The 72,089-nt window shown below is 41.7% G+C and overlaps 2 protein-coding genes across 4 annotated transcripts; one reads left to right on the forward strand and one right to left on the reverse strand.

Annotated features, from left to right (window-relative positions):
• Positions 1 to 12,077: 12,077 nt before the first annotated feature.
• On the reverse strand, positions 12,078 to 42,053 carry LOC147606684 (uncharacterized). The gene is made up of 3 exons (XM_086791939.1): positions 41,689 to 42,053; positions 13,493 to 13,774; positions 12,078 to 13,412 (listed from the first exon to the last, which is right to left on the reverse strand). The coding sequence occupies exons 1-3, from the start codon at positions 41,971 to 41,973 to the stop codon at positions 12,327 to 12,329; spliced, it is 1,653 nt and encodes a 550-aa protein (XP_086648065.1). The 5' UTR covers positions 41,974 to 42,053; the 3' UTR covers positions 12,078 to 12,326.
• A 21,450-nt stretch (positions 42,054 to 63,503) lies between these two features.
• Positions 63,504 to 67,321, forward strand: LOC147606685 (cytochrome P450 71AU50-like). 3 transcript variants are annotated; one of them, XM_086791963.1, is made up of 4 exons: positions 63,504 to 63,716; positions 63,836 to 64,296; positions 65,234 to 66,429; positions 66,538 to 67,321. In XM_086791963.1, the coding sequence occupies exons 3-4, from the start codon at positions 65,530 to 65,532 to the stop codon at positions 67,210 to 67,212; spliced, it is 1,575 nt and encodes a 524-aa protein (XP_086648089.1). In that variant the 5' UTR covers positions 63,504 to 63,716; positions 63,836 to 64,296; positions 65,234 to 65,529; the 3' UTR covers positions 67,213 to 67,321. The 3 variants fall into 3 exon arrangements, with proteins under 3 accessions (XP_086648089.1, XP_086648087.1, XP_086648088.1); XM_086791961.1 differs by having other exon boundaries at positions 63,515 to 63,716; positions 64,189 to 64,296; XM_086791962.1 differs by lacking the exon at positions 63,836 to 64,296 and having other exon boundaries at positions 63,515 to 63,716.
• The last annotated feature ends 4,768 nt before the right edge of the window (positions 67,322 to 72,089 follow it).

Consider the following 72,089-nt stretch of genomic DNA (forward strand, 5'->3'; position numbering starts at 1 on the left):
CACGATCAACATCACACAGAACAAAAGAACAGCCTCACACAAGGGATCCTCACATCATCAATATCCCCTGTATTGCCAACTCCACAACGCTTGACAATACGAACCAAGGTTATCACTGCTATGACAAAGGAAAAGAAATCATTGCGACCTCATCAACATCAACCCGTCTTGCTAAAGTCCCTAACACCACAATAACAAAAGTCACAATTTGATATGGTAAAAGTCAAGACATAGCCTCAACATTGGCAACCCCTCCTTTATAGACCCTAGCCTTGTCAATGTTACCACAACCCAACTCATATAAAAACACGTACAAAATCTTCAATTCTAGCAAGACATCGCGTTCTCTGCCCACCAAGAAGACCATCAAGGTATTTTTTAAGCATCAAAAGCGGGTGGAAAGCACAAGGATTCTATGAGGATAGCAATCCTATTTGGCTACCTAGTCAAACTAAGCTACATTCACATGAAAAAAATCAAAGTCCTTACGAGAAGAAGAAAATAAAGAAACCTCAAACATGGCATTCAAGGAAATTACACAAGTAAATCGTAGTAGTAAAGGAAATATGGATTCCAAAGGTAATACTTCAAGGCCAAGGCTATCATGAAGGTGCAACCTAAGTTTGGATCCCAAAAAGGAAAACCATGATCCCAAAGAAGAAAGGGTATGCACCCAGGAAAAAGTCTGCACCAAAAAGGAAAACCCATCATCAATCATGGTACAATGCTTAAAATCAAAGAATTCATCAAATGTGGATTCCCGCAAATCTCCTTCAAGATCAAGGATATTATGATGGTAATAACCTCATATGGGTACCTAAAGCTATCATACATAATCAATATTTATCATCAATTTTAGCTACCCAATGTATGCAAAAGACTTCTCCAATACAACAACAAACCCACCCCATGGAGGATCCCAGTTACCTACATGAGCATGCCTTGCCCATCACTTCATCCAATGAAGGGATGCAATTGGAGATGTCTCTCCATGGATCATTTACATGAACCCACTCTTTGAACCAACCAACTAATGTTGCAAAAGCTTAGTGGCACACACAAAAACCTACTCTCCTAAAAATGTAGACACAAGAACTTGTTGCTCACATGGTGGTAGAAAAAATGTGAGCGAGCCACAAGAACCACTACTACCTGAGCCAAGGTACAATGCCACAAGAACCTACCACAAACATAATATGGTAGAAAAAATGTGAGGGAGCCACAAGAACCACTACTACCTGAGCCAAGGTACAATGCCACAAGAACCTACCACAAACATAATATGGTGAATCATCATGCAAGTGCAAAGATTAAAGACTTTATCAATAGCCAAATGGATGCTACCAAGAAGAAATATCAGCATAAAGGGTCAGATTGGTCCGATGGGTACTTCAAGGGTTAAACAAAAAAGGACAAACAATAATTTCAAAAGTTTTCACCACCATGATTCTCCAAAAATCATGCCCCCATGATTCTAAAAATCGCGTCAACAAAAACTCATTCATTGGACAAGTAAATTAATGATTACTAATGGGTCCATCTTTGAATAGACAAAGAAGTTGCAAAAAAATATGTGATCCATAAGCCCGAAATAGTATGCTTGAACCTCTACATCAGCAAATCCATAAGGTCTTATCACCATGTTTTTGCAGCCATGCTAATCATGACCGTGAGATCAATTAATCACGCCACCAAAGGATCACCTAGCTCAATCATTTGCACACACAAGGATGTTTATCATCAAAATAAAGAAAAATATAGGCCTGAGCTGTCGTGATTTTCCAATCGTGCCTATGTCACTTATAGAAACCGGTTAGGTAGGCTAAAACCAACTCAACTGTGTAACCACATGGCCATAGGGTTTCCTCATCATAATTTCAATCTAAGAAACCATTCTTCTACGATTTCATGAAGTTTCACCACCATGATTCTCAAAATCATGCATGTGATTCATTAAAAAGGAGAATAGTCTTCAATTGGCCAATCATCCTTGTCTACTACAATCAAAGGAAACAGCTACTTAGTGAGTACACTTTTACTCACCCATTGGTGGAAACTTTGTCATCCGCACCTTCCCAAGAACGTCCTTGGATGGGGGGACCATGGTGGGTGTATACCTGACCCATCACCTAGAATTCCTTGCATTTTAGCAACATCGCGAACAATAGCCAATGATCTAGTCCAAATAGCTTTTGACCCTTTATAAACAAATGGCTCCATAGCCTTATAAGTTGACTAAATCCTTTCAATCTTCTCAAAATGTTTTGACTGCAACAGCTCCAACAAGAGTTTAAGGACTCACCCTTTTGTACTTCATGGTATCAATTTAACCAATGGTCAAAGAGCACCCAATTATTCTTAATAGATAAAAAAGCACATGTTTTGCAAAGTAAAGTAGGTTAGGTCACTACAAAATCCTCCCTGATAATCTGAAAAGGGGTACATTAGACCAAAAAGATGTGCTCACATAGGGATTACCTGTCAATGCTCCTCCAGACCTCTACCTCTCTTCTTCCATCGCTAACCTCAATAAATATTATAACCTTACATATGATTGCCAAAAAGAAAAAAAAACAAAGCAAACTAAAAAGCATTCACACACAATAGCCCCCCACCCTCATCAGAATCCCATCTGCTATTAACATTTTCATTTACTAACTAGCTTCTTCATTCCTCTGGAGGATCAAAGACATGCAACATTTACTTATCAACAACTAAGCATACATCTACCCCTCGATAACGTCTTCAATCTGATGACAAGGATGCATCGACATCAAGAATGTTAACCCATTTTAGAAGAAAGAAGGTGAATGATAAGTTACCCATGGAAGTGTTGAGCTTGGAGACCTCAAGGGTTATGAGCTCAGCCATCGAAAAAATCCCTATGACACGTTGATGTGAGTAGACATCAGGAAAGGGGAAATGTTAACCTATTTAGGAAGCAAGAAGGCGAATGACAAGTTACCCATGGTGGCGTTGATCTTGGAGACCTCAAGGGTTATGAGCTCAGCCAGCATCACAAAGATCCCCATGACACGTTGAGGTGAGTGGTTGCCTCAAAGCTATCTCTTAGCCTTAAGAGAGCTTAACCCCTCTCGGCCGAACATGGGTGTGCTCTTGGGGCACAATTGGTGTGACTCGACAAGGAAGCAGCTCCGGAGTGAAATGAGCAAGGTAGTACATGGTGGTTGAGTATGTATGTTAATACTAGACATACATGGATGTGAGTTATGCAGGGCTCCTCTAGTCATGGTGGTGGTCCAAGAGTCCTCGGGCTCATTGGTGCATGCCATCCTAGTATGAGGATCACATTTGCTATGTGAGGAGATTTTTGATGATGATGTGACACTTATGTGTTACTTGTGATATGTGATATGTGATATGGAGATATGGAATATGCATGATGTCCTAGTCTCAGGATCACATTTTTTTGTGCAAGGAGATCTATGATTATGATGTGACACTAGTGATATGTGATATGGAGATATGGAATATGCATGATATGAAAATAACTACATATGATGTATGTTTCTCTTTAATGAAAGATATGTTTTTCAATGGTGTGTTTTTGTTTATGAAAGGAATGTTTTCTTTTATGAAAGGATTGTTTTCAAATGAGTGTGGGTGTGAAGTTATTTTAAGTGGTATATGTGAGTAAAGTGGCAATTTCAATTATGGGTGTATAAGTTCACACTGGTTCCATAGGTCTAGTGGAGGGTGGAAGGCTAGACCCATGGGATTGGATGGAGCTAGGCTGAGCCCATGGATCTTGTTTAAGTAGAAAAGGATCAAAGACTAGAAAGTGGGCGACATGATGGACTTGAGTTGTGAGATGGCAGTAGCGAGCACTTCTCAAAATTAAAACAAAATTGTATTTATAGCGCATGAAAACTTGGGATGAGTAGTTTATATCAGCAACTATGACTAAGGATAGAGAAGCTACCTTCAGAACCGAGGAGTGAGGACATCTTGTTAGAATTGGAGAGCCACTCGATGTGACTTGCTTGTGAGAATTATGAAGGGTTACAAAGGTAAAACACCTGGAGGAATCATTCACATTTCCGTACGTAAGGATTGTTCTAGGTAGACTAAGAGAGGAGCTGACAAAATAGCAAAGTGCTATTATATTATGATATGAGGTCCACTTGATGTGACCTTCTTGTGAGAATTATGAAGGGTTACAAAGGGAAAATACCTAGAGGAATCATTCACATTTCCTTATGTAAGGATTTTTCTAGGCAGGCTAAGAGGAGCTGACAAAATAGCCGTGTTATGATATTATGATATGAGGCCCCGAGTGAGGCTCTACACTTAGTATGATTTCACTGCCATATTATTATATAAGTAGAGGGGTAGGGGTCCAGCTGGTATTAGAGAAAATTTTAGATGTGAGCTTACAATGTTAGATATGATTTTAGCATGTGGTACACATCCTAAAACTAAGACATATAGTATTTTATTGGGTTTCTCTTTTAGATGGAGTAGCAAATGTGGCAAGACCTCATCTATCAAGAGTCCCTAGATTGTCTATAAAAGAGGACGAAATGATAATCTTCGCCTTCAAGCACTTTCTTTCCAACAATGGCTTTTCTACAAAAAAGGAGGACATGATAATCTTCTCCTTTGAGCACCTTCTTTCCTTTTCTTTGCTATGTAGTGTATGGATGTGGATGTAGGGATGTGGATGTATGAATGTGGATGAGGAAATGGATGTATGGATGTAGATGTGGATGAGGAAATGGATGTATGGATGTAGATATGGATGTGGATGTATGGATGTGGATGTGGATGTATGTATGGATGTGGATGTATGAATGTGGATGTGGATGTATGAATGTGAATGTGGATGTGGATGTGGATGTATGAATGTGAATGTGGATGAATATTATAAACAATGGGAAAATAAAAGACTTCTAACATTGGTTTTTTTAATCTACCATTGCCCATTTATATTTTTTCCTAAAAACCTGAGCTAACTCTTGGAATTTGGATAACTTAACACTAGGAGCTAAAAATGCAAAAATATACATATTGCCTAGAGTGTTAGTGGTTTGGATCATTCAAGCTAGAGTTGAAGTGATTTATCCTTACTACATATGGGTGCATTTGATCTAGATATGCCACATTCTTTGTTGCTCTCAAGGTCTTTGTTTGAATCTTGGAATGTCTCCATCTTTTTGTAGGGCCCCATCCATAGGCTAATATTAATAATTTCTTTTTAATATAGTCACATAATTGCAAGCAAGTTGAGTATAAATTGACAAATAAGAAACCAAAGCCTCAATCTCTAAGGAGAAAAATCATAAAACATGCCAACCAATAATCAATAGAAAGAAAAGAAGCTTTAACCTCAAAATAGGAAATGTATAAGCAAGTGCAAATTAATAACAAATTTACGAATAGTGTGGATTAAATGGGGGGGAATCTAGGCAAGTAGGAAAAGATGCCAATAGGGTAATGTTCCAGAGTGGATCCAAGATGGACATGACAAGAAAATGCCTCACCTAAGGCCACTGAAAAAAAAACCAAGATAAGATTTCTAGCAAACCTATCACTGTGTGGGGAGCATTACCAAAAGCTCTTTATACACCCAAATTTCTTTGTGTTTACCCTAAACAAGCTAAGAAATTTCTTAGAGAGTATCAAGAAAAGTTCTAATGGAGGCTCAAAACAAAAAAAGGTTACGGAAATCGAATGCGATTTTTGTTGAACCTAGTGGATTATAACTATAAAAAATACATGAGGTTGTAAGCGATATTTAAATCAAAATCTTAAAGAAGAGTCAGAGAACTAGAACAAGATTTAATTAATTGGTGCTCAAAGATCTAAAACTCCTTCTATTGAAAGGGGTGATACCAAGCCCATATGTATATGTGGATCTATGCCCACCAACACCAAGCAAGAGAGAACTCCAACCAAGGGACATTGTTGGGGGGGGTGCTTGCCTTTCTGGTATTTTGAAATTAGAATGTTGATAAGCATCTTTCTAGGAAATGCATGCCTATGGAATGATCTTAAATATTGGATGGAGAAACACTTACATGCATGTGTGGAAGAACTAGAGGAGCCAATTCTAACTCAAGAGAAAGAACTGTGAAAATGAGATAACCTTAAGTTTTGGTAAAGAATCTAGGGATAAAGTAGGACATTATTTTGAATATAACAATCTTGTAGGCGTGACCATGGTCACAAAGCATTGCTAGCAACAAAGATGGGGGTAGCACCCATAGAAAGTACATATCTGGTAGTAAAACTGGTAGACAAATCCAATGCAAGTCTCAATGGTGTCTTGTGAGACCTAGGTTGAGCCTTGAAAAGCTAATAGATTTCAATCGAGTGTGGTGATGGTTAGATAGAGCAAGCACACTCAAGGTTTCTAATACATTAGCTTTTCAATGACTCAAAAAACAACTATAATTATTTAATACATCACTAAAATAAAGTGTAGTCTTAATGCCTCAAAACAACTATAGTTAATAACAAATACATTTTTACATTTTGCTCCTCTTTTAAATGCAGTACTTGCATGTATCCTAGTTTAGACAAAAAGATCTAGAAATAGATTTCTAGACTTATCCTATGCACCTAGTCTAGAGAACCTTAGTATTCCCAATTTACTCTCCATGATGAGGAATGCTAACTTATGAGCCTATACAATGATGAATTTGCCCTTCTAATCCTAACATTTTCATGATATGGAGATACGTATTTCCACATTTATCCAAAGATTTCTATTTTTTCATCGTTATACATGTAGTTAGCTATCTAGTTTTTATTTTTGCATGATTGAGTTTTTTCTTGAAACTATTATAACACTTTGTTTGGGTCTTTTGAATATGCTCAACATAACTCTCTCTCTCTCTCTCTCTCTCTCTCTCTCTCTCTCTCTCTCGATCAATGTGTGTGTGTGACGATGAAGGGAGGGAGAGAAAGAGAGGGAGAGAGGGAGAAAGAGAGAGGAGGGTGTGGAAGGAGGAGGGGTGTGTTTGGTGTTTTTACTTGTGTGTGTGTGTGTGTGTAGAGAGAGAGAGAGAGAGGGAGAGAGAGAGGGGGGGAATGAAGAGAGTCATAGAGTTACATGTATATGCTTAGGTGTGAGAGAGCAAGGTGTGTGCGTGGTGGCTATGTGTGATCAATGTCTCTATGTTTGTATGTGTGAGATCAATGTATGTGTGTACATGTATAGAGAGATAGAGAGAGAGGGAGGGAGGGGGAGAGAGAGAGAGAGAGAGAGAGAGAGAGAGAGGGGTGAGAGAGAGAGAGAGAGAGAGAGAGAGATGTCTCTCTCTCTCTCTCTCTCTCTCTCTCTCATAAGCCTTCCCATCTTCTCTTTTCTCTTTCTTTTTGCATTTCAGCTTGTTGTTGGTCTCATCCCCTCTATGCCAAGTCTGCTCTTGCTTTCTCTCATAAGCCTTCCCATCTTCTCTTTTCTCTTTCTTTTTGCATTTCAGCTTGTTGTTGGTCTCATCCCCTCTATGCCAAGTCTGCTCTTGCTTTACCTCTGTGAGAGAGAGAGAGAGAGAGAGAGAGAGAGAGAGAGAAGGAGATAAAGATGAAGATGATGACATATTAACGTCTTGCAAAAGATCCAATGGGTTTATCAGACAAAAGGTGTACAATGTGTTCATGGAATCTATTATCTCATAAAAACAAAAAGAACTCACACACTAATCCCTAGGTTAATGTAGATGATCATCATCATGGAGGATCACCATCCTAGTCATCGTGGATACAAAGTGGGTGTAGAGGATACGGGGGTGTGAGTAGAGAGAGCGCGCACACCCCTCGCTTTCTTGCCTACCCTATCGTTTTTGGCAATTTCGTGATCTCATGCAAGGAAAGAGATCAAGTTAGTCCTCCACCAAGAGAAAGTGCAGGTGTTGTCATCTCTCCTTGCCCCTCTGCTACTACCTTGGCCGTCACTTCTTCCACATCGTGGCACTCCCTTAACCATCACCCTGCATAGCCAGCCAAGCGCTGCATCATTCGTGTCTGTGAATGAGAGAGAGAGAGAGAGAGAGAGAGAGAGAGATTTGTATATCAATTCAAAAACTATCTGTTGCTTATCTCCTATAAGAAGGCTACGAAAAAAGAAAAAGGCACCATAACAGACGAAGAGAGAAAGAAGGCTATGAAAAAAGAAAAAGCCACCATAACAGACGAAGAGAGAGAGAGAGAGAAGGAGAGAGGTGGGTAAAGGGAAATTTTGATCTTGTCAAATCAGGCTCTACAGGATGCATGGCATACATTAATCAAGATTGGATTCGCTTAGTAGTCCCTTAGCATAACCTTATTAAAACTTAAAACAAATGCGTGTAGCTCAAAGTAGGTAACAAATGCGTCTGAATTCCTCTTGCACAATTTTGATTTCTTCTTTGACAATTGACAGTGCTTGCACCGATGCATCCGGCTTGCCTTCAAGTATGGCAAGGAGAAACTCTACTTTGTTTAATTGCTCTCTTAGGGCTACATTTTGAGAGACAGCTCTACACACATGCACACATAAATAACATGGAACCAAAAAAGCTCCTAATTAATCACCCAAAACACTTTTTTCAACGGAATTAGCATTTGTGTTAAGTCTTAACAAGGTTTCAATGAAATCTTCCAGATACGGCAAGAAAATCCAATGTTGCTAAAATGTATGACATGCATCTCAAATTCCTCTCCCTCTCTCTCTCTCTCTCTCTCTCTCTTCGTCTGTTATGGTGGCATGCTGGCTTTTTCTTTCTTCGTAGCCTTCATACAGGAGTTACAACAGGAGATCAAGCAACGGATAATTTGATAATGTGAACTGATACAAAATCTTTCTACAAGCGCTCTCTCTCTCTATATATCTCTCTCACTCTCATGCACAGACACGAATGATGCAGCGCTTGGCTATGCAGGGTAGAAAGGGTGATGGTTAAGGAGGGACAGGAATGGGCGTGGGAGGGTGCCACGATGCGGAAGAAGTGACGGCCAGATAGGGGAGGGGTAGCAGACCCAAGGACAGATGACAGCACCTGCGCTTTCTCCCTATCTTAGCTCCATCAGTTAGTGCTGATGGAACCTTGCAGGAGATCGTGAAGGAGCTAGGATGGGCAAGAAAGCGAGGGGTGTGCTCTCTTTCTCACTCTCAGGCTGAAATGCAAAATGGGCACGTAGTGAGCGTGTGCTCTAAAAAAGCCGGCTATAAAAACTTAAGATTTTCATTTCCCTTTTATTTTAAGGATTCATTTGTTATATAGTTTAGTTATAAAATCGGTTAGTTATAAAACCAGCATGTAGTATACATTTTTGGGAATTCACACTAGTATACACTTTTTGGGAACTAACACCAGGTAGATTGAGGGGTTGTCTTTTTTTGGATTGGTTATAAAACTAGCATATAGTATACATTTTGGGGACTAAAACCGAGCAAATTGACTTGTCTTTATTTCAATTGGTTTTAAAAATGTTTTTACCGAGCATTGGTCCTGAGCAAGGGGGGAGGGGGGCCTGGGAGGTGCAACAACCAAGTGTCCTATTCACTCATTGTGTGAACATCTATTGCCTGCGAATAGCGGGCATTAATTATTGCACCCTCACAAATTTGAGTGAATAGGATACCCTCAAAGAATAAAACACTATGCCCTTAGGTGTAAGTCAACGAATAAACCTTACATTTCTCTTGTGGCAACCAAGCTGAATCACATGGCTACTATTGTTCAAGAAGCCAATGAGAGTACTCATCAGGTTCTGACAAGAAGACATTTTCCATGAGGTAACTAAGGAAGGAATTTTTACAATAAGATATGCTCCTCTCTAAGGACCCTCAATTTTTCATGTGAGAAAAATAATCTATCTTTTTCAAAAGTGATTGCATTTCATCATAGACGGTGGTTAACAAAACTAGGTGTGTCAATACCATAATAATATAAGTGATTTGACGAAAAAACATATTGATGATCCTATAGAAAATATGTCAACATGAAATCACTTTATCATTCAAAAAATGATGAGTTAAATGTTCTACCCTTGTAGAATGGAACCCTAGCAACATCTTTGCAAAAACACAATCTAGAGATAATTTCTTTTAGTATCTTCATTATGTATTGCACTTAAGAAGGGAACTTCACCTATGTAGAGATGTCATCAAACAAACACTAACGTACTCACAAGAAATGTTAGATAAGATTTCCATAAGATGTCCAAGACGCGTAGCTCAAGTGGTTTGAGCTTAGGACTGTCATTCATGAGGTCCTGGGTTCAAATCCCATTGAGCATACTTGAGGATACCTTAAGCTTAGGGTGTGTTCACATGCAAGTGTGCACATTGGTCTCATTGCTACGATTTCCCACCAGTTCTTCTCAGTGTTTCTACGACGACAATGGTGTGCAACACCAACCCCTCAAGCTCAAGCTTTGGATCAAGGGCGATAGCTGCTAAAGCATCTCAACCCACGACAAGTGGCATGCACAGTTTCGACTATGCATGGTGTTCCCTCCTTTCGACGGCCAAGCTACCAACTTGTCGAGTCCATCCGAAGGCTTGTCCACTCCCTTAAATGTGGCCAATATTTAGAATTGTGCTACCCCATTGTGGTATTTGGGTGTGTGTGTGTCTAATACTAGAACAAGGGTACCGAATGACGTGTCCCACTACAGGTGTGTGTGTGGCTAGGTGATATCCCCATGTGCGACTAGTAAGGGAGTGGGGGAAAGACCCACCACTCATCTAAATGAAAAAAAAATGCCAAATAAGATTTTAACTCATCACTCACCACACGTGTGTGTGTGTGTGTGTGTGTGTGTGTGTGTGTGTATATAACAAAATTTAATTACCTTTAATTTTTTCGTACTTCCATCTGATATTCAATCCAAGTGAAACAATATTCACATACCTGTATTTGAAGCCTTTATTCTCACAAGGCCATTTTGATGAAACAAATCTTAGACGATAAGACCTTCACGGAGCTTCAGGCCAAATATGGCTATGATAAGGAATGACTCCACAAAGGAATGGATGAACAGAGTAGGAAAAGATAGCAAAAGTTCTATTAACCTTTGGCAAGACCAACTGTTCGTGACGGATGAGACTCAGGCTCTCTCTCTCTCTCTCTCTCTCTCTCTCTCTCTCTGTGTGAATGCAAGCCGTGTAGATTTATGTTTCCTTAATTATTTTGTTTTCCAGAGTACATTTGAAGTCAATGACGAATTCTTGCAGCGGCATAAAAGGGCGTACTGTGGCAAGGAGATCAAAAAATGAGCGTGCAACATTGCCCATCCAAGCTCTACTTATATTGCATCATCGGATTCTTTCGGTAGATGGAGATATGTAAAAGTACCCTCAAACTTGGGGCTAATGTCCATGAGCCTTACCAAGTTTTCATGAGGAGACAAATTTTACCAAGTTTTCATTGAGGAGACAAATGGATTCTTATGTTGTGAACTCAATAAATACCTTTTTCATGAGTGTTGAGCTCACAGCCAGTTGCTTCTCTTGACCAACCCAGGAACAAAAAAGAAAACATGATCTGACACGCTCCTTTGCAAATTATTTTAACTCTATTTTCTCATATTCAATCACCTTTTTACTATCCAAACCCTTGCTTTATGGGAGCTGCAAAGATGGTTAAGAGTTTTCTTGACAGCAGCATGGTATACTTTGTTTTAAGGTGCTGACTGGTTTGGAATTCAGAGAACCACCAAGCAACTAGCCTCACAACTAGTTGCCACATTTACTAGCATGGAAATTGGTCCTCACTCTTATGTAGATTGTAGTATGTTAGCATTGAAGAGCTTAATTTCACCCCACCGTCCATGCTGTTTGCCATATCATCATCCAATCAATGATTTTTTAAAACAAAATTTAGTAGACTTGGCTGTATAAAGGCATCAAATGAAGTTTTCCTCGCTTCAATAATTGCCCCCAAAATAATTTTGACTTTTGTTTCTAGGGCATGCAAAAGTATACATTTTTCTAGATCTATATGAGATTATAGTGTGTAATTTACACTACTAATGAATTTCCATACCCCTAACCACGTATAATGAGCATTTATTTAAGAAAACCACAAAAATTAAGTAAAGTTTGTGCTCATTGTACAATGCCCTAGGTTCCAAAAATTAGAGGGATCATCCGAGTAGGCTGTCATCTTCCAAACACTAGCCTATCCAGCCCAATCAGATAAGGAAAAAAGTACAAGTCATCACAAGATTCGAATTCATACACAAATCACATGACAAGCGCATGCAGATGCAATAAATGTGATCTCACTGCCCCACATCATCTCTTTTACTTGCATGCATGTTCCATTTACAAAATGAGAACTTGTACACAAAAGGAAAACTACTTACAACTATCAACGATTGAACCGACCTCTTGGTGGCTGTAATTCCCCCCCTCCATTCATTAGCTTATCCAGAACCACATTCAAGTCAACTGACTGCCCGTTCTCTGTAAGGCGCCTCACCACTGCTTTAACCTGCTCTCTTGAAAATCCCATTGCAGCAACCTTTTCAATCACTTCTTCAATAGGAACCCTGTTTGTTGTTGGAGGAACCCCACCTGGAGCAGATGAAGCATGCTGCTGCAGCTGCTGCGCCATAGGTGGTGGTGGTCGAGGATAGCCGTGCACCCTGTAAGATGGAGCAGCATTTACACCAGATGGTGCTTCGTACATAGATACTGAGGGTAATGATTGAGGAGGTTGCACATAAGGCAATTGCAAACCACTTGAAGTAGAACCCATTCGGCCAGCCTGAGGTTCATAGGTGTGTTGAGCCCCACTAGGCACATGCTGTTGGGGAGAATGTAGGGGATGTTGATGAGATACTATGGGTGGTCGTAGCCCATCAAAATTTCCTGGCATGTACTGTGGGGGCTCTGGTACATAGTTACTACTGGGTGGAGTAGCTGGTGCATGGTGACCAGGAGCAGCCTGGATGCCATAAGGGGCTGCTTCCACTCGCTGCTGATTGTACGAACTCTGATGTTGCTGCAGCGACTGAGAATAATAAGGTGGCATTGGCATGGGATGAGAAGGTGGCTGTAGATGTGGTGGAATAGGCTGTTGAGAGGTGGCAAAAGGTTGTTGAACGATTGAGGTGCTGGGCTCGCTCAGCACATTCATGCCAACTGGTGAAGGCAACAATTGCTGTGAGCCTGTAAATGTTTGTGGTTGAGATGCCTGCACAAGGAGAGCTGGTTGTTGCAAAGGCACTGGTGCTTGCGGATACTGTAATGGTGGTTGAGAAAGCAATGGAGATGAGACCCGGTGATATGGAGGGATTTCTCCCTTTGATTGCTGCCAACTATCAGCAACCTGCGCATGTGTCAGCTCTGCACCGAAAGCTGCCTTACCATTATCTGGCTGCAGTTTCCACGATTGAGATTCTCTGACAGCTAGCTCTTGCTGGTCATGTAGCAGCTGTACTCCAGTTTGAACCTGTATAATCACAAGTTTCGTAAGAACCTGGGACTTCCCAACATATCAAACACAAACAGAATGCAAAAAACTGAATCTACCTCTTTTAAGAGACTCTCAAGCCTCTCAAACCTGCCAGTCACTTGGTCATAGTTCTCTCCTTCAACAATGTTTAATTCGTTTATGGAATGCTCGAGTGACTTTGTGTTAGTCTCCAATAGTGACAGCCGTCCACCGATACCCTCTAATACATAGAGAAGGTTATCTGCATACTTCTTCATTGTGTACTCTACAGCACCTACTGTGCCTGACTTAAACACCTCTCTCTCTTGCTTAGACTTCGCATGCTCAACTGTGTGAGCTTGCTCAGTTGAGGAATAGATCTTGAAATCGAAAGAGAAAAAGACAAGCATCCAATAAGGATCAGAAAATGTCATCGAAGAAATATATTTAGACAAGCAAGGAACACTGCACAGAAATCTCACACTAGACAACGTATTCATCAAGCAAACACCCCATCTCTAGGCATATCATGCTATGAGATCGAGGCATAAAACATTCAACATTCTTACCTAAAACCCTCTTATTAAACAAGAAGCACAAAACGTGAAAAGCGTAAAAAGGGTATAAACTTCATCATGATTGGAACATACATCCTCATGCAGGCAACCAGGACTAAATTATATTTAGACAAGCAAGGAACATTGCACAGAAACATTCAACGTTCTCACCTTATTAAACAAGAAGCAAGAAACATGAAAAGCATAAAAAGGGCATAAACTTCATCATAATTGGAACATATATCCTCATGCAAGCCTCTCAAGCCTGCCAGTCACTTAGTCGTTGTTCTCTCCTTCAATAATGTTCAATTCGTTTACAGAATGCCCGAGTGACGTACTCTACAGCACCTACTGTGGCTGAGTGAAACACCTCTCTCGTGCTTAGACTTGGCATGCTCAACTGTTTGAGCTTGCTCGGTGAGGAATAGATCTTGAAATCCAAAGAGAAAAAGATAAGCATCCAATAAGGATCAGAAAATGTCACCGAAAAATTATACTTAGACAAGCAAGGAAAAATGCACAGAAACATTAAACATTCGCACCTAAAACCCTCTTATTAAACAAGAAGCAAGAAACACCAAAAGCATAAAAAGGGCATACACTTCAGCATAATTGGAACATATATCCTCATGCAGGCAACCAGGACTAACCTGCATCCAGAGCACCAAACAAACACATATACACAGAGAACAGAACAAAAGCCGTTGACGGTGATAGGTTTTTTTGTGTCAAGACCATTGTGCCCAATAGATGTGCCTACCCCAAACCCTGTTGGGAAAAGTATAATAAGTGATAATGCAAGCTTAATGAGAGCATGAAGCTTAATGGTATCAGAGAGAGCATAATGCCCCCAAAAATAGAGTGAGCTTTGAGCAATTGAATGAGGCTCTTCCCAAATGAGAAACATAAAATGCTTTAAACCAAGTGAAAACCAAAGTATTGGCTCTAAGCTCAGCACTCAAACATGTCAAGATGTTGCTTCAATCTCTGTAAATCTGCTCTGCAACACAGCATGTACTGTCACTGATAAATTAGTTCAAACAGCAGCTACAGTGGACCATTGCTCATGAAAATCAATACGTGGGAGCTTCATAGCATCAATGTTATGCTCACAAAAGGAATTAGCAAACCATTCTTTGTACAGCTCCAATTTGATGAATTTCGCAGCGCAGAGGCGGGCTGTTGCAGAGCTGAATTCGCTGCGTGTACTTCGTGGGAGCTCAAATGGAGCTAGGTGTAGAATGCGCCGGCTGTTAGCTCTCTTTTGAATCAAAAAGCTTGAGATTTGATGGAGTATAGAGCTCATATGAAGCAAAAGATCAGCAGGGGGTACATTGAAGCTTTAATGGAAAGCTTGAAAAAATGAAAAACTAATCAATGTGGTTAATTACTATGCCTAGGGATAATCATGGCTCTGATACCATGTTGGGAAAAGTATAATAAGTGATAATGCAAGCTTAATGAGAGCATGAAGTGATGAAAGAGCTATGGAGGTTCAAGATAAGACATGGTGGTCACATGAACAAAAGAGTAATTAATTAGTACTTAATCAAAGATTAAGAGAGCATAATGACAGCACAATAAGGAGCATCACATAGCATATAAATTCGTGTTTTTCTCATTAGGAGGGCCACCATTTTATAGCCAAAGTGTACATGCTTGAATGACATCATTGCTTACATCTCATCAAGAGCATCCAAGGCCATCTCCCCCCACATGGCTTCCTAGAATATAGCCTCCATGGAATCTTCTGAAACTCGCCTACTTCAAGTGGGGTTTGACCCTTTCATTCACCTGGATTCTCTTCATATTACATGGTCCTTTTACATTTTATTGTGTGCTTTAACCTTAGACCATGACATTGATCATAAATTCCAACATATTCCAACAAACCCCAGAACTAGAAATAAATCATCGGGTATGTAGAGAACCTTAGGGAAAAAGGGGCTGTTGCATGGCCACCTTCTAAAAAGAACTAATTGTTGTCAGTCCAGTTAGGTGAAGAAGAGCTTTGCATTGACGAGAGCAAAGGATAGTGAGGGATAGAGGGAAGAATAGTGGAGAAGAGTTACGAAAGGAGCATTGTGTGAGAGGATAGTTGTGAAGAAGTTGAGAGAGTTTTGATGGGGATTTGTGAGAAAGCGCTGTGGAAGCTTATTGTTTTTTTTTGCTGTTTTGTCAGTTTGGGTTGAAAGTCGTTGCGATGACAGTGATTGTTTTGTGAAGAGGCGGGAATCGGCATGTGGAAGCTTGGAGTTGTCCACAGCAGAGGGCGCAGGGGTGACAGAGGATCTTGTAGGAGGTTGATGCCCTAGGATCTCTGAGATGCAACTCTATTAGAACTTGGACCAGTCCAGTGCTTTGCTCAGTTGGGTCAGCTAGGTCAGACTTGCGTCAGCAGGGAGTCAGCAAAGAAGTGCTGATAGGTTCAGTAAAGTTCTGGGGCCGGTACGTGAGGGTAGCTGATACTGGAGGACTTTTCTGGAAGCTTGGACATATTTCGGACTGGGATCAGAAGCAGGTATCCGACTATCAAAAATTGATCGGCACAGTGTCAGCTGAGAGCTGTTTTGGCCAGCTGGGAATGTTTTTTGGTCAACTGGTGGTCAGTTTAAGTCTGCTGAGGACGTAAGGGTGAAGTTACGAGCTGTTGGAGGTCTGGTCTAACATGGAAGGACAGTTGGAGAAATCAATTGAATCGGTTTGAGAGGTTTTGAGAGCTTTCTTGTTGTCAGCTGAAGAACTAAGGATATCAGAGCTGAGTGGATTGGTACTTTGGATTTGGGTTGTGCTTAGGATTTGGGTTGTGCTAGTGTTCTGGTGCTAGTTTATAGAGCCCTCCCAACGGTGGTGTGTTCGGACGAGCTACAAAGGCAAACTCCCCCGACACATCATTGTTTTGGTGCCTCCACAGAGGAGGGCTTTGAAAGCACCCTTCAGTCTGTTTGCAGGTCTGAAAAGTTTTCAGTAGAGGAGATGGCTACAATGATGACATATCCGGTGTTTCATGGCCAGGTTGGTGAAGATCCGGAGGAGTTCTTGTTATGTGCACATTATATGTGCATATACTAGGAGGCTAACCCATCCTAGGCATGTGAGCATGGGAACATGTTCCAGTGGAGCAAGGGTTAGGTCTAACCTTGGGTTGAGGTTAGGGTCAGGCAACCAAGGGTATGGAGTATCAAGAGTCACTTGAGGGCCCTCCTATATAATAGAAGCATGGAGCATTCTCAAGAGATGTTCTCTTGTGTAGAGCATTGTGTACTCTCGTCATTTCGTGCTAGAGCTATATGCTACTGGAGTGAAGTCATATCTCTTGGTGGTATGGGACACCAAGATAAGATATGTGGTACTTCATTATATTTATGTGTGCACCCTTGGGCTCGGGGGTGGTCGGGTGGATGAGTATATGCCTAGTTTATACATGTTTATACATAGTAATTAGCTAGAGAGATCTTCAGGGTTTTAACAGTGGTATCACAGCGGTCTCTAGTTAATTTTTAATGTTTTTTTCTCCTCTTAATTTTCTCTCATTATTTCAAATTTTTAGCATTTTTTAAGTAAATTTTAACATTTACTAAGCAAAAAATATTATTTTTTGATTTGTTTTGGTGGTCTATGCGTTGGGAACGTCAATATGGTGGTCGAGACGCGGTGCTTCTCAACTTGGATGGATAAATCGACGTTGCAAGCAAATTCCGTGAGTGAAAATTCTATTTTTATGGTTAAATAAGTATTTTATGGATTTTTTTACCAAAATACCGCACATGCTACTTTTTGGTAGAAAGGATTCCCTAAATTTCTACAATTTTTAAGAATTTTCTCTAATTATTTAGAAATTTTTAAGAGCATTTTTATGGTTAAAAAAAAGCATTTTTAATGCATTTTTTACGGATTTCCCGTGGGCATGCTATCAATTTTCTGCTGATTTTTTGATGAATTTCAATAGGGGACAGTATATTGATGCATCAGGTTAAACACCTCTTAGATGGAAAGATTTGATTAATACTAATCATAATTAAAGATTAATTATGATTAGTATATAATCAAAATTATGCATTAAGCATTCTGTTAATCAAAATGGAAGAGAAGAGAAGATAAGAGAAAAGAGAGTGTGTGTGGAGATAAAGAAGGGAAAGAGGAAGGGAATGCTCTCCCCTCTCCCTCACGAAATCGCACGCAAGGGAAGAAAGGGATTCTTTTTTTTGGCCGCTGACACACAGCGCCTCTTCCCCCCCAACATTTTCTTCAAAAAAAATTTGATTAAGCTCTGAAAAGCTTTGTAAAGCTTTTAATTAAAGCTTTAATAGCTTTTTATTAAAGTTTTTTTTTTAAGAGAAAAAATTCTTCAAATTCATGATTTTTTTTTTTAATTATGTTAAGTCCTTTGACCTTAGGGGTCCAATTTTTTTTTTAACCTTTCAAATCCCGGAGTTTTTTGTCTCTTCATTTTCGGCTGTCCGCATTCCGAGGTGATCGTTAAGATTCCGAAATTTTTTAACCGTTCATATTCTAATGGGTTCGAGATACAATAAAAAATTTTAAAAATTCATGAAAAATTAAACAAAGGTCATTTCCAATTTTTGGAATATCCAGGTTTGTCGATCGACATGTGGCGTGTCCGTTCGAGCGCCCGTGACTACTCAAATTCCTTTAAAAACTATTTTTACCCAGAAAATTAGTAATTCCATTAAAATTGGAGATTTTGATTGAATTTGAGAATTGTCAGGTGGAATTGAAAAATTTCGTGATCGATGGGATTCTCGGGGTAATTTTTTTTAATAATTATCAAACTTAGAAAAATTCTAGAAATTACTTTAGAAATACTAGAAATTGATATTTTTGAAATATCAATTGTATTTTGGCAAATTTTATTGCTAAAATTTTTTGAAAAATTTTACATTTGGAGCGCCATAGGATAGAATTTGGTGGATTTCAAAATTAGTAAATTTTGAGGTCCTAGAAAAATAGAAAAAATAGAAAAAAATCATTATAATTCTTTTTTCTCGAGAATTTAATATTTTCGGAGATTATTTAGTGTTGGAACACGTTTTTTACGTGCTGACATTAGATAGATACGAGTTATTCGCATATAATTAATGCGAGTGTACCTCGTATTTGTAGTTATTTTCGTTTGAATTAATTCTAAACGGTGTTTTCATGATTTTTTACCGTTGTTTAGTCACCAAATGCTAATTAAAGCATTTTTTCTTATGTCCAGTCAGTTCTAGCGAATTGATTTGCTAGATCGTTTTGGTCAAAAGTAGGCAAGTGAAGGTAGTTCAAATGAATCGTGGTTTTTTGAAGAACTTTATTACCATGGCTCATATTGACTTCTCAGTCACAATGAAAATGCCGATGAGATGAGTGATCATTCCAACTCAAGTAGGGAAGATTTTAAATTCCAAGTTGAAGAAGAGGAGGCTGTTAGAAAGAGTGATTTTTTGGAAGTGACAGAGCGTCTAGAGGCAACTATTGCCAAATGCCATGATGAGATGGAGTCACTAAAGATGCAGATCTTTACTTTGCAAAAAGCTCTTTGGGCGGCACCTCTTGCTCCTACCAAACCCCCAGTTGTTGGCGGACTACTTGGAAGCCATGAACCTGCCACCAAGCTAAGCGGGAGGGAATGTCACATGCGTAGTGCATGGTGACAAACTGGCTCATCATCAGCCAAGGTTGCTGCCGTACGTATGTACGGATCCGTACCATACGGTACAACCGTACGGTACGGTACGGTACGGTACGGTACGGATCCGTACGGAATCATTTAAAAAAATAAAAAATGTGTGGCGTGTGGCTCTCTTCAGAAGACTCATCATCTTCATCTGATGATGAGATTTGAGACTCTTGCGTCTAGACTCTAGAGCATACACACAGGGGACGGAGGGGACGGAGGCTTGGAACGCCGGGACAGCGAATCGGGACGGGGACGGACGGACGTCCCCCACGGGACGTTTCTCACAGGGGACAGCGACAGGGACGGCGCTGGGACGGGGACGGTGCTGTGCGGAGACGGCAGAGAGCCGTTGCGCCTGCCGTTGCTCCTGCCGTTTTTGGCCGTTGCGCCTGCCTGGTTTCTAGCCGTTTATGGCTGTTGGGCCTTGGCTCTTCTAGCCGTTTATGGCTGGTGGAGACAGCAGTAAGAGAGACAGTACGAGAGACGATTTTGAGTTCGTTTCAAGCTTCGGGGGCGCTGCCTCCGAACTCCCCCGCCAAGGGGGGCCTAAATGGCTGCCGCCGGCCCCCCTTGGATCCCCCCGGCGGCAGAAATTTAGAGAGAGTATTTTTTGAGTGCCGTTCCCTCCCCCGTCCCCGTTCCCTACTTATGGCCGTCCCCCGTCCCGTCCCCGTCCCCGTCCCCCGTCCCTTGTGACTATGCTCTAGAGTCTAGACAACTGTAGTGTTTCATTGTTTGGCTTTTTGCACTTGTGGACCAGGACATGTGCTGTAGACATGATATTTGTACTCTCTTTTATCATCTATGACTTTCATGGTTCTTGCTTATATCACTATGACTGTTGACATGAGGTATTGTGTAATGGGCTTGGTAACTGATAATTGATTTAAACTTTAAGTAATGAGGTTCAGTCTTTATTTTAAGTATTTTGGTTGCTATGTCTACAAAATATTCAGGTTTCTAGGACTGCTTACAAATGGTACGTACTGTTTACGTACCTTAAAATTTGTTCCATACAGAAGTACGTTCCGTACGTACTGATAGCGTGCCGTACACTACGTACCTTTCCACCTTGTCATCAGCAGTGCAACATCTGTACATTATTAGAACCCAATAGGATGATATTTGTCGTACGCCGTGACCCCATTGTATATCCTCAGTCCAGGATAAGTCAAGCACGAGCGACGTAGGTCATTCTCAGCCATAGTCAGTCACTCAGTCAGTCTAAGTCCCTTAACCCACTTAAAGAGACGCATTCATGCATATACAGTCAGTAGAAACCTTGGGGTTTGCATCAAAAAGCATCCTGCATATTGCACAGCATTCATGCATAGCATCTAGACCATTGCACAGGAACCTCAGATAGCATCCAAGATTTATCTAGGATTTTTCTGGTATTCTTCCCAGCATTCTTAGCATTTTATACATCATTTAGACATTTTATTTGGACATGTGCAGTCGGCCAGCACTGTAGCTGGCCGACTGGCACATCTTGTCCATATAAATAGAGGCTTTTCATAACCATTCATTCATTCATCATATTCAGCAAGAGAGCCATCAAGCGCTTGTCATCCTCAGCCTCAGGAGTATAAGCGATTGCAGTTTCAGTCCTCTCTCTTCAGCGTTTGTCTCCTACAGCCCTAGGCGCCAAACGCATGAGCATCCAGCATCTAAATGAAAGAATGTGCACAAGTGGAAGCAAACAAACATGAGAGAGAAAGATTGCAAGCAAGAACTAGAGCTTTATTAGCTTGAGGTTACAGAGTACAAGAGCCAGCAAATAGGGCAATGAATGATGATGAAATGAATAAAAGAGAGCAACTCTTATATACTTGTGCATGAAGCAGTCGGCTATAGGAAACAGGCCGACAAGACTCCACGACAGCATAAATAGAGATGCGATATTTTAACACCCCCTCTGCATTTTGAAGTGTGCAAAAAAGTCAGAAGAAAACTGATGACGAAGATGCGACCATGAACACCTCAGCATGGCCAGTACTGAGTACACCTCGGAAAATGCACATGTCAGCTTGTTGTCTTCAGAAAACATAATGCCACTATAAAGAGCAAAAGAAAATCTGCTTGGCTCCAAACTCAAAGTAGAACTATGAACACATCACATCCAATAACCTCGAACAAATGAACATGGAACACATCATGTCCATTAAAACCGGTCTATGGACACATAAAGCGGTAGTTCATTCACAAATAACCTGGACTTACTGAGACACACATTCACAGAATCCTCGCTCCCTCGCTCAACAACACATTGGCCCCGAAGTCCGGCGCCCCTTGCGGTATTTCTTTATTGTTAAAAGGTTGGAAATTACAAAGCACAAGTGCAACAAAGCACTCTACTTACATCAGCTGAATTTTACAAATTCTAGGAGAAATTTGCCAGCATAACTGCACTAAACTGTTCCATAACATCTCAGAATGAGTCCCAACTGACAGGCACACTTCCATAGGCATCAAGCTACCCAATGGAGTCCAAAACATCACAATTCAGCTTGCTGTAATTTCCTGCACAGACCTGTTTTCAGCTCTGTTTTCAACCCAAAATAACCTTTGCATTGTCCTGGAGGACTTTAGCAAAGTCCTACTGCATTTTGGCATCAACCGGGCAACATAACAGCCCAAAAACAGCACCTAAACAGTGCTGAAACAGCATTGTATTGAAGAGGTTATTACCCTCTTCTGTGCCTGCTTTGGTGTAGGAACCAACTACACCTGTTCCTGTTCAAGGAGGCAACTAGCCTTTGCATATAAGCATGAAATTCACACAATTGTACCTGATTTTATCTGATGAAAGTATTTCCATAGTCTGCAAGAGAGAGAAAGAGAGAGAGAGGCTGTGGGGAGCAAGCTCAACCCTCAATTCCTGAGTTAGGGCAAAGGAATGCACCACGAAAGCTGGTTTTTCTGCAACAAAACACCACGATGGCTGCAAATTGAGCCTCCTTCCCCAAATTCCCACGCTTCCCTCTTCTCTATGAGGAAAATGCACCAAAATTTGACACTTGGCACATTTTTAAGCCTTTTCCACATGCAATCTTCCAGGCTAAAAATCCCCTGACTGGTTCACATTCTCACAACAGTCCTTTGTCAGCTTTTGGTCCCCTTGACATTCCGCACAAACTGACGCGAACACTTTTCAATTCCGACACTGCCAAAAATAGCAGTTCCCTAGATTTTAGGGATGATGTCATCTGCATTCCTTCTGGTCTCCTGACCATCTTTGACCACTATGGTCACTTCAGAATTTGCTTAGAATTCAAGATACATTCACTTTTCGGTGGCGGCCACTTACTAATGTAAACTGGCCTATACCCTCATTCAGTGGCCATGTCCTGGACACTGTCCTTCATCTTTCAGTGCCCATGTCCTGGACACTGTCATTCATCTTTCAGTGCCCATGTCCTGGACACTGTCATTCATCTTTCAGTGCAGTTCTCAGGCTTAGCCAACCACTGGTCCAAAGTCCCACTGGCTGACCCATTCTGACATTGCAATGGCCCAAGCCCTTCCAAGAGATCCCGGGGGAAAGCAACAGCAACCAAAGAGAAAGAAAAGAAAAATATATATTTATAAAGAAATGTAAATAAGGAAAACAACTGCAAAAAGTTTCACCTCCTGGTGACATACCCCCTTCTTGAAAGAAGCAAGCGACCTCGATTGCAAGTCCACATGCAAACGGATGACACAGGACGATCACAAGATTCCCCATGTGATTAGTGTCATCGCATGTATCTCCTGCCAACGGATGACACGGGGCGATGATAGGAATTCCCCACTACCATTTGTGCCATCGCAGGTTCAAGCCTTTCAAATACATGTTTCCGGATGCAACACAGGGCGATAGCATATATCTTGTACTATTAGTGTCACAACATGTAAATCATTCATTTGAAGCGTAACAGATACAACTTCAAAGCACTGAAAGTTCATTCATAGATTAAGTCATTGACAACAAATGTCAAAACTGTACATTGCCAAACATATAATACAAATGTACAGGTCATTCAGAATTCAGCTTCAAAAAGCATATTAAGCCACTGCAGGTTCTAACAGGAAGGCTTCCTTGTAAAGTTGCATCAACTGAGGTGAATCAGCCAGGTCAACCTCATCCATCCATTTAGCATCCATTGGTGAATAATTTCTGAATTTCACCAAGTATCTTCTTGCAACTTGTCCTTTCACTTTTCTGTCTTTATGGGCCAGAATCTGCTCAGGAACCAGAATTTCATCCAATTCCTCCACTTCAGGCTGTTCCTCTGGCACTATATCTTCTGGCACATTGCCAATAAAAGGCCTCAAAAGGCTCACATGAAATGCATTATGTATCTTCCAGGTTTCTGGCAATTTCAGCCTGTATGCTACATCACTTATCTTCTCTGAGACTTGGAAAGGACCATAATATCGCATACTCAGCTTAGGAAATAGACGTTCCTTGCCCTTTCTTTTTCTCAGTCGTGCCTTTTCAAAGTGCAATAAGACCCAGTCATTCTCTTTAAACAAGAGCTCTCGACGATGCATGTCAGCAGCTCTTTTCTGCTTAGCTTGTGACTTTTCCAAGGCATATTTGACCTTCTTATACGCTTCTTGCCATCCCTCAACATACCGATCTGCTTCAAATATCTTATCCTTTGTCTGCAGAATGGGAGGTACTTTCTTGCCACCTTCAACAATTTCAAAAGGCGCCTTGCCAGTAGAGGAATGCACTGTATTGTTGTAAGCATACTCTACTAATGGCAAATAATGCTCCCAAGCTGCCTTATGTTCTGACACATAACATTTCAGCAGATCCAAAACAGTAGAGTTAGCCTCTTCAGACTGCCCATCAGTTTGAGGATGAAAAGAAGATGAGAATTTCAAGGTCGTGCCCATATTCTCAAACAATGCTTTCCAAAACAAGCTAGTCATCCTTGGGTCTCTATCACTGACAATAGACTGTGGCATACCATGGTATTTAAAGATATTCTGCATGAAAATCTTAACCATGTGCTCAGGCTTTATCTTCTTTCTAACAGGAATGAAGTGTGCCTGCTTACTGAATCTACATATTATAGTCCAGATTCCATCATTCCCTGTCGTTGTCCTTGGAAGATCAAAAATGAAGTCCATGGCAATACTTTCCCATGGTCTCTCTGGAATAGGCAGTGGTTGCAATAACCCAGGTGCCTTCTGTCTATCAAACTTGACTTTCTGGCATACTAGGCAAGATCTGACATAAACATCAAGATCACGTCTCAAAGCTGGCCAATAAAAGAAAGTCTCAACCGCTTTCACTGTAGCATCAATGCCTCGATGTCCAGCATACGGTGGAGCATGACTTTCTAGCATTACTTTCGGCCTTAACTGCTTAGTCACACATAGCTTTCCATGCATCATGAGAAAGCCGTCTTTCAGAACATAGTGATCATGATGTTGATTATTCATTAGCTGCTCATAGATTCTGGAAAAATCTTCATCACTGGCATACTGCTCTTTCATATCATCCAATTCCTGGTGATAAGAAATAGAAACAGCTGACACTTGTGGTTTGCGAGACAATGCATCTGCAACCACATTCTTCTTGCCTTCCACATGCACTATCTGAAAATGGAACATTGACAGAAAATTTGCCCAGCGCATGTGTTTCTCTGACAACTTTGCCTGTGTGAGAAAGTATCTGAGCGTCTGATGATCCGTTTGCACAACAAAATCAGCACCAAGTAAATAGTGTTTCCAACTGGTAAGTGCATGGATCACAGCTAGCAGCTCTTTCTCATAAATCTGATAGTTCTTCTCAATGTCAGAGAGTATTCTACTCTCATATGCCACGACTCGGCCATTCTGCATCAAGACAGCACCAATGCTGTTCCCACATGCATCACACTGCACAACAAATGATTTAGACAAATCTGGCAATGTCAACACAGGATCTGTAGTCATTTTCTGTTTCAGGCATCTAAATGCTGATTTCTCTTTATCTGTCCATTGCCATTTAATGGCCTTCTTTTCAAGCGCATGTAACGGTGAAGCAATCTCTGCAAAATGCCTTACAAATCTGCGGTAGTAAGAGCATAGGCCAAGAAAACTGCGAACATCATGCACAGTCTGTAAATCTGGCCATGAAACGATTGCTTCAATCTTAGCAGGATCCATTGTGACACCATCCTTTGATACAATGTGCCCAAGGAAGTGAATTTCTTTCAGAAAGAATTCACTCTTCTTGCCATTAATGAGCAATCTGTTGTGTTTCAGCTCATTAAAGACTGCTGTCAGATGGTCTCTGTGCTCCTCTTCACTCTTTGAATAGACTATCATGTCATCAAAGAATGTGCCCACAAAGCTTCTGTAAGGACGGAAAATTCTGTCCATCATTCTGTTAAATGTGGCAGGAGCATTTGTCAATCCAAAAGGCATGACTAAGAACTCATAGAGACCAAATGTAGTGCGAAATGCGGTCTTGTGCACATCCTCGGGTCTAATTCTAATCTGATGGTACCCACTCTTCAAATCTATCCTGCTAAACATTTCTGCTCCTTGCAAACGGTCAAGAATATCATCTATGCGCGGAATTGGAAATCTATTCTTGATCGTGTTCTTGTTCAAGGCTCTGTAGTCAATACACATTCGCCATGAACCGTCTTTCTTTTGTACTAGTAACACAGGTGAACAAAACGGGGAACTACTGGGCTGAATTAGTCCCTTCTCTAACAGCTCATTAACCTGTGTCATAATCTCTTTCTGCTGGGCTGCACTAACCCTGTACGGTGGCCTATTGGGCGGACTAGACCCTGGAATAAGATCTATGGCATGATCCTCTGGCCTCTCAGGAGGTAACTCTCCTGGTAAAGACTCTGAAAAACAATCTTTGAACATATCCAAGAAAGCTTTTCTACCTTCGTCTAGTGTAGACAAATCAGTTTCAACTTCATTCACTTGCTTTGCAAAAACCAAGTACGCAGAAAGATGATTTTTCATTACTGAAGTTATAGCAGAAGCAGAAATAACTGGGACAGACTCTCCTTTCAGCTTCACATCCAAAACATGAGTCTTGTCCCTATGTACAATTGTGATTTTCTTGTTGAAAGCATCCAACACTGCATGTTTCCTATGACACCATGGAATTCCCAACAAGACATCACATCCTTCCAAGGGCATGATAAGAAACTCCTCTGTGTCCACATAACTCTGTATATGCATGCGAAGTTTGCCAAGTATAGGAGTGACAGGAACTGAATGCCCAGGGCATGCCAAATCAGCCTGTCCAACTGGTCCCATCTCTTCAGCACGAATTCCCAACTTGGCTGCCAATGCCGGTGAAATAAAGTTGGCTCGAGCACCAGGGTCAAAGAAAATCAGCACTGTAGCATCTCTGATTTTACCCCATGCTCTGCACAATTCTGTAGCATTATCACATGGCTGGTCACCAACCATGTCAGGTACCAATCCTGCACTCGGCATTGTCTTCTTCTTGAGTGGCCCTTCTTTATCCTCGGCATCTTTTGCTGGCTGTTGTGGGCATTTTGCAGCCATATGCCCTTTCTGTTCACAGATGAAACATTTCCCAGCTTGCATTAATGCCTTTCTCTCTTCAAATGACTTGCCATAGAATGGCCTCTTCTGTCCTTTGCCTTGACCAACACTTTTCTGAGGTTGTGACGGCCAAGTCTTCTTCTCAAATGGCTTCTTTCTATAGAATGGTCTAGGTGGGAAATCCCTCTTCACAAGTGGTTCCTGTTTGCCCTGAGGTTCCTTATTCACTGTGCTCTTAAAGCCACGTGAACCTCCCTGTAGCAATGCATTAGCCATGTTTGCATTCTCAATGAGCTGAGTCATATTAGAAACATTGGTCTTGATGCAATAATCCCTGATTTCTTTGGGCAAACCACAGCAATACTTTTCTATTTGCTCTGACAATGGCACTATCCTGTAAGAAGTTACTGGCAAGAGTGCATCCCAAAACTTCTTATTATACTCTTCCAAATTTACACAGTTGGCTGCATCAAGTTTGTGCCATGCTGTCATAACATCCACTTCAAAAGTATTTGTAAGCCAGGCAAAAGAGAATTGCTGCTTAAACTGAACCCATGTAGCAGGTGCTTGTCCTTGCATCAACAGTGAAGTCCACCACTGCAATGCATTACCTTTCAAGAAAGTAGCAGCCTTCCGCACCTTAGAAGACTCTGTAAAGTTACCCCCAGTGTATGCTGCATCAAACTGCTGAATGAAAGTCAGAACTTTCAATTTGTCCTGTATCCCACTGAAAGTCTCAAACTTTACTGCTTGACCTCCTTCTTTGTAATCCTTTTGCACCTTTTCTGCATCAGTCCTTACTGCTCTTTGTCCACTAGGTTGAGAAAATTCAGCCACACTGACAGGCGCTGCAGGCCCCAAAACTGGACTAAAATAAGTTTGAAATCCGGGCTGCATACCTATTTTGGCATAAAGAGGGTTCACAGCTTCCATAGGCATCATTCCTGGTGACCCTCTTGACATCAATCCTGGCAAAACTGTGGGCGGTCTAGCCATGGCCTGGAAAACAGATCCACCACCAAAATAGCCAGGCTGGAAAGCAACGAATGGAGGAATGGTCGGCATGACCCTTTGCACATTACTTTCCTGGCCATTAAATGCATGTACCTGTGCCTGTGTAACATGCTGCACTGGATCAGCTGCCACTGCTGGTGTCTGCTCTACATGCTGTGGCATCCTTGGCATTTGTTCCTGTGCCCTCTCAACTGCATGCTGAGATGATTCAGCCTGGGAATCCCCTGTCCTTGACTGCAAATACCTCTTCATCCTAGGATTCTTCACCAACTGTTCAAAGGTACCAACCATGCTCAGGAGCTGCACATGAAATAACTCCTCTTGTTCCTGTTCTTCCTCTAACAAGACTGGCTGTACTACTGGCTCTATCCGAGCAGAGGCTGACACCTGGGCACCTGTCACCTCTATATGCTGTCTGCGAGTAGAAGAGGAACTCTCCTCGACAGGGAGCTTGCCTTTCCCTTTGTCTGTCATACTGTCAACTGAAAGTTTAAGGGAACCTGTATCCAAAGAAAGAGACCGTACTCTTTCTCACCTGTAATCAGTTGTACCTCACTATGTGTGTCTCCTGTTCACCCAATCCAATCCGTGTCCGGGCTCTTGCAGAAAAGAGGACCCTATCCCGGCAATGGAACCATAAAACCGGTCTATGGACACATAAAGCGGTAGTTCATTCACAAATAACCTGGACTTACTGAGACACACATTCACAGAATCCTCGCTCCCTCGCTCAACAACACATTGGCCCCGAAGTCCGGCGCCCCTTGCGGTATTTCTTTATTGTTAAAAGGTTGGAAATTACAAAGCACAAGTGCAACAAAGCACTCTACTTACATCAGCTGAATTTTACAAATTCTAGGAGAAATTTGCCAGCATAACTGCACTAAACTGTTCCATAACATCTCAGAATGAGTCCCAACTGACAGGCACACTTCCATAGGCATCAAGCTACCCAATGGAGTCCAAAACATCACAATTCAGCTTGCTGTAATTTCCTGCACAGACCTGTTTTCAGCTCTGTTTTCAACCCAAAATAACCTTTGCATTGTCCTGGAGGACTTTAGCAAAGTCCTACTGCATTTTGGCATCAACCGGGCAACATAACAGCCCAAAAACAGCACCTAAACAGTGCTGAAACAGCATTGTATTGAAGAGGTTATTACCCTCTTCTGTGCCTGCTTTGGTGTAGGAACCAACTACACCTGTTCCTGTTCAAGGAGGCAACTAGCCTTTGCATATAAGCATGAAATTCACACAATTGTACCTGATTTTATCTGATGAAAGTATTTCCATAGTCTGCAAGAGAGAGAAAGAGAGAGAGAGGCTGTGGGGAGCAAGCTCAACCCTCAATTCCTGAGTTAGGGCAAAGGAATGCACCACGAAAGCTGGTTTTTCTGCAACAAAACACCACGATGGCTGCAAATTGAGCCTCCTTCCCCAAATTCCCACGCTTCCCTCTTCTCTATGAGGAAAATGCACCAAAATTTGACACTTGGCACATTTTTAAGCCTTTTCCACATGCAATCTTCCAGGCTAAAAATCCCCTGACTGGTTCACATTCTCACAACAGTCCTTTGTCAGCTTTTGGTCCCCTTGACATTCCGCACAAACTGACGCGAACACTTTTCAATTCCGACACTGCCAAAAATAGCAGTTCCCTAGATTTTAGGGATGATGTCATCTGCATTCCTTCTGGTCTCCTGACCATCTTTGACCACTATGGTCACTTCAGAATTTGCTTAGAATTCAAGATACATTCACTTTTCGGTGGCGGCCACTTACTAATGTAAACTGGCCTATACCCTCATTCAGTGGCCATGTCCTGGACACTGTCCTTCATCTTTCAGTGCCCATGTCCTGGACACTGTCATTCATCTTTCAGTGCAGTTCTCAGGCTTAGCCAACCACTGGTCCAAAGTCCCACTGGCTGACCCATTCTGACATTGCAATGGCCCAAGCCCTTCCAAGAGATCCCGGGGGAAAGCAACAGCAACCAAAGAGAAAGAAAAGAAAAATATATATTTATAAAGAAATGTAAATAAGGAAAACAACTGCAAAAAGTTTCACCTCCTGGTGACATCCATAGTCTCTGCTGACCAATAGTTCTGGAACTCATCCGAACCATGAAGGAAACTTGATTGATCCTAGAACTCATCCGGACCACCAAGTGAACTTGCCTGTCTTTAAACGTGGAACTCCGACACACGGGTCCCATGCTCCAGATTTAATATAAGAGCTTTTGAAAGCCCCTTCTCCCGCCCACAAGCCGTTTCTGGAAGACAGCACGCAGGGGGATGCCCTTAGGATCAAAGCAGGACACTAGTCATGTTCTCTCCAGACTGTAAGGCCTTGGGAGAGCTGGGGTTATCACTAGACGAGTCTGTGTCAGTGTCATGTGACTTGTCTTTGCCCTTATTTGAAGACTCGCCCTTGTCCTTGGCTTTGCCTTTGTCCTTTGACTGACAATCCTTTGACAAGTGGCCTTTCTTCCCACACTTGTAACACCGACTCCAAAGATGGATTCCTCTTCCAAGAGGAGAGTACACAGATCATCAAACTCGAGGGAACGTGTTGTGATTTGAACCCGCAAAGCTCGAGAAACCATGTCATAATCTACAGGAAGCCTGATGAGGAGGAGAGCAGCTAACTGAGAAGAGGTCAGCGCAGTACCCATTGCCACTAATTGGTCATGAATTACCTTACCCTTCATCACAAATGACTGCATGGAAGTCCCTGCTGTAAACTCTAGGGAAAAGAGCTGACCCAATAGGTTGACAGACCACATTGTAGAGTCCCGTGCATATAGATTTGTCAACTTTCTCCAAACAGAAGCACCACAATCCAATGTTTGCACAGTGGGGGAGACCTTTGGTGAGATGGCTCGTACAAGTGCAGAGTGAGCTTTTGAGTCTTGATTCTCCCAAGCTGAAAGTTCTGCGAGAAAGGCATCCTCCTGGTCCTGAGTCCACTTCCTAGAGCTGGTCGGGCCTTCGGGCTTTCGTTCGTGGCCCTGAACAATCTCCCAGAGTCCCTTGTGTGTGAACCAAACCTTCATCTATAGCTTCCAGTGATCATAGTTTGAACCACTGAGCTTGTCCTCCTTGTTTGTGCAGAGGGGACCCATGTCTGCCTCAAAGAAGCTATGTCTCAAACAACCTCTGTAGCTAAGCAATCCACGTGCTCTCTCAAGCACCTTTCCACAAGATCCAACTAGGGACTAATAGCCCCCTCTGAAGATGTTAGAAGTCATCTCCTGTCCAGTTGTATACACCAGGGCCTCTGTTGTGGGTGTGCCCGCCCGTATATCATTTTTCCACACTCCCCATATTTTTTCCCTATTTTTCCCATTTTTTCCTAGTGGCTGGAGGGCTGCCAGTTGATGCCAGGAGCACTCTGAAGCTGGCCGACTGCATCTGTAGCAGTCGTGGGCTGTCTGAGTGCTGGCCGACTTGTTCTGTGCAGGCATGGGGCATCAGATGCTGGCCGACTGCTATTTTTCAGCAGTCGTGGGTTTTGTCCAGTCGTGGGCCTCTTTTAGAGCTGGCCGACTGCCCTCATGGGCTTGTATATATTCCCCCCCATCCTCCTCCACTTTCTCATTCAGTATCTTCGGGATCTTGTGTATAGAGAAGAGTTTACACACATCTCTCTGTGTTTCTTGTGCTGATTATTTTCTGCAGTCTACTTGCTCTTGTCTACCCAAGTTTGGATATCATTTCCGCTGCATATTCTGACATGGTATCAGAGCCTAGGGCTCTAGGAGATCTTGGGCGTTTTTCTGAGCAAGAGGGGAAGCAACAGGTTGCTGATCGGTGGACTGTTTCGGGCTGAACGGGAAGTGAAGGTGCAAGAGGAAGGCGGGCAAAGAGGCTGGACAGCCACTTGCATATATTCTGATTTTCAGATTTTCCCCACCCACCCACCCTTTCAGGTTACTCTCCGAGATGGCAGATTTAATCGAGATGGCTGAGAAGCACGTGAAGATTCCGACTCTCCCCACGTTCCCAGTGGATCGGCAGTTGGACGGGTCCAATTACGGCATCTGGAAGGTCATGATGGAGTCAGTTTTGGAGTCATATGATCTTGCTGATTTTATTATCAAAGGGGTGCCAAGGCCGGAAGCTGAGGAAGGGGAGTTGTTATCGACGAGGAAGGACCGAGAGGCACAGGCACAAATGTGGGATCGTGTCAACGCCAGGGTCCGGTCGTTTATATTCCTCAATTGCACACCACAGGTGATCAACCATGTGAAGCACATGACGCTGGCGAGAGGCATATGGGAGCACTTGGCTTCTTTGTACAACAGGGTGTCACCCATGAAGCGGATATCCTTGGAAGTGCAGATGCGGGTTATGAATCCTGCAAAGTCTTCGCCGATGCGGGAACACATTAACAAGCTGCAGGCCCTTCAGCAGGAAGTCCTTCAAGCTGGGAAAGAGATATCGTCCGAAGATATGGCCATCACGTTACTTTCCCACTTGCCTGGTCAGTATTCCGCTTTCTATTCCTCGTTGATCACGAGTGACAGGCTCAGCACCATTACTTGGGAGGAGCTTGTGCCAATGGTCTTGGACCAGGAGGAACGATTCACGAACCCTCCTCAGGGTGGAGGTTCGGAGGCCTTTACTGGCCAACGGTCGAAAGGCCGTAACTCGGGCAAGGGGAAGGCTTCATCGGAGAAGTCTTCTTAGAAGATGTCCGACGCTGACCGCGAGAAACTAAAGGCAGAGAGGACCTGTAATGATTGTGGCGAGAAAGGCCACTACTGGAGGCAGTGTCCCAAGCGGAAGACCGAGAAGGGTGAAGACTCCTCAGCAATCATGAAGACTCTGGCTTTTGTGCACCTGGAGGTGATGGACACCGATGCTTCATTTTCTTCAAGCAGGGAGGAGATTGGAGGACTCTCCGCAACGGATACTCGGGAGTGGATTCTCGATAGTGGTGCTTCCAGGCACATGACTCCTTCCCGTTCCAGTTTACAGGATCTCTGCAGGTGTTCTAGTCATATTCTTACTGGGGATACGTCCACTATCCCAGTTCACAGTGAGGGCAGGATGGAGATAGTTCCCGATGGCAGAGGGGGGAAGCATTCCTCCCAGGTGTTGTATGTTCCGGGGGAAGGCGGAGTGGAGAATGGAGTCTACAGGCTTTCAGCACTCTCTCTCCCAGGTCCTCAAGATTGTGATGAGTGGCAGTGTGGTAATAGCTACTCAGGTGTGGATACGCTGCAGGTGCGGGCTTTCCGGGACCAGATGGTGGATAGCTTACCAGTAGATGGCAGCAGTTGGCAGGAACTTTCCAGTACTGATGTTGGTAGTTCTTGTGTTCGTGAGTCAGAGGAAGCTGAACAGGTCACTTATGCTCTGATGTCTCGTCGTGTTCGGGACATAGAACTTCCAGTAGTTGCGGATGTTCTTTCCACGGGGACCTTTCGGAAAGCCAGGCAGGTGACAGGTGTTTGCTTGCAGAAGGAGGTGGTTTCTCCAGGCTTTGTGGTTCCGGATTCAGAGGGGGTGGTTGACAGGTTTCATCAGGTTTCCAGGACTTGCTTGTGCACCGTAACAGGTGTTGATCCTTGTGAGCAGTGTGATGTCTCTGTGACTCAGAAGCTGTATGGTTCATTGATCTGGTTGATGGACACCGGATTGGACGGGATCTTCCTGATGAGGCAGTTGAGCTCTTGGTTGCAGATGTCTCTTTGGGAGGCAGGATCGCGTTTCCTGTGGTTTCTGCGGCATGCGAAGGATCAGAGACTTTTTTACACAGGAGGGGGATTGTTGGATGGAGTCCGACTCCGCGGTTGGAGTGACTCGGTTTGGGGAAGAGATCCGGACACGAGGGGATCTACTTCAGGCCCAGGAGCAGTTCTACGGAGCAGCAGGAGGAGGTTGCATGGCAGGTTTGGGCTTCCATTGGAGGAACCCATGGTCATCCAGAGGCACTTTGTTCGTGAACAGATCGTTGCTGATGACATCTTGCTGGAGTTCTGTTCGACGGAGGACAGTACGGTGGACCTCTTCACGAAGTCGCTCTCAGGATTTGCTCAGGCGGCACCCCAGCTCCCAGTGGTTGGTTACACAGCCAGGAGCTGAGAGGGGGTGTTAGAAGTCATCTCCTGTCCAGTTGTATACACCAGGGCCTCTGTTGTGGGTGTGCCCGCCCGTATATCATTTTTCCACACTCCCCGTATTTTTTCCCTATTTTTCCCATTTTTTCCTAGTGGCTGGAGGGCTGCCAGTTGATGCCAGGAGCACTCTGAAGCTGGCCGACTGCATCTGTAGCAGTCGTGGGCTGTCTGAGTGCTGGCCGACTTGTTCTGTGCAGGCATGGGGCATCAGATGCTGGCCGACTTGTTCTGTGCAGGCATGGGGCATCAGATGCTGGCCGACTGCTATTTTTCAGCAGTCGTGGGTTTTGTCCAGTCGTGGGCCTCTTTTAGAGCTGGCCGACTGCCCTCATGGGCTTGTATATATTCCCCCCCATCCTCCTCCACTTTCTCATTCAGTATCTTCGGGATCTTGTGTATAGAGAAGAGTTTACACACATCTCTCTGTGTTTCTTGTGCTGATTATTTTCTGCAGTCTACTTGCTCTTGTCTACCCAAGTTTGGATATCATTTCCGCTGCATATTCTGACAGAAGATGCAGGCTGGACAGCAACAAAAGAAACTCAAAAAACACACCACCGGGAACCTCCTATCGGAAGAGGCAGGGGATCTTGGAGGGAGAAGAGCTGATGTGCCACTTGTCTGATGCTCTAACTGAATCTGCAGCTAGACCTCCTCCACTTGCCTCTATAGAAGAAAACGCAGCCTGGGGGCTGGCCGACAACAGTTGGAGAGCTTGTAGAGCAAAAAACACAGCTAAGAAAGAAGAAACGCAGCCACTGTTTGAAGGATCTACAGCCTAGAGAATCTAGGAAAGCAGAAAACCGAGAGAAGCAGATTGTGCAACAGCCAGAGCCTAGGCGTATGATACCATGAAAGAATGTGCACAAGCGGAAGCAAATAAACATGAGAGAGAAAGATTGCAAGCAAGAACTAGAGCTTTATTAGCTTGAGGTTACAGAGTACAAGAGCCAGCAAATAGGGCAATGAATGATGATGAAATGAATAAAAGAGAGCAACTCTTATATACTTGTGCATGAAGCAGTCGGCTGTAGGAAACAGGCCGACAGGACTCCACGACAGCATAAATAGAGATGCAATATTTTAACACTACATCAGTCAAACGCATCAGTTCAGCATTCTGATGATGAAATGAATAAAAGAGAGCAACTCTTATATACTTGTGCATGAAGCAGTCGGCTGTAGGAAACAGGCCGACATGACTCCACGACAGCATAAATAGAGATGCAATATTTTAACACTACATCAGTCAAACGCATCAGTTCAGCATTCAACCTTGCGTTTTCTGCATCTCAGCATTCATCATATCATCGTTTTGCTCCAGCTGGTGAAGGTAAAACGCAGGCTGCAGCATTCTCATTCATTTACAGCATTCATATACAGTCTAGAACAGTCCCAAACAGCCCCTCTCTCAGCCCTAGCTTTGAATCCCTCCCTCATACCATTGGGAAGAGTGCATAGGCTCGAGATTGGACATCTTTGGTGTTTCTACAGCAGTGTACAGTTCAGCCCAACACTTGGTCTTCAGAGGTCTTGTGTTTGGCTTATCGTCAGTCACACCGTCAGTCTCGTCACACCGTCAGTCTCTTTAAAGATAATAAGGCAAATACTATCTCGGTAATGGGGTAGGGGGCCCTTCAATGGGTAATTCGGGACCCCATACGGTGTACAGTTCTCATCTCTCTCTCTCTCATCTCTCTCTAAAGTTTGAAGTATTAAAGTGGATTGCTAAACTCGCGAAACTCAGGATAAAGAAGACGGTGTGAGCATTTGTGTGACAGGATCCTCCAATACGAAGACTTCCGCTGCATGTTACAGGTTATTCCTATGCGGAAGATTTCTTACCTCAAGGATACGACCAAATATGAGTTCGTTCTAGATCAGTGTAATAAACAGTGAAATGCCATCAATTACGAGTATTTGATCAAGTGGAAGACTTGGGAGAGTGCAAAATCTAAAGAGTGATGGGTGCTGGGTCTAACCACTTGTAGGCCTACCATTTCACCTGCCATCAACTCAAAAGTGGTAAGAAGTCATTTTCCAAGCTGGCCTAAAAATGGAAGATGGACTTAGTGTTTTTCCAAATCATTAATTCTACGAGTATGTAGCCCCTATTTATTGTTAAAATATTGCATCTTCTTATGCTGTCGTGGAGGTCCTATGGTCGGCCTGTTTCTACAGCCGACCTGCTTCATGCACAAGTATATAAGAGTTGTTCTCTTTTATTCATTCAATCATCTTACATTGCCCTATTTGTTGCTGGCTCTTGTACTCTGTAACCTCAAGCTAATAAAGCTCTTGTTCTTGCTTGCAATCTTTCTCTCTCTCATGTTTATTTGCTTCCGCTTGTGCACATTCTTTCATGGTATCATACGCTTAGGCTCCGGCTAATGCACAAAATCTGCTCTCTGTCTCTCTCCTTCTTCAACTATGCCTTGCGTTTTTTGCTTCCCTAGATTCTCCAGGCTGTAGATACTTCAACGGTGGTTGCGTTTTCTTCATTAGCTGCGTTTTTTGATCTACAAGCCCTCCTACTGCTATCGGCCAATCCCCAGGCTGCGTTTTCTCGCTGCAAATTCAGTAAGGGCATCAATTTTGTGGCAAGTTCTCGAAGGATTTTTTTTGCCTGACAAGTGGCACATTAGCTCTTCTCCCTCCAAGATCCCCTCCCCCTTCCGGTAGGAGGTTCCCGGTGATGTGTTTTGGGTTTCTAGAGCAAGATGCACACTGGTAATACCTCATGCTATGGTATATCGCACACCATAAATCATCGTATACGTGATTGATAATGTTGATATTGGGGTGTACCCATCCTATAGGAACAACTTCTTCCAATGTCACAGATATGATCCATGAGAGGTTAATGGAGAAAAAAAAGCCATAGTCACAAGGGACCGGGAACGGTAACGGGGGACGGGGACGGGGACGGGGACGGGCCATAAGTAGGGAATGGGGACGGGGGAGGGAACGGCACTCAAAAAATACTTTTTTTAAAGTTTTTCTATTCTACAAAATGAGCACAAAATTACACTAAAATGGTAAGCTTTTGAGTCATATTAACAAAATACGCCAATCAAAGAGTGAAGGCATTGACGGTTGATTGTATTAATAATTAAGTAGATACAAAATGAGTCATGACTCAAGAGTCAGGACTAAGCCTTAAGGAGGCAGAATACATGGACGGACTCAAATGAGTCAATGACAAAAAGTGCTAAAGCCTAGAGGCTAGAGGCTAGAGGCTAGAGCTAAGTAGTAAGGCCCATGAATCATGATCCATGAATGATCATCCACATGAAGTGCTCGCCTCATGGTCATGGGGAGCTTGTGCCAAAGGAGCATCAAGCTCATCCTCACTGGCATGCTGCTCCTGCACCTCATCCTCTTGTTGCTCTTCTTGTTGACTCATCTCCCACTCGGTGAAGGGATCTGCCTTCTTGGTCACCCTCTTGCAAAGCATTCGCAAGTTCGCGCTAACGAAGACAAGGTCATTGGCACGCTCTTGTAATATGCGGAAGCTTCGGAGAAGGATCGGTACTTCAAAACTCAGAAATCAGCACTCTTTTCGCGACGGAAATTAACGCACAAACTAAAAGGAGATGTGCAGAAAAATAGAGAGAGAAGGGGGAGATGGAGAGGACACAGTATTGGGTCCCAATTACCCTCTGTAGGGCCCCCACCACGGATGGTGTATTTGCTTTATTAGAATGATGTAAATCTGAAAACAAATACAAAAAACTTGACCTTTTCTTGGCTGGAAAATCCTGCCCTTGACCTTCAGAAGTCCACCCCTTTGCTTAGCAATCTCCTTGGCTTGACTGGCCCTTGATTGGCTTGAGCACTTGGTGAAAACTGAGATGAATGATGGGATTTAGGCCTACCCTATTTATACTCCTCCTCAGGAGCAGTCGGCCAGCTGAAAAACAGCTTATTGTCCCACGACTAGTGAAATTCAGCAATAAATGCTGAATTAAATCCCCAAAAATACTACCTTTTTTCCCTAACAGGCTGAAAGTGATGCGCCTGCTTCTGATTGGCTGGACACCACTTTTGTCCACAATCCCAAGGCTGGGCAGCCTGTATGGGCTGCCCCATACACGCCCTACAGCCATCTAAAGGCTGTAATTCCTTGGAGATTGCCTGATCTGTGCCCTAGGGCTGTCCTACAGCCCCTCCATGGCTGGTGGGTTCAACCTGGGTCTTCCTGGCCCTCATGGCGGTGGTTCTACACCATTCCCGTGCCCACACTCAGATCCGGGGTAGCCCTATGGGCTGGCCCCTTGTCCTAAACCTAATCTACTCAGTGATCTGGCATCCGGTACCAAACCAGATACACAGAACCATTGTGTGCAGGACAATGCACACCTGACCTCGAACGACTGAGATGGATCCTTGGCTGACTCGTCCCGGACTGGGCTCACATGGGACCAGTTCACCATCCCAGGTCCTGCACCTTCTGTACAGAAATGTCAACGTGGCATCCAAGTGCGGGATGCACGTGACAGCTCTACACCGAGTCGGTTCCTCTTCCTAGAGACAATGTGGGTGTAGGTACTCCAAAGTTACTCCAAGCAAGAGGAGCTAACGGCCTGGCTAAGTATGCGGATGGCAAGCTGCTGTAGCTCCAGTCCATCCGAACCAAAGTCCTCCCACCATAGAGTAGCACCAACTTTGGAGCGGTCATTCTATGCATCATAACAGCCATAGGAGCCATGAAATGACCTATACATGGAAAGCTGGTCCCTGATCTTGCGCCTAACCGATGCATCAGGCACAAGACAGTCCAAGATGATCCTCCATCCATCGCTCACCTCCCGGTCACTCTCCTGCTTGTTGCCTTGGAATTCTAGGTCCACCACATAAGCTGCTGCATGCAATGGAGAGTAGTAGGAATTCCACCTTCCTAGACACAAGGCATGGATCTCCTCATACCTGTCTTCATCAGGCACGAAGTCTTTCAACTTCTCTATCATGCGATCCATGGCCTCGTAGACCTTGGCTATGCATGGTTGCATAGCGTCTACAATCCTCAATAGGTCGACTATGGACCTCATAGCATCTGTGGACTTCACACGCTCCCACCAAGAGGCGTCATCCGCCTGTAACCTACACTCTTGGCCAGTGTTTGTACGAGACTCTTGCATGTCAACAAACTCGTCACTAAAGAAAAAAACCCTCAAAGCACTGCTACAATCCTTCAACCGGCCCAACATAAGAAAGTTGTAGGCAAACCGGGTGTCGGAATATTCGAAGGAGAGAGAGAGAGAGAGGACCTCTTGTTGAACTCATGCCGAAGTCTTTGGTGGTTGAGGACAAAAGAGACCATGGTGTTGGCCTCCTCAATGAGCGGGCTGATCCATGGCAATGCCCCTATGTCCTTGAGGAGGTTGTTTAGGCAATGAGCCATACAAAAGGACACCGTGACATGTCCATACATACCTTGGAGGATAGCTCCCGCCGCCCTATTGGACGGCTCCCCATCCGCAAAAAAGCCCACTACATCCTCGGGGCCAACGATCTCCATGGTGGTAGCCCACTCCGCCGCAAGCACATCCGCGCTCTTCCCGGTGCCGGATGCATCATGAGATGAGATGAAGTACATCTCTCTCTGGGAATATGCAACCACGCCATGAATACTCCTCTTGCCGGTGTCACTCCATCCATCCACAATGAGGGAGACTACGTTCCTCTCCCACTGCCGCTTTGTGTTGTCGGCCGCTTGCTCTACAATGTGCTTCTTCTTCTCGAGCAATGCAGTGCGCAAGCTCTCGGATGAGGGGGGCATATAGCAATGATCGATTGCACTTACCTAGCCGCTTGAAAGGCAATGTGGTCGTGGAAGAAGAAGCGAGCCACCGCCATATCCACCTCCTCCTTCAACTTGGGGTTCCGATTCTCCCCAAGTGTAGATTGTCGCCGTGGGCCACGTAATGGTTGAGAGGCCGTGGAGATGGAAGGTGCCGGCGTCGTGGATGGAGCAACATTCCAACTCGATGGTGAAGGTGATGGCGTGCATGATCCCGATCCACCACATGACTCCATTGTAGAGGTTTGAGTTCCTCTCCCCATCGTCGCAGGATCCACGGCCACTCGTGGTGTCCTTCTTGCCGCTTCGACCGCCTCATAGACGGCAAGCTTGTCAAGAAGTTCCCGTCTCTTCTCGAGCGTGACATTCGTGCAAAACCTCACCTCATGCCCACTCTCGTGCAAGAGGTGGGCTCGCACTTTGTCGGCGCCACCCGTTCGCCGTTACGGGCAAAGCTTGCATGCCCATGGCCGGGAACCACCTCCATGAGCGGATGGGGTGTAGTTAACCTCCTCCCACCATGTCTATCCCGTTGTCCTTCTACGGGAAGCCTCGGTACGTGAGGGGGATGCCATGGTTAAAGATGGCTTGAGCCTTGAGCAATGAGAAAGGGAGAGAGAGAGAGAGCCTAGAGGCCTAGAGGCTTGGAAGTTGGAAGACTCAAGAGGCTTGAGGGAGAGGTGAGAGAGAGAGAGAGAGAGAGAGAGTCTAGATAGTAGAGAGTAGGGCCTTGTGTGAGAGGCTTGGAAGTTGGAAGTTACTAAGTTAGAAGAAGCTTGAGGGAGAGAGACTAGAGAGAGTAGATACACTCATACAATGTAGCTTGAAGCTTGAGGCTTGAAAGTTGAGAGAGAGAGTTGCTTGAACTTTGAAAACTTGAAGGGGTGTGTGTGTGCTTGTAGCCTTGTAGCCTTGTTCTTATATAGATATTAGATAGGCAAGAGACAGAGGCAAGGACCAAGCCTCAAGGGCCAAGGCCCAAGGCCCAAGGCCCCAAGCTTAAAGGCCAAGCCTCAAGGCAAGAGAGAGGCAAGGGCCAAGGGCCAAGGGCCAAGCCTCAAAGGCTCAAGGCCTCCCCAAACGGCCAAGCCAAACAGCCATAAACGGCTAGAAACGGGTTAAAAAAACCAGTCTGACTGCGCGCAACGGCTCCCTGCCGTCCCCCACAGCCGTCCCCGTTCTTGCCGCTGTCCCCTTCCCCGTCCCTTGTGAGAGACGCCTCCAGGGGGCGTCCGACCGTCCCCTGCCGTCCCCGTTGCTGAACCGTCCCGACTCAGCGTCCCTCCGTTCCAACAGTCTGTCCCTTCTGTCCCCTGTGACTATGGAAAAAGCGCTGAGAAGGTTGGCAAAGAGTGACAATAGGTTGACTGTGCAAACAAATATTTCCTTGAATCACACCATGCTTTATGTGATGTGATACTATATCATGCACGTCCATGTTGACAAATGTGATACTTCGTCATGCACATCATTTCTCTACAAATGTGGTGCTACATCATGCACATCCCCTCAGCGTGCCTGTTATATAATCAAACACTTCCCTTAAATCTGTGACCAAAAAAAGATTAGGGAAGCTGATCAAGCCATACCTGATGCTCAGGAGGGGATGAGAGAACAGCTCCTTTGTCAGATGGAGGGGGGGAGGTGTGCTCCGTTTTCATGCCAGCATCGTCGGATGAGGTGGAGGAGGTGCTACGGATGGGCTGGATGTCGAAAGTGGGCACCCTAACCCCTTCGCCGCCATGGCCATGGCTCTCTCTTGCTTCTCCTCCTGCCACTGCAGCATCGCCTGTGGGGCTACAAAATGTGGGTGCTCTTGGCTGAAGCAGCTCGGAGAATGATTCTTCCTGGGAGCCGTAAACCCCCTGATCCATCGCAATCAATTTGAGCTACCGATCTGCGCCCTTCCACTGATAACGAGTTTCAGAACATCAAAATGAACTTCAGTTGACCCCACCTCATTTGTAAAAATTGTATTATTGAAATTTGAGGCAAATATATATATACCATCATAAGGCCATATGAATCAACAATTTCTTTCAAATTTAATCCCTCAAAAGCATGCATATTATTCCCTTTCCTAGCATTTTCAGTTTCATTATCCTAGGTACTGCGATTACCATTCTTAAGTTTTTTTCCCTAAAGGAAGACAATTTTTTGATTTTTTAAAAAAGGCTTTTATAAGTATTATTGCTCACCCTCGTAATGAGACCAGTAAAAACTTTTACGAGTATTATCGTCCACCCCTTGTTCAAGTCAAGTGTTTACCATAGCCTTTTCGAATCATGTGTCATTGGGTCTGCCTTTGAGCCAAAATGCAACTCCCTAATGTGGCTACACTAGCTTGTTCACATCACGTTCTCACTCCATTGTCACAATGGAATGCTCATTTTCTAAGGGGGTGAAGGTAGAAGTCTCTATGCCTAGATGGAGGCAAAAAGAGAATGTCCTTCAAGGTGGTTCTCTCTCACAAAAGGTGGATGAAGAAGAAGTTAATGGAAGGGAGCAACCTACAAGAAAATATATTCAAGCAAGTAAACCATCCTAGCATACAAGGATCTAATGGAACACATGCAAGCAAGAGTATATAAGAGAAGATCTCACAAGTATTCTATTGCATGGAAATGAATGTTTATTACTTATTACCAAAATTGACTTATATATAAGTGATTAGAGTTCACACTAGGCCATCCAAAATTAACTTACATACAAGTGACTAGAGTTCACACTAGGCAAGCCAAAGCTTAAAAAATAGTCCAACCAATATTACTAATCTTAAGCAAGTATGTACCTGAAGTCCTTAGACTTTCCCTATTTGCCAATAAGCTCAAAGTAAGGCCACTTTCTATGTTCCAACATCGTCTCTTACAAAAGTTAAGTGTGTGTTTGAGTGAGTAAGATGGCAAAGCACTTTTTGGTGGGTTAAGCTAGTGAAACCATGTTAACGTATGAAGTTACCCCCTTCCTAAATGGTGATCATGTCCTCGCATCATCCAAGTCGATAAGGTTGGTGATGAAGTTTATGTCGGGTTAGAGAGGTGTGAATGGTTCAAGATACGCCATGAAGTTGGTGTGTGAGGTTAAGTGGTAAGGTTCGAGACCAAGTTGCAATTAGAAGAGCAGGGCATATTGGTGATAATCTTTGGGTAGCCCTGGCTGTAGGCAACTTGTCGAGGTGGCATGAAAGGCATGTGCGATGTAGAAGTTCTTCATACAAGGCCTTCTTTTGTTGTCGGAGTGGCTTGGGCCCTTTAAATTCAAGAGAAGTTGTTGATAGAAGCGGCACAGGCCTTTGATTGGCGGAATGAGTGTGTCAAGATCACCACACTGAATGATTTGTATGGGGGTAGATGGTGGTTTGGACCTTCTTAGCATGACATGATATTATGCCCACAAACCTCATAGCATGATGCTTAGAGATTGGGCATCTTTAGCGAGATGTTGGGCCAAGGTGTGTGGCTGTGTTGAATTAGAATCAAAGCACAAGTTCCATGTATTAAAGCTCTTTGTAGGCATTTGTAATGGTTATCTATGCGATGGGTTGTACCATAGGCCAAGTTTGCGTCCCACCGTCGTGTATTAAAGCTCTTTCTAAGTAGTTGTAATGGTTATTCATGTGATGGGTTGTACCATGGGGCCAAGCTTGTGCCCCCACCATGGACCCCCCCATCCAGAGATGTACCTAGAGGGTTGGTGTTGATGAGGTTAGGTGAATGTGTCCATGCATGCTGTGAGGTGCAAGATGCGAAAAAAATAATGTTATGCAGTCCATAGTGAAAATACTCAAGTGACATGCATAGGCAATGGGAAGAAGGTGGGCCTTGTGTGTCTACTCATCCAAACTCAAAGATTCTCCAACTTAACTCCTTCCTTTAACTCTTTTTATTGCTTTCCTTGACATTTACTCAACATCCCTTTTCTTGGGGAGTCAAGATAGATGTTGATGTGTGGCAGTGGGACTTTTCCCATTGCTACAATGGAGTTGAGTGGCCTCGCTTGTTAAGTTAATTTGGAATTATCGAGCACTTAGGATAGAGGCTATTTGAATCAAAATGGTGTGGCGAAAGAAGAGGGACACAGAATGTTCCTATTGTTTTTTGAGGAGAATCTAGGTGATGGATCATACCATGGGCCAACCTTATGCCCGCCATGGTCCCCCCAATCTAGAAATATACTTGGACGATAAGGCGTAGTGGTGCTTGAGATAGTGGCGCCTATTCTTGCTAGATGTGTCTACTAAATGCAAAACCCATGTGTATATTGTAGGTGTCATGCATGGGCATCGGGCTAAAGTTGTTTCCATGTAGAAGCTCATTTCGGTGAAAAATCTAACACACTACTTTCTTTAACTCTTATTTTTATGTTTTCTTTGACTCTTTCCATGTAGCTTGTTTTTTGCGACACCCATAGATGAGGGTTTTGTACCAAATTTGGGCCATATAACAATTAAGGTAGTAGACGAGGCATGCATGGGAATGAGACTTACTAACCCGCATTGGTTCCAAAGATACCACCAGAAGGATGTCATGAAGGGCTTGCAAGAAAGCCAATGACCAAACCATCGCATGATATCAAAGGTTGGTATCTCACATGTCTTCAAAAGTGTGACTACCCTATGGCCGTGAAAGTATTTGACCATGCCGTAAATATCTATCTATTGTAGAAATTAGGACCTTCCTTAAGGTTGGGTCGAGGACCTCGGTGTATTAGATGTCATTAAAGCTCTTCATTCAGAGTTGCACCTCTGTGGTGGTGAGTGGTGTGGTTCCGTCAATGTATGGGAAGTTGTATATGGGCCCTTTTTTGTCCATGTCCAAGAATTTGCACCAAGACTCCTTCTTTTAATTGGTGGCATGAACCCAGGGTTAATGAGGACTTCTCTAGGTTCCATATACTCTCACCACATTTGGAGGAGATAGGATGTGTGGTGATACTTGAGTTATACTCCTATGTGACCTGCAACAATGTAATCCCTTGGATAAACAAAGTGCCTGGCGGTCAGTGGTGGGAGTGGTTGGTCTTCCTCTATCCATGTGTTGATTCACCAGACGGATTTTGACCATCTCAAAGGCTGTATCAATGCTATTATAGAAGTTTCCTTAGAATGTGAGATCCTACACATTGGGTGGGTATGTGATCATGGATACGCAAAGGACACGCCTGGGTCCTTCCCATCATCTTCATTAGTTTCTTCTTAAGTGGTTGGTGGTGCCTTATTGAGATCTAGCCCCTCATGAAATGATTCAATGATGGGCTCTAGGATTTAAACTATGGAGGAAGTAGGTAATCCTATGGAGGAGGATGCAGATGGAGGGAGAGTTATGGGTGGGGTGTAGAATTGGACCTTGGTCCAATTCTGGCACAAGTCACTACCTATTTTTAGTATTTCCTACTAAAATTAGCTGGTATTTTTTAAAAACCAGATTTGAAGCATCCACAGGCTGCTTAGTACTTTAAACATCTTACCTGTCAATGTTGGAGCCATTAGGGAAAATTACAGATAGGTTGGAAGTCTTTTTACGGCTTCTTTTGAGCTTAGAAGGCCGAGAATTTTTCAGGTTTGGAACTCCAAAACCATTGGCAAAGAGCATTTTTGATCTAGCCATAACTCACATATAGTTGATCGGAATCAAACAAGATTTTGCACAAAGGAGGTTCATACCATACAAGACCCAGTTGTAGTCTGACTTTCCAGAATCGCTAACCGGGGTGCAAGTGCGAATCGGACCAGGAAACCTCCTGGCTTTCCACGCATGGCTTCAATTCATCCCTCAGGAACCTATTCTAGAATTTGAGCATACACTTGTGCTAATTGAACATAAGAGCACCTACACACCAAATCTAGTCCAATTTCGGCAACCTTGGGTCACTGCCTATTTTTAGTGTTGCCTACTAAATTTAGTTATAATTCATGAAAAAGGTGGGTTGTTGAATCCGTAGTGTACCTGACCATTTAAAGATCCTACTTGTCAGGTTTTATCTTATTTGGGCAAGAATCGACGAGTTAGAAGCATTTTACGGCTTCTTTTAGCCTAAAAAGCAAAAATTTGTGTGTTCTAAACTTCAAGAAATTCTAGAAGAAGTCTGTGTTTCGAGGAGCCATAGCTTCTCCACCAATGTGTCTATTTCAGACCAATCTTTGCATAGAGTTATTCCTTACCTCAGAGTCTAAGCCCATCAACTCATGTCTCTAAGACGAGATATTGAGACCTTACATTGGGGGAAATTCAGGCTCCAAATGGGGCCTTTTGGAGCCCATTAAAAAAATATAAGGCCAGCCAATGAGAGCGTTTGGATTCTAGATCCATGTAACATGGATCTTTTTTGTCAGAGTGGGCCCCACAATTTCGAGCTTAATACAATGCGATATAAGGATTCCCTCGCCAACATTCACCATAAATCACATTGTACTGACTTGCAATATACAAGGTCTTTTTAGCTCGAATATGGAACCATACTCCTCATTGCTAGCCCATAGTCGTGTTTGCTTAGTTTTAACAATGCAAATCAGTATACCGTGAATATGGAACCTTACGGCGGCGGCCGATCGTCACCGACTCGCTCATAGTTGCATTGTAATGAAAAGTTGTAGTATCGCTAGCTTCTGAAGGTGGTTGTAAGTGGTTATTGCATATTTGTGCAACATAGACCTTGTATATTTCAATTTAGTATAACGTGATATCAAGCCCCACTCGCCAACATCCATCTCGTAAATCACGCTATACTGACTTTTGCATAGTTGACAATCGTTTTGACATCTTTTTCTACTTGTAAATGCATCCTTTTGAGATGGAAGTCGAACCCAATATTAGGTTTCAAGAAACTCTTGAGGAGAAATTATTTGACTTCCTTCACAAAGTCAGCCAACACCATCACTAACCATAGATAACACATATGTTTTCTTGCAATGTCTCCATCGAGGATATGATCTTGTATGGATGTTCTTATCTCCAAGAGAAAGAGCAACAATACCAAGAGATAACTTTGATGGAGTCATCCTGGACAATGTGCATGTGGATAATCTTGTTTCTTCAATGTTCAGCACGTGCATGTGGATAATCTTGTTTCTTCAATATCCTCAAGAGATAAGGTAAACATGGATATTTTAAAGGTGCCGAAGGATCCGAATAAGACACACAATAAGTGCTTAGTACACAAGCATAAATGTCGTCTTGTTGACTACCACCACGGGTTTCTTTTCTATTTGCATTTGTTGCTTGAGGATAAGTAAGTTTTAATAGAAGGAGGTGAGGAGAGGTCAAAGGAACCTTCACGAGCAGAAGATGACGAGGTTCAAGAGGTTACAGAGGAGATAAACTTGGCTGCAAAGAGGGACCTCAGTGAGCAACTTGATATTGACACCCTTAGAAGAGAAGACACCCAGGTGGTTATAGCTGCTAACGAGGACCCCACTATGATACAGGAAACAGCACATCCTGACCTCAGTCCTCGCTACATATCTAATAGGTGACAACAACCAGTATGTCCTATTAACAGATATTGAAGCGTTGTTTGACATTAGGGAGAACTATTGTCTCACCATCATCGCACAGAATCTAGAAGAAGATGATGATTTTGTTGATCTAGGTATGGATAAGTAACTTCTACTGGATTCAAATGTCAAGGACAATGAGTTCCATACTCTTGGAAGACATTAGACATGTACAAGGATGCTATTCACTATGAAGCCAACCTTCCCACCAAAGAGGAATTTCAAGCTATTTAGCAAAGAATCAATATTTACTAAATAAAAGGGGAAGGGGAGTCTTCATCCGTCCATGATGTCAAATCAACAATCAACATATGGACAAATGATTTACTTGTTAATGATGAGAATCAGAAGGTGTGATTACAATAATTTTGAATATTGTGATAAAGCTTCATATTGCATTTGTTTTGTTGGCGTATGGACAACTTTATTTTTGTAGCTGGTGGTGTATGAGGATGCTTTTCTTGTGCACATATCAGGAACATGAGTGGGAGGACTAGGAAAGGACTCAGCACTAGGAGAGTACATTAACTGGCTGAAATTTCTACAGTTCATTATATTCCATAAAAAGTTTTCAAAGGATAAAGCTAAATTCCAATTGTTTACAATTAAGACATTATCTAGATATCTTGGGGGACACACCGTTAGGTGGAATGTAGACAAAATCATGCCTCTAGAGAAGCAGTTAATGGTGTGAATCTTTGGGTAGGGCCTTAGAGTGTATGCTCTAAGGAGTAAATATTACTTAGCCTATATCGCATATGGATTAACATGTGGGATCAAGGATCCCAAGATGCTAAGTGAATATAAAAAAGGGAGATTCTCATATTCAAAAGATCAAGAATGCTACCAGTTCTACAGTCGCAGGATGATGCGGAGTCATTTTCAAAGAGTGCGAGGCTTCACACACTAGAAGGGTGCCAACAGGATCAGAAGTAGTAGTAGACTCCCATCTCTTATAAAAAATTAGTTTGTTAATGTAATACAATGACACTTCTGAAGTAAAACTATTGATCATTGATCATGGAGTATGAATAGGATCTTTTTGATTTGGCTCTATTGTTATATCCTGAATTGTTGAATCTTGTCCATGTTTTTAATGTCTAAAGGTTTGAAAATTTAAAAGTATTCATGGGAGGTGGTGAATAGAGTTAAGTATAAATTGAAACCAATTAGAATTTTAAGTCACTGATTTATAATTGTGAAGCTTATTGAAGAATCAAATTTTCAATATCCAAAGCATTAAGCCTCGTGAATTCAATGTGTTCTATCGGCATTGACTTGTTTCTCCTCTATCTTGACTACAATCCTCCTATACAACCACATGAGTAATTACATCAATGCACTGACTTCATGGATTCCACTACCATGCAAGGTAGCCTTTTAAAACCCATAATGAGCTTGCCAATGTGAGTGCTCCATGCCTAGGGGGAGATAGCCATTTCACAAGCGAGTGAGACATTAAAACCAAGCAATTGCAAAAATTTTAATCAATATAACACTATTCATCTCGCAATATAAGTAGACTATTAAAAAGAGAAGCACAAGTTATTTGAGGAAAACTATAAATACCACAATATCCAAAGTAGCTACATCGATCCATTATAATATCAAAACCCCACCAAAATATTAGAACTAGATACATCAAAATATCAAAAGATATTTGCCACATAGCCAGAATTGAGAGGACTAAAGTTATCATTTGGAGATGCTCCTACCAAAAAGTTAAAGGCATGTAACATTGACGAGGAAGTAGCTAGGTAGTTTCAGTAGCTATGGGATAACGATGCTCTGACAAATCTTGGAATAATTTAAATTTTGTGAGTGCCTTTTGATGTATGAAATCATGAGTAGCAGCATCCAAGTTCAACACTTGCAAGAATACATAGTAGAGGTGTTTGTTGTAAGGTAAATAAACCAAGTGCTTAGCTTCTCTCTTCTAGAAGTCTGCACATGTAGAACTTGGGAATTCAAAAAATTTGATCGAGTAATTCACAAAACGTTTGCCTTTGGACCCTTTGTGTTGACATAGAAAATGTGTGTCTTATTACAAAGGATAATCACCTCCCTTAGGATCTCAGCTTCAAAATAGATTGACCTTTCTTGATGTTCTCATAGAACTCTTTAGTTAGCTTACTTCTCCAGCGCACTATCTTGCCATCCCTACACTTTGCTTGAACATAGCCTGAGACTCTTGGTGTGATAGTAGTGTCCCTCCTAGCTGTTGGAGCCATTGGGACAACTACACCTACCTCTAATATATCCTACAGACTGCAAACTTGCTATGTCATCAATACTTAGGTTAGTTCCCTGGGCCACAGGTTGAACCCCAGGAGCAAGCCCTAGTGTCCTAATGACATTTGTAGTATCTACTTTCCAAGAGTGTGTGTTACTGGAACTACATGACCAAGCAAAGCCCTTTGTGATACCACTAGGGTAAGTGCGACATCCCCAAAAATAAAGGGCTGGCACTCCCTCTTGGTCAAACCCACCCATGGGTTAATAAAAGAACCACATCGCCCACCAATCTCTTCCAAAAGCCCAAAACATGTAACTTTTCTCCATGGCTCAGTTTGACAAATATCCCAGAAGCTCCGATTCAATTCTAGCTCCATTGATTGAGAGTCCTCTCTAGGCATGCTACATGTTGCCTTCATTTGGTTCACAGTCACTATCACATATTCTGGTCTATGACTATCATTTTCTAGTATAGCACTTGGCTGGCCCATATATTTCGCTTTTGTTGGAAACTTCTCTGTTCATGTTGAACATGTTGCATTTCTAGACTATTAAAACCAGCCACCTCCATGGTCGAGTGTGTCAATTCTACCAGTTTCTTACTAGAGGAGGCACCAAGCGTTCCATGATTTCTTCCAACCCTAGGCTTATTCTAGTATACCCACCAGTGAGATGGGCATTGCAGTATGCATTTTGAAGGACCGCCATAGAGAGGTCAATGGCTGTGGCCTCATATAATGTCAAGTGCTTCTTAAACCCAATAACCGATCTCATACTTGAGTGTTTGCTCTTTGCCAAATTAGTGGTAGGGAAAAAAGGCCCATCATCTTCTTGCTTCAAAAACTAGGCACTCTAATGGAACGCACACACTTCCCACCATGCAATCCATGTCTCCAAGGATGGCAACTCACTCTCAAAGGCATGTCCCTTTGTCTATAATTGCTGCTGCAAGTCTTGTTTGGAATTCTTCGCAATTATCTCCGTGGTTGCATTTTTTCAATTTCTACAAAGCACCCCATGTTCTTCATGAGAAGAAGACCCAATATATTTTCTCGTGTGTTGTACCATAATGTGCTCCCAATGAAATGAACATGACTGCTTCTTGTCGAGCATTTATTGCCCTTTGAAATATACTTTACATACTGTAATCCAATTTGCACTCGCCTTATCTGCTACCATAAATCCTTTAAACTGAGGAACTTCATATCCACACTTTTTCACAATAGCATTTAACATCCTCCAAAATTCTATATGGGTATATCTATCCTCAACTTTGAACTCACAAGTAGAAATTATCAACAATTCATGGAGGTATGGGTCATAGACATGAGCACCCATTGTGGACCAACCTTATACTCTATGCCCATGGTCAAAGTGTACCCACATTTCTTGCAAATTTCCTCCAAGTCTCATCCTATTCACCAAATCCAAGTCACTTCCCAATCCAAGTGTTGACATCTTGAAAACATGAAGTTGATGTTTTGTATCCAGTTGACTCGAACAGAATGTTGTGAATGAATGGGTACCTGATTCTGTTTTTGAGATCTAGAATTGCCTCCAGCCCCTTGGCCCCATAAGTGGAGCCTTTTCTTGCCTCTTACAAACATCTTTGGATTCTTTTCTTATCAAACAACGGAGTAACCACTTTTAATAGTTCAGTCGTCTCCTTGTCAACTGAACTCACCACATGCATTCTGTGATTCTTTATGTAACAAATCCAATACCATGTCTTGGGCCACAACAATCTCAACCTGCTTCGGTGTCACACAAGGAGTGGTTCTTGCATGGGACATTACCTTTTCTTCCAACAACCCTTTTTTGTACTCTAGATGAACCATCTATAAATGGATGGTCATGGTGACCGACCCAAGTGAATATCACATCTACCTCAATTCACATGATCTCTACCTAGGAATGCAATAATAAATAATTGCAGGGCACTTTTCACACATTCTAGTGGTAGACGACAATGGGAACACACGAAAGATCCAAATTCATCCTTCACCTCCCCCACTGGGCACCTTTCTTGCACCTTACCCAACTAGTGTGTTTCATTCACAATAGAACATCGTGACAAGTTAGGGCAATCTAAATTGTACTAGTGTAAATGTGCATCTACTGAATTGCACAATACCTAGAAAGAAGTCATAGCTACAAATCCGCCCAAACATGGCCATCGTTTTTGTGTTCCATCCCCACCATTGAGGAGTCCCCCAACCATGGTGGAAGCTCAAAGACAATATAACCATCATATGTACAAAAGAGCTCTTGCACTGCCCCTCTATCTTGCACATTAGCAAATACACCATGCAAGCTCCTATTAAGTGGGAAAACTTTAATCATGTCAAAGACACTTGTAATTTTTCTCTTCTCCTCATTGCTCATTGGTTTTTGTTAATCCGTAGCCACATCATCATCCACAACAATCGGAGAGAGAGCATGACCTGATGCAAGGAGGAGCTTGTAAAAAGAATGCATATCTATATCTAGAATGTATCCTTCTTCTGAGGATTTGAGAGTTTGTACCTCAATCTTTACTTTTTCGCCACTTAGTGTCAATTGATGCATTGAGAATGTCTAGATTTCTCCCAATTTAAAATGCTCTTGTACATCCGAAATGGATACCTCGTGCAATATCAATGATCAAACAAAGGACAAGTTTTGTTCCTCTGGTATGCCCATGTATTGTGACACAACTAGGTATTGCTAACTGCTTCTTGATATGGATACACACAGAAAAGCAAAAGAACCAAACAGATCTCAAGCATGAACCATTCTACTCCTAAAATTCCAATAGCAACATGGAAATATTGAGGATATAAACTTGTTGGACGAGCAACATACAACATTTTAGAAGACAAGTGTAGTTGGCTTTGTATTCAAGAAAAGCAACTCTTGTATGGTCCAATTTATTCTTAGATGATCCAATTTATTCTTTGAGTGATGGCATTTGAATACTATTTTTTAAAATCATCATGACGACCCAATTCATTCTTAGAGTAATGGCCTATTAATCATCACGACGGCCTAATTTATTCTTAGAGCGATGGCATGTTAATCATCATGACGGCCCAATTTATTCTTAGAGTGATGGTCATGTTGATTTTAAAAAATAAATAAAATCTAAGAAATTTAAAAGGCTTCTCACCATAAAAACAATGAACTAATTAAAATTTAAGAGATTTAAAAGGCTTCTCATCACAAAATTTGAAAGACTTCTCACCACAAAAATTTATTCTTTTTGAAGAGGAGGGGGGAGAGAGAGAGAGAGGGTGATGGAGCAAGTGAAGAGGAGGAGAAAAGTAATAGAAAGTGAGAGAGAGAGAGAGAGAGAGAGAGAGAGAGAGAGGTTTTACATATTAAATTTTTAGTGTTGGTAATCTAATCAAAATAAATTTACACTTGTAAAGTAATAGAAAGTGAGAGAGACACACAGACAGAGAGATAGAGAGAGAGAAGATAAGTTTTACATATTAAATTTTTAGTGTTGGTAATCTAATCAAAATAAATTTACACTTGTAAATTTTCAATCATGGGCACCTGATCCCCAAGCACTTTACAAGCACCCAAACCCTTTACTTGCCCATGTTTTGAACCCTAGCATTCCATCGCTTCACGAACCCTAGCATTCCACGCTCCACTGTAGATGAGGGAAGGTCGAGCTCTCCATGCCGCCGAGAAAATGTAGGTTAGCCCAAGTAGCTCGTGCTGGTGTGAGTTACTTCTGCTACAATTATCTATTTCTTACTCTTGATTTTGTTTGGTTGATTTTAATTGCAGACTGTTGCTTTGTTATTTTGTTGGTTCACCTGCGTCAGGCTACATGCTATGGCTATGGTTTAACATGCTAGGCTATAGCTATGGCTATGGTTTGCCTGCATAGGGTATGGCTATGGCTAGGCTATGGTTTTTTAACATGCTATGGCTATGGTTATGGTTTTCCCGCATAGCCGACGCATGTGCGGGCTATGGCTATGGTTTAACATGCTAGGCTATGCAGCTTCTCAACAGCAATGACATTTCATGGTTCGCCTAGATAGAGCAGCGATAAGCTGCTCCTCCATCAAGGAACCATAATTTTTCGTGCTCCTCCTCCATACACAAAGTGGCATTTGCTAATACAGAGGCTTTCTCCATCCCATAGGCAAAAACTATAGATTAAGCGCAAACAAAAACATATGCTTATGCATACAAATGATTAAGCATAGCCATGCATACAAATGGTTAAGCATAGCCATGCATAATACATAATTAAGCATATATCCTCCTATGCTTTATACATAAATCAATAGCTTCATATTAAATATGTCAGAAGTCTAGAGAATAGAATGGAGTAAGATTGAGGGAAATCAAGGGTTTATAAAACAAGAAATATGCTAAGAAAATAGAACAAGAAACATGCTAGGAGAATAGAAATACCTCTAGGATTTTATTTGCATGTGGAGATAGGAGAGGCAATTATATGCTTATTTGAAAACAAGCTCCTCATCATGGCTACTTCTTCACAATATAGTTATTGATGTGTGTGTTTGTGTAAATCTCCTTAAGTAGATCACGTCGGGCTACAATAGAGACTTTGTTTTTGCATTTTGATGGAATTAAACCATCCTTACCATGCTGGCATGGGCTATCAAAGGCACTTTGTTTTTTCTTCATAATAGAATTAAATCTTCTCTTTTTTTAAAAATCTTTTTGATGGAATTATGCTGTGTGTTTTGGTGGAATTTAATATGGCCAATATTGACCGTGCGGCATGGGTTATCAAAGGGACTTTTTTTGCTTTTTTGATTGAATAAAACACTCTCTTTTTGCAGTTTAATGGAATTATGGTGATTTGACCTATTAGTCATTGATGGGTTTGTGTTTGTGTTTATGTAAGTCTGCCAAAGTAGACCGTGTTGGCATGGGCTACAACAGAGACCTTGTTTTTGCATTTTGATGGAATTAAACCATTCCATTCTAGCATTTTTTAATGGAATTTTGGTGATATGAAAGAGAATTAACATTGCCAATGTGGACCGTGCCAGCACAGGCTATTAAAGGCACTTTGTTTTTTCTTTATAATAGAATAAAACTCTCATTTTTTTTGTCTTTTTTATTGAATTATGCTGTGTGTTTTAGTGAAATTTAATTTGGCCAATATGGACCGTGCTAGCATAGGCTATCAGAGGGACCTTATTTTTTATTTTTTTGGGAATTAAACCCTCTTTGTCTAGCATTTCGATTGAATTTTGTTGTGTGTGTGTGATGAAATTAAATAGAATACACATTGCTAATATGGATCGTGCTGGCACGGGCTATCAAAGAGACTTTGTTTTTCCTTTTTTCTTTTTTACATTTTGATGGAATTACGTTGTGTTTTTGCTGAAAATGAATAAAATTAACATACCATGGGAACCCTCTCCTTTTTCATTTTGATGACATTAAACCCTCTCTATTTTGCTAATTTATGAGATCACCATGATGTTTTTTTTGTAGCAAACGTGTTGCCGAGTCTTCAAAGAGAGGGGGAGGTAGAAGGGGTAGAAGAGGGCCAAGACCAAGCAAGGCAGATTTGATTCAAAGTCTCAAGAGGATAACATGGAAGGCTCTAAAAATAATGAAAGAGTTGATGTGGGCATGGGAGAAGTTGAGGCTACATAGAACAATGAAGAAGAGGATCATTTGAATGAGCAAGGGTCAAGATTGCAAATTGTGCCCTATGTCTTGCATCCGAAGGTGCTGAAAGAAGATATAGTCAGGGATGGGAGAAGCATTTCCATGTTCCAAGGTGAAGACATCCTCAAGAAGGTTAGAAAAGTGAGTTGCTTCAAATGTCCTCCAATTCCTCTTTGTTTGATGATTTCATATGCTAAAGTTAGAGGTTTGAGAGATTATGTTTCTAGTTTGAAGATCACTTTTGGGTGAGAGGGTTATGTGTCAGATAAAGGTATCTTCATTGTTTCACTGTTGACATGCGACAGAGGTGAAGCTTTAGTTAGTGAGGACATTATGGCAAGCTAGGATACAATATGGCATGACATGAATAGGGACTTTGAGGAAGAGATGGCAACTCGACCTAATCTTTAGATGCTTACAGGGCGTATGCTTTATGTATGGGAGGGCAACCATAGAACAATGGCATGGATGGAGGCAATATGGGAAAGATTTGCTAGCAAAAGAAACAAGCATGTCCGAGTGTTATGCACAATTATTAATTCTTCACGAGTTAGCAAGATTGCACTTCTCTCATACTTACCTTTTTCTCTGTTGTTTAAACTTGAGAGTCCTTACTTTTTTAATGTTGGTTAAAGTATTGATGAAGAACTTTTTATGTTTTGATTGAAGTGTTGATGAAAAACTTTTAACGTGTTGGTGTTTTTGGATTGATGTAGCCTTAACATGCATGCATTGATTACCACGTCTTTGAGGGATGAATTAGTGAACCACAGCCAACATTTGTTGCGCAAATCCAAAAGTTTATTTGCAAGAGTTTCCCGATGAGGATGTCAAGCTTATTGCAAAAATTCGAAAGAAGTACACTAAGGGAGCTGAGCCTTGGTTATCACTAACACGGAGATACATGGGCAGATTGGTATATAATGTAAGTTATTTAATGTTTAATAAGATGTTTTCACATGTGTAACTTTAGCATTTAAGACGTTTTCTTATAATTAAGACAAGGGCATAAACAACAAGCATCAAGTGTCTATGAATTGGAGATTTCGTGTTGGTGAGAGCGTAATGTGGTTTCCATAGGTTCAATTCTTCAAAGATTTACATAAGAAGCTCGAACCAATGAGGACTTCTTTATCAAGGAATAATTGAGAAAGGTAGAGAATAAGGAAATGGATGAATTGACGAGAAAGTATAACGATAGAATTGGAAAGGTAAATTTCTGTGAACATGGGATATCGTGTCTTTCAACAATATGCCTTGATCTTTTTACTACTTTAGTATCTTTTGTTTTGGTTTTTTTTTCACTATTTTTATTGTGGATAGATCTTGAATATTGTTAATCCCTCTCTTGGGGAAGAGTGGTGGAAGAGAGTCACTTAAGTGGCAGGGTGAAAGCTTCGCCACATTGGAGAAGCTAAACTTGCTGGTAGTGTGTGATATTTCCAATGAAATGAAATTATATTGGTTGTCTTTATTTGGGTACTGTGAAAGTTGGGTTTTTAATTTCTCTCTGCGTTTCTTTAGCTTGGACGGCTTGCGTGTGGACACTGACCTCTGCTAAGAATTCCGGGGCTTTCATTAACTCTTCAATATCCTTCATTAAAAAGATTGGGTGTTTCAAGTATTATTCTTCCCCTTCTTGAGATGGTGGGTAACTTGCCACTGTATACTCAGGAGTAGTGTGGTCTTTGGGTTCTTCTAGGTCTTGAACATAGTATTCTACTTCTTCCTCATTTACAGGGGCAAGAGGTGCGACATACATTTCATTCTCTCGTTTTGTGAGATTGGGTCAATTGGTACTCCTTCCTGCTGTAGCAGTTGGTGAGTACCCAACGGTTGCCTTGAAGCTCGAATTGATTCCATAGCATAGATACAGATGTAGGCTCTCTCGATAAAGAGAAGGGGTTCGGGATTTTGTACTTTATTGAGCTATCTGTGGGGATTTCTCGGTCGAGTGCAAGCTAGCCATTCCTGTTACTCTTCGTTGTACTCCTCATTATAATAGGTTTAGGGCTCTTGGGTCACTCTTTTTGAGAGGAGGGACTAGCTGTTGGGGTGTGAACACCCATTGGATTTACAATGTTTAGGTCCGTATCGAACCAAAGCATTCTTGTGCGTATCGAACCAAAGCATTCTTGTGCGTCTAAATGGCAGAAAGGGTGGACCAATTTCGAGGTCAAGAGATTGAGGTATAGTTACGCGATGTATTCTCAAGGTCTGGGGATATTCCGTTGGAGCTTCTTCTACCCTAGGCAATCTCCATCGAAACAAGCATATAACATAGTCTACAATTGTGTTCAAATGTGCTAAAGAGGTACGTGACCCCTCAAGTGTAGTTTCTTCCTGCCTTGGATCCATTGAGTCTTCACTAGTGGTTGTGTCCGAGGCGACAAAGGGCACTATCGTCAAGGTATTCTTGGTCACTACCCAAAATCCATCCAGATCTCAAGTGAATGAATTTCCTATTGTGGCTATGTCAATGCTAAGAGCGTGATGTTATGGCCTATTCATCACAGCTATCGTGATGTGCAACTGTTAACTTATATTCTCAAGTGTCCAACCCTTAGGATTTGACCCAATTAAATTGCATGATGTTGTTTTGTTTTGTTTTGTTTTTTTAATTTAATCCACTCAAGAGTACAATTCAATGCATATTAATCACTCAAAGATTGGTCACATAAGCGGGATCATAAAGATGGTGCAAAAGCGTACAAATTTGTATAGGACGAATGTGCCAACGCTTGTGTACGCACACTTGCTCGCGGATTTGTTTCGTGTGGTGAAGTATAGTGCACTAATGGATGCCTATTACCTGTGTGTTGGTGGGTGCATGTGGTGCAAGTGAGAGAATGTGTGTAAAAGTGTGCACATATGCATGTAAGGATGTGTTTGCTTCACGTATGCATGTCACGGGTTAAGAAATTTATATAGGCGCATGCGAGGGTACAATGAAGCCCTATATGTACAATGATCGTGTTATAGCGCGAGAGGGTAGAGATAAGTGGTAGGATTTTTTTAAAAAATATTTTTTAAATTATATATATATATAATTTTATTGAGTTCGATTTTGTTAAAAACTTTTTGGTGAGATTTTTTTAAATTGCTAAACTAATTTTTAGAATTAATTAATTATTTACTTTAGACTATAATAACTAATCATTCGTTAAATTTATTATTATTATTTCAATTAATAAATTAATAAAATTAGTTAGTTGATTAATAAACTTTGAGTTAATTAATAAATATTGATAAATAATTTAATTAAAATTAAAGTTAATTGATTAATTTAAAATAATTCATATAATTATTAAATTTAAAATTTATTTTTTGTTATTTGTTTAGTTAAAATTTTTATTTAAATAATTAATTTTATTAAAATAATTAATTTACTATATTAATAAAAAAAATAATTATATTAATTAACTATTAAAATAAAAATTATTATATTAATAAAAAATATGATTATATTAACTAACTATTATATCAATTATTATACTAATTAATAATTAATTATGTTTTTATATTATTGATCTTAATTAATTATATTATTAATTAGTAATTATATATGTGTTAGTGTATGTGTGTGTGTGTGTTTAGGTGGATGTAGGGGAGTCAGGCACGCAGCAACATGGGAAGCAGTTGTGGGGCACATGTAGTAGGCGACGTAAGTGGTGTTGATCAGGCACATTTCTTTTATTTAATTTAACTAACCTCCTTTTTACAGGTCACATGGCGCAGTGCTTGTGAGAGAGAGAGAGAGAGAGTGAGAGAGGGAGGGAGGGAGAGGGAGGGAGGGAGAGAAAAAGTAAGGAAGAAAAAGAAAGAAAAGAGAGAGAGAGAGAGAGAGAGAGAGAGAGAGAGAGAGAGAGAGAGAGAAAGAAGAGAGAGAATAAAAAAGAAAGAAAAAAAGAAAAAGAAAAGGAAAAGAAAAGAAAAGAAAAGAAAAGAAATTATAATTTGATTTTTTTGAAATTTTAATATAAAAAGAAAAAAGAGAGGGGAAGAGAGAACAAGAGAGGGAATTTTATTGAAAATTATATATATATAAGTGAAAGAGCTAATATATAAATATATGTAAGAGTAGTGATGTGGGTGCATTTTTTAAACATTAGTTATTAAAATACAAATCAAAACTAGAGCAATTTTTTTTGATATTTTTTGAAAAAATATAAAAAAGTACTATTTTATATTTTTACAAATTGGGAAAAAAGAAGTAGGGGAGATTTTTAAAAAAAATAGTAATTTCAAAAGAAAAGCTTAAATATATATGAGAGGAAAAAAGAATTAGAAAAGGAGGAAAAGGTGATTTTCACTCCAAATAATGTGGGGGGGGGGGTGTATTTTGTAATAGTAAAGGTGCAAGTGATAAAGGTCAACACACCCTCCTAAATGCTTATGACACTTCCTTCTCCTTTTCCTTGGATTTTGTCCACATTTGTCTTATACAAGCCCCACTAGGATTCTTCTCATTGAATGACCTTAACTCCTAATGAGTTGTGTAAATTAAGCAATTAAGGATTAATGAAAATTAATCCTTCCACTAATTTTTCCTCTTTGTGATGCAATTTTTGAACACTAATTAATCCGAGTTAAGACGATGTGTGGATGTGTAGAAACACTCCAAATCACTTATGATTCATCAAAGAATCATCCTTGCACTCAAAGATGAACGTTTTAGCTCATTTTTGGGGTTTTTTAAACTCATGTTTAGTTCACTAATCGCTCTCTTAATGGAAAAACTAGTCCATTAAGGGAAATTAGTGAATATCAAGTGGTTGTTTTTTAATTTATTTTTTTTGTGTTTTTTTGGATTAGGGTATCTAAACCTATTGCCAACACTCTAATGTAAAAAAACATAGCAAAAACCACTCATAATTATAAAAATTTAAGCATTTTATGCCTATTTTTATGCACAAAAGAGAATACTAATTTACTTCCTAATGGAAAAATTGATGAAATGAATGCAACCTTACCTTATAAACACGTATGTGAATGCAAAAGAGTCACTCATAATTAATCAAACCACAACAAAAACCACAAATTGATAAAAAATTAAGCAAACCAACCTTCTTTTAGTGAATTGCAAGTAGTCTCTCAAAACTAATTAAGAGAAAGATTACAAAGCTAGGGGCTAATCCTTGGCAGTAGCACCATGTTAAGGCTTGTCCGTGTGCTTGCGGCTTACCTTATTTCTCATTCGGGGTCTTGCCACCACAAGCCAGAATTGTAGGTCGCTACTTCCATTGAGGAAGACAAGCTTGGCTCCTTCTCCTCTCCTCCTTGTGAGCAAGGGTAGTCTAAAGTAATCACTCTCCCTCACGTCTCACGCTCACTAATTAGATAATCACAAGCTTACTAATTAGTTAATCACAAGAGGCCCTTCAACACAAGTAATAGAGTAAAATGGGGAGAGTCCTCAATTATGATAGCAATTTGATATATATACAAGGCAATAGTATTCACACTCACTCAAAGTGTGTCTACTACTGAAGATGCCCAATGCAATATGCAATGCTTGGCTTATAATTTGGACTTATATAATATGCAAATACACTTCTCATAATACATTCTTCATTCTTTATCCTCAGGAAGCTCTTGCCTCTCTTGCGAACACATCACTTACGGCCATAAACAAGCATCGGGTGCCATTGAATTGGGCCGTCAAACTTCATGTAAATGAGTGTAATGCATGTTTGTTGTTGCCAAGTAGTGTCCGAAACCATGTCAACCAAGGTGGTTAATAGCACGTATGTGTGTGTGTGTGTGTATGCACGTGCACGTGCATGTGTGATTGAGTGTGTTGATTTTGTGTGCACTTATGAGAGTGTGTGTGCGTGCACCTATATGTATGCACGTGTATATCTCTGTGTCTGCATGCATAAGAGAGTGTGGGTGTACATCTATGTACCTGTGTGTGGATGTACGTGTGTATGTACGTATGTGTGCATGTATACATACATATATGTGTATGTGTACATGCTCAAGTGTGTATGCACGTGTATGTGCATGTGTGTGTGTGTGTGTGCAAGTGTCTGTGTATGTGTGTTATTTGTGTGTTTATGTGTATGCATAAGAGTGGAAGTGTATGTGTGTATATGCGTGCATGTGTGTGTTGAGTGTGTGCATGCCAACTTTGTGTGTGCCTTTATGTGTCGATAGTGTGTGCGTAAACATGTTTGTGTGAGTGTGCACACCCTCATCTATTAAAGCCTTAATGAAGGCGGCTGTTCACATTACTCTCACACTTAGAGTATCTGTGTGTGCACGTGTATGATTGTGTGTGCCAACAATCGCATATACACGTGCACCATGTGTGTGTGCTTATATACTTGCCTGCCTATATATATGCACATGTATGTCCTATATATATGCACATGTATGTGTCTCTATGTTCACACACGTAAGAGAGTGTGTGTACACGTACATAAGAGAGAGTGTGTGTGCTTGTGTGTGTGGATGTATACATGTATGTAACATTCATAGACAAGACCTTGATCCCAACAAACCCCCACTTAAGGGATTTCCTCATACTGTGTGAAGGAAATGGGTTCCCAAGAGTAGAGACAAACATAACCGTGCATGTGTATGTGTGTGTGTACACTCGAATGTGTGCATACATGTGCATTTTTATGTGTTGTGTTATGCGTGTTTGTGCAAGAGTGTGTGTACAAGTGTGTGAGTGTGTATATGTATATGTCATGTGCACGTGTGTGGGTGTGTGTGCATGTATGTGCTCGCGGGTGATTGGGTGTGTGTTGATTCTGTGTGCACGCATGTGAGTGTGTGTGACTTTGTGTGTGCGTAGCATGTGTGTGTGCATGTGCATATACAAGTGTACGATTATGTGCATGTGTCTAAGCATGTATCCATGTGAGTGTGAGTGTGTGTGCGCGCGCGTGTACGAGTGTGTATGCATGTGTGTGTTTGTATGTGTACAAGCGTGTGAGTGTGTGTATCTACGTCATGTGCATGTGTGTGGGTGTGTGTGCATGCATGTGTATGTGGGTGATCGGGTGTGTGTCGGTTCTCTGTGCACACATGTGAGTGTGTGACTTTGTGTGTATGCACAGTCATGTGTGTGTGCATGTGTGTATGCAAGTGTATGTGTATTCTTGCATGTGTTTATGAGTGTATGTGTATGTGATGGTACATGAGTGCATTCGAGTGTATGTGATGGTACATGAGTGCATTCGAGTGTATGTGTGTGTACACGGGCACGAGAGTGTGTGTGCATTTGTGTGTGTGTGTGTGTGTGTGGTATGTGTATGTGTATACATGTATGTAGAAATTTTGTTAAGAAAAAATATTTTCCAAAAATAGAAATGCTTATTTGCTTTTTTTTTTAAAAGTGGTGAGATGGTGTGCTCATTTATTATATCCTGGAATAGATACACATTACATATAATGATAGGGTATTCTATTTTTAAACAATTGACATGAATGCCTTCAAGAACAGATTTCTTTATGAAAGTTGACACAATATGTGTTCTCTACATGGGGAACATGCATGTTGTTCAAACAATATGTGTCCTCTACGTGGGGAACATGCATGTTGTTGAGACAAAGAGAGTGGTTCTCACGATAAGTGTAAGGGAGTTCACTAAAGGAGTAGTTTAAAACTCTTTGATCTATGAAGCTTGATGTTTTAAATATACCCATTTTGTTAACTTCAAAGTAATAAACTACGGTTAAACTTACAACTTTTTTCATTCTTTGTATTAAAAAATCGAGGATGTATGTAAAACTTTATGTAAGTCGATGAAATTGTAAACTCCTTTTGTTTAACTCACATGATATTTTACATACTCCTAGGTGAATCCCTTGAGCCCGCACTCTCATCCATCTTTTTAAATGAGTTTCCTAAACGCTAAAATTACTTAAAACATGACCTAAATCTTGGAGAAAGTGAGCCTATTTTTTCTGGAACTCTACTTGCCGCAGCAATGCACGGGTCCAATACTAGTATCCTCAAGTAGAGAGAAAAAGAATTATATAAGTGAACTACAGATAATGACAGAGTACTCTATTTTAAAACAATGATGATGGAGGCTTGGAGACTTGCAAGGAGAGTGCACAGATTAACCGACTAATGAGATGGGGAAAATAGTGAGAATAATAGTGGTAAAATAGTGAGAATAATAGCGTAGGTATAACATGGAGACAGTATAGAGATTACACTGGGCACACTGGGCTTTAAGAGGAGACGGCGAATCCAAGCTCTGCAAGGAACAGGTAAGAGTGGGCGGTATGGTTGTTTCAAGCTTGTTTAGCAGCATTGAGCTGTAGATTAGTCTATTAATCTTGACCTTCTCCCTTAGCTTTCACTATGCTTGCCTTCATCATCTGTTCAGGCACACAAGCTTACAAGAGGGAGTCGAGGGAAATTGCCCAGGAGCAGCCCTCTCCACCTTCCTCTTATTAGCACACTGATTAAGGAATTTTAAACTTTGAAACCTATATTAGTGGGTGGAAACCACAAAGCACATCTGTTAACAATTTCAATCAGTTTTAATGACTAAGGTTAAGATCTTTCTTGTTAAAAATCAGCCCTACGCATCAGCGTTCATCACAGTTGATAGCTTAGACCAAGGTTTAGGTCTTAATTGCAAAAACCTTAACGCCATTTGCAAATGGCTTTTAGCTCCTGGATCACTTCCTCTCAAGCGAGTTAACATCTACAGTTAACCCCCAACTGAGACTGCAGATCAAGGGTCAAAAGTTGCAGAATGGAGGCTGCAGATAAGCTCTTGTGTGGTGCAGATTAGGGGTAAACCACCGCCCTAGATTTTCTGTTCAAACCCTCGCCGAGAAGGTAGCTTTTAGTTCTTTGTGTGATTGTGTAAAAATTCTGCATTTATTGCTTAGCATGTAAGATCTCACTATTATGGTTTTGGTTGGAATCATAGAAATTTGGATTAAAAAATAATGGCTCCTATCCAAATAAACAAATATGAAAATTTAAATATCAAACTGCATGCCTTCATCTTGCAACATCATTAACATGCATAATAGGCATTGGTTAGGGTGTTGGCTGTGGGATACCTGGTTAAGAGGGTAGGTACAGGGCAAATTTCTACAAGTGAGGTAACCATTCATTGAGGGTGTTTAACTATTCTTTGAGGGTATTAATGATTCTCAGTAGTAGGGGGTATTAATGATTCTCAGTAGCTCATGATGTCCAAGACGCAGATAAATACATATATATGTTGAATATGCTGTTCAGCTGAGATCTACCGCGTAACCTTGTGGGCCTTATGTTGCTCCTCTACATGAGCCTGTTAGAACCCTAAGCCACCCTAAGACTGATGCCTAAATCAGGGATTACTGAACATATGCTGAGATTCAGCATATGTTAGCCATGTCCACGGCTGTGCATGTGACATCCCCTCCTGCTAAACTTGCTGGGTTGGAAACCTGACATCCCCTCCTGCCAAACTTGCCGGGTTGGAAACCTGTCATCCTTCCTCCCTGGACTACTAACTTTGATTGCCAAGTTAACCATTGAAGCTGTATGCGCAGACAGCGGAGACAAAGGGACAAGTGTCCGGTCACCGGTGGCTTTTTAGTTACATGCATGTGAGCACATGAATAGATGTGCATACATTGGATGTAGGCATATATAATGTAAACCTTACTCTATTGTCACCAGTCCAAATTTACATGGATTTGGAAAAGTTGTAGAAATTGGACTGGACAGCCGTTTAAAAAAACATGAGGCTATTAGTGACATGATTTGTTTGATTTTGCAGATTAGAATGCACATGGACGAGGAGCAGAAGCTCTACTAGATACTCGACTCACGAGGCTAAAGACTTTGAACACTGTGAGCACAAGACAATAAGCCTGATCAGCAGACAACCTCATGACCATGCCACAGGGAGGTGCTCCCATCACACACCACGTGTATCTACAGCTGGATAAGAAGGCAGATAAGCCAAAGAGATAGTGACATGTGCCCCACGACTATTCGCTTGACCCTATAAATAGTGGCATGGGGGGTTAAGGTAAACCTTGAGTGGTAAGTATTCCCAGAAGAAGAGCCAGCATGGGGATGGGGTTATATTGTGTAGTATTTTTTGTTGCTGCTGCTTGTGTGTTGGTGGCTTTGATTAGGAAACAATCATCCCATAAGCTGTTTCTCCCACCAACCCCCCCTGGGTGGCCAATAATTGGCCATCTTCACATACTGCACAAGCCTCTGCACCAGACTTTCCACAAGCTTGCACAAACCTATGGGCCCATAATTTTCCTAAGGCTGGGCTGCATGCCCACTGTTGTGATTTCCTCCCCAGAGTGGGCTAAGGAGTTTCTAAAAGTCCATGACCAGGACTTCTCAGACCGCCCTGAACTTGAAGCCAGCAAGCGTCTGTTTTATGGCAACAAAACCCTTGTCATGATGGAGCATGGCCCCAAGTGGAGAGAGCTCAGGAAGCTCTACACCATTCAAATCCTCACCATGAAGCGCATTGAGATGTCTGAGCAAGCTAGACATAAAGAAATGGCCTTGGCTCTCCACTTCATTGAGGGTCAATTAGCCAATAACATCAGTGAAACACCCCCCATTGAGATCAGAAATTTTGTCTTCAACACAGTGGGCAATATGATGACCAGGATGCTCTTTAGCAAGAGGTCATTTGATCATCACAAAATGTGCAAATTTAAAGAGATGATTTTAGAGACGGCTGCTTTGTTCGGAGCTCCCATTATAGGTGACTTGATTCCTTGGCTAAGCTGGCTTGATATCCAAGGATACAAGAAACGTATGGACAGCTTGGCCATACAGCTGGACACATTCTTGGAAGAGGTGGTAATGGAGAGGCTAGAGAGTGCAGCAGACCAAGGCATGGAAGAGAAGGCTATGGAGGAGGACTACTTGGACTTGCTGATAGGCATTTACAAAGAAGATGGAGAGGCAGGAAAGGAGTCGATCAAGAGCATTTTGCTGGTGGGTTTATTTCAACAACTTAGTGAAATTTTTGATTAAATGCTAGCAAGTTTTACCCTAAGCTTTGTGATTAGATATTCTGTTTTTTTTATCATGTTGTGAACACAGGACTTGTTGGGTGCTGGCGCGGATACCTCTACCACAACGGTGGAGTGGGCAATGGCAGAGCTATTGGGAAACCCTCATTGCATGGAAAAGCTACAAGAGGAGTTGAGTGCAGTAAATCAAGCATCAAATGCCAGTAATGGTAAAGATTATGATTTTAATGATAATGGTGTAAGCGGATTAATTGCAGTTGGGGATGCAGAGCTAGCAAAGCTGAACTACTTGCAGGCAGTGATTAAAGAGACGTTGAGATTGCACCCACCATTCCCATTGATATTGCGCCGGATGTCAAAGAGCTTAGAAAATGGGACAGAGGTGGGGGGTTACAAGCTGCCCAAGAAAACAAGGCTGCTCGTGAACCTGTGGGCGATGGCAAGGGACACCAAAGTGTGGGGAGAGGAGGCGGACATGTTCCGTCCGGACAGATTCCTGGGCAGCTGCCCGCTCGACCTGCGCGGACAACACTTCGAGTTCCTTCCCTTCGGGTCCGGCCGTAGAGGCTGCCCTGGTATGAACATGGGCTTGACTGTGGTGGGCTTCGTTTTGGCCAACCTTGTGCATCGCTTTAGCTGGAAGCTGCCGCATGGTCATCACACCGTGGACCTCTCAGAGGCTGCCTCCCTTACCGGCCCCATGGCCAAGCCCCTCCTGGCCTTACCCACCTGTCCTCGCCCTTAGAGAATGGGCACACACCAGCCAGCAACCAATGTTCTCATTTTGATTTTTGCTTTTTCTTGTATCCATGCTGTGAAGTTTACCACTTGTAAAGCAGTTTTATTTGATCTTGCTAGAACTTATCTCATTTTGTAAGTGTGAAGTCAACATTGTCCTTTTTTTTTAGCCTTTTCAAGTCACTAAATACTCAGTCAATTAGTTATTGGCGGCGGTGAACAAGCTCTCCGCAATGCCTTCCCATGAACCGTGCCAACCGTAATAAACAACTAGGTGACCTGTGCCAATTGTAATAAACAACTAGGTGACCCTGCGGCATGAAGTTTTTGCTTGTATGCATGTGTATACATCTGTGTGTGCGTATGCAAGTGTGTACGTGCATGTTTGTGTGTCTTTGTTTGTACGGCCGTGTGTATGTGTGCACATGTATATGTGCATGTGTTTATGTTTGACTTTCACATATTTTTTTTTGGGACCAATAATATTTATTTATATTAACTCTTCAAAATCTAGCATACATCACACCCAGAGACTGTACTCTCTACTCTTTTTTTAACCTCATTCAAGATTTTACATAGAAATTTTCATCTTTAATCCTCACACAAGAAACAACACTGATCCCACGAAATCTGATACCCCGGCAATAAACAAGCCTCCATCATGGCCTACGTGCAGTCCCGGGTGTACAGGATTGCAAGATATTGAGCTGATGCATGACTCTCATATAAATTTATATATTTGTGTCTCTCACATGCCTTCTCTATGTCTTTGTCATGTACACAAATACAACCCTTTCTCACACACATGCACAAGTACATGCACTCTCTCTCTTCTCACATCCATCTCGCATACACACCCTCACACGTAAAAACTCTCTCTCTCTCTCTCTCTCTCTCTCTCTCTCTCTCACAAACACACATAGTCCATACGCACGTGTGACTATGTATACGCGTGCGTATGTGTTTATATATGATAGTATTAATATGATATTCTTATATATTTACTATATATATATTGATTTATATATTATTATTATATTATGTTATTTACTATTTATTATATATTTTTTAGTTTTTTTTATTTTATATGTTTTTATTTATCATTATATTATTATATGTATTTATATATTACATTATATTACTTATATTAAATTATATATTTATAATATATTATTATATATTTACTATATGTATAATATCCTTACTTATTATATGTTTTTATATTCTTTTTTTTTGGGATCAATAATAATAATACTATATATTAACTTAGAAATTGTCCAGAAATTGCAGTACAACCAAGTAAAATCTAAACTGTTGATCTTTACAAATCACTTTTGTCTTCGTTTAGAATTTTACACATAAAATCTCCTCTCTCCTCCTCCATAAAAAAACAAGATTGCTTCCAAGATTTCTTATACCCCAGCAGGATGCTGGCTTCCATCATTGCTTCAATAGTGTATCCACGAGGGGATTGTTTTTTCAACATTCCTCTCTTCTTAGACCAAATCTTGATAGTGGGTCTAGTTTCCATAGGGTTTTCTAAAAAGGCAACAAAAGTATGATCATCCTGCTTTACTTTATGGTACCACCTTTGAGTTCTTGGTCCAAATTTGGGAGGTCTCTTCTTCCCTTCCCAACACCTCACATGCAGCATAGAAATCAACATTAGGAACTTACTCCTAGTATGATTGAAGCTCCACCAAACCCTGGGCAGGAATCAAATAAGGGTACCCTCTATGTGAAGAGGAGTAAGGACACATTTTTGGTCATTGTTACGTTGATGACATGCTGCTCATGGGAACTTACTCCTAGTATGATTGAAACTCCACCAAATCGTTGGGCAGGAATCAAATGAGGGTACCCTCTATGAGGGAATCAAATGAGGGTACCTCTATGTGAAGAGGAGTAAGGACGTCATTGTTACGTTGATGACATGCTGCTCATGGGACCCGATATAGATCATATTTCAGCCTTTAAGACTGATTTACAGTCATCGTTTTTGAGATGTCAGATTTGGGACCCTTGCATTACTATTTGGGATTCAGTGTATGCAGCGTAATGATGGCATTGTTATGCTGTAGTCTAAACATATACAGAAGCTATTGAAGAGGTTTAATGTTGAAGATTGTAAACCTATGGCTACACCTATGGAGACATGTACTCCACTTAGTCTTCAAGATGCAGGAGACTCTTTGATGCTAGTTTGTATCAGCAGGCTATTCGATCCCTTCTTTATGTGTGCAACATGAGGCCAGATATATAGTATGCCGTCTCACAGTTGAGCAGATTTATGCATAGCCCAGGTACGAAGCATCGGCAGGTTGTTAAGTGGGTTTTCCATTATTTACAGGGTACTTAGTATTTTGGATTATTTTATCCAAAAAGAAGGGTGAGTCACAATTGCATCATTTCAGTGATTTTCAGATTGGGCTGGATGTTATGACATAGGAGTGTCCACTAGTGGGTTTTGCTTTCGCCTTGGTGATTCATGTATATCATGGCTCAACAAGAAGAAGCCTACAGTGGCCACTTCCAACTGTGAAGCTGAGTACAAGGTAACTTTTACAGCTACAATTGAGTGTGTGTGGCTCAGACATCTTATGGGGGCTGATTTGAGTGTTGGACAGCCGCCCAGAAATATGATTTTCATTGACAGCCATAGCGCATTATTAGTTGCAAGGAACCTAGTGTTTCATGCTCGCAGTAAGCACAATGAGGTGCATTACCCACTATGTCAGGGAAAGACTCTTTGGATCCAAAACCCTAAACCTAGCGATCTAGCCACATCTCATTGGATAGAATCGACACACAAGAGACACAAAATTTATTTAAATTATGGAAAGACAAGAGAATTGTTGAACAAAAATCAAAATTTATATTCATTTGTAATATAACAAGCCCAAATTGGCATTTGTCAAAATATAGCATGGCTTCAAGCCGCCATGCTAACATCCTCGACATCCCAATCAACACTGACCAAGGTCGCAAACTCCATTCTCCTTTTGATCTGCTATAACAAACAAAGAAGCATTTAAAAAAACTTTCTCACACAAACTAAAAGTAGCAAACAAACAAGAAATTATCATATGAACTAAAAGTTTGACTGTCTTTACCTTTCTGTTCTTCACCCTTGAAGCATGCCTTGCTGATATCCTCACTTCCCATGATGTGAAGGTGGTCTCGAACATTCAAGAGGCTCCAATGCTTGCTTGCTTCTTCATCCGCTTGTAGGGGCACCCAGTTTCCCCGTTTCTTCATCCACCGCTTGTAATAAAAGCAGATGTACAAAGGGACACATGCTCTAGCGTATCGAAATGCAACACGACTATACCACATTGCACTTGAATGTGTCACCTTTATGCACCCGTTCCACAATGTTCCATCATTCTCTCCAAGCAAGCCAACCATGTCATCGCCTCTCCTACTAAGCACACAAACGTCGTGGTGGGTGCTTGTGTGAACGCAAGAGATTGGAACATCTTTGAAAAGACATAAATAGGGCACACCTAGCTAAGACCCATAGACCTAAATGGCTTTGAGAAATTCAAAGGTCCTTGTATGTTACAAAGCGTCTATCTTATGACTATAATTTGCTAAGCGTCAAGGGCTAGCAATTTGACAATAGAGAGGAGGGAAGATGGGATGATTTCTAGCTTACCAAACCTATCATCATGTGTGGAACATAGGCATGCCAAGAAGATGTGCAAGCTTAGCAAGAATACTACTAGGTAGCATTGTCTCACCAATGTCCGCATGGAGTACTTGAAATGTGCGTGTGAGGCTTCACAATATGGTTTCTCCTCTACCAAGTTGGAAGGGAAAATGTTTGCAACCACAAAAACAATGTTATTATGATTGGAAAATTTATCTATCATGTTTACACCTATCACATGCTTCCTTTCCAAGCCATTACACTTACGGTTGCATGGAAACCAAGTTTGATGGTGCTGCGATGAGGGTGAATATGGATGTCACATACCATGTACACATGGTGTACAATGGCCACCAAGCCTTCTTTGTATGTTTGTGTGAACCTTAGTAAGCGTCCCTTCCAATGATTCTCCAGCACGTCTTGACATGAAACTCGATGCTATGGGTTGTAAGAAAACCCAAGCTCCCTTGTGAAATGGCTTTCCCACCTGAGCACCACTGTCATCCCTTGTATTGTGTAACAAGATCTCCTTAATCTTTTCTTTTGGTCTTCTTGTTGAAGAAGAAGATGACATAACAACCCTAAAGCTACAGATTTAGGAGTGGAAGTGAGAGTGCGTGAATGGGAGTGAGATGAGCTTGGGGTTGAGAGAGAGAGAGAGAGAGAGAGAGAGAGAGAGAGAGAGAAGGTCATGGAGATGTTGCAGGGTTGTGGATGTGATAGAGATTGAAGAGAGGGAGGGAGGAAGGAAGGGAGGCTTAAGAGAGATTAGAAAATTATTAGGAGAGACGGAGATTAAGGAGCTACATATTTGGGGCTTGGAGAGAGAAAATGGGGATTGAAAATGGAGTTTTTGACCATTACATGCTTTGGAGAGAGCTTTGTAGCAATTTTGGGGATTTGTGAAAGAAGAATGCCTTGTTTTGGGGGTGAGTGAAATCTTGGGGCTTCTCGGTCTTTGCTATCTAAGAGCATAATCTTTTTGGGAAAATTCCTAGATTAGATAGATTTAGTGAATGGGCGATTTTTTATGGTGGGATTAATTTGGGGTACAATGGGGTTATGACCCTAGTGAGGAGAGATCTTAATCCTAGTGTCATTTGCCAATAACCCTGAGGGCAGGATTTTGGTAGTTGAGGTTTTGTTAAACGGGGAAAGAATATGGATTATTAATATATATGGGGCTCACAATTATCAAATTAGAAGTAATATGTGGAATTAGATTTCCAACC

The sequence above is a fragment of the Cibotium barometz genome, chromosome 57, assembly GCF_041138505.1.
Source record: "Cibotium barometz isolate CiBa-2024 chromosome 57, ASM4113850v1, whole genome shotgun sequence".
In the NCBI taxonomy this organism is placed as follows: Eukaryota; Viridiplantae; Streptophyta; class Polypodiopsida; order Cyatheales; family Cibotiaceae; genus Cibotium; species Cibotium barometz.

Coding starts and splice junctions, on each gene's coding strand:
- LOC147606684 (XM_086791939.1), bottom strand. CDS start 41,973: ATGGATCAGGGGGTTTACGGCTCCCAGGAAGAATCATTCTCCGAGCTG. Junction 13,775..41,688: donor CATCCCCTCCTGAGCATCAG/GTATGGCTTGAT, acceptor TTCGATTTCAAG/ATCTATTCCTCAACTGAGCA. Junction 13,413..13,492: donor TTGAGAGTCTCTTAAAAGAG/GTAGATTCAGTT, acceptor GTGATTATACAG/GTTCAAACTGGAGTACAGCT.
- LOC147606685 (XM_086791963.1), top strand. CDS start 65,530: ATGGGGATGGGGTTATATTGTGTAGTATTTTTTGTTGCTGCTGCTTGT. Junction 66,430..66,537: donor CGATCAAGAGCATTTTGCTG/GTGGGTTTATTT, acceptor TTGTGAACACAG/GACTTGTTGGGTGCTGGCGC.